The 69,423-nt window shown below is 52.4% G+C and overlaps 1 protein-coding gene across 4 annotated transcripts; it reads left to right on the top strand.

Moving 5' to 3' along the window:
* Positions 1-9,849: 9,849 nt before the first annotated feature.
* TSPAN15 (tetraspanin 15) lies at positions 9,850-50,757 on the top strand. 4 transcript variants are annotated; one of them, XM_069460321.1, is made up of 8 exons: positions 9,850-10,086; positions 33,884-34,069; positions 35,305-35,379; positions 40,581-40,676; positions 43,073-43,189; positions 47,844-47,891; positions 49,356-49,472; positions 50,033-50,757. In XM_069460321.1, the coding sequence occupies exons 1-8, from the start codon at positions 9,991-9,993 to the stop codon at positions 50,180-50,182; spliced, it is 885 nt and encodes a 294-aa protein (XP_069316422.1). In that variant the 5' UTR covers positions 9,850-9,990; the 3' UTR covers positions 50,183-50,757. The 4 variants fall into 4 exon arrangements, with proteins under 4 accessions (XP_069316422.1, XP_069316423.1, XP_069316425.1 ...); XM_069460322.1 differs by having other exon boundaries at positions 42,999-43,189; XM_069460323.1 differs by having other exon boundaries at positions 9,889-10,014.
* Positions 50,758-69,423: the final 18,666 nt, after the last annotated feature.

Genomic DNA, 69,423 nt, shown 5'->3' with positions numbered 1-69,423 from the left:
TGCCAGACCACTGATTCCCTTCTCAGCATTGACCAGCCTCTACTGAATTGTTATATTTGAAAGTCATGCTTTTTAGTTTGCAAGAATCTGCGTGTGTGTGCTCTAGTCCATCTAGAAAGTTCCTGTAAGCTTTTTCCCCTTTTGTGAACTCTTCTGTCTCCCTCACCTGGGGCTTCCTCCTTCACATCACTGAGTCCTCTTAATTGGTGAATTTTCTTTACTTGCTCATATTTTTTCCCCCTCGGTCCCCAAAGGGATCAGGGTGCTGATATTTCTAGAGTAGGGCCAAACCAGGAGGTGCTGGAAGATCCTTTACTTTCTGTTCTCCTGGGCCTACAGCGAGGGAGGAGCCTGGCACACGGTCACTCCTTCACTGCTCTCTATCCCAGGTGTCCCCAGATGCTCTCTGGCCAGCTGGGATCCCTCAGTCCACAAGTGCAGGTCCCCCAGGCCCACAGTAGTCAGCTGGGCGGGGAAGGCCCAAGGACCACACACAGGTTCCACTGGTGGGGTCACCTTCAGAAACCAGGACTTCCCTTCCACATGATGCTGAAAGGAGGACTTCTCTCCTGCCACTGGTCCTTAAGCTCTAGCTTAGGACAGGGATGCCCCAAACCTGGTCTTGCCCTTAAGATGAAGGGGCTCTCCTTGGCCTCAGGTGCCCTTCTAGGCTGCCTGGTTACGTTACCCAGAGAGTGGGTGGACTGGCAGGGGGCAGGGGTGAGGGATACGGGCAATCAATGCTGGCCTAGTGGGGCTTCCCTGGAGGCATTCCGTCTGTCAGCAGTTAGATTGAATTAGATCAGTGGTTTCAAACAGTGGGTTGTGACTAGAATTAAAACAAAAGGGATTGGCTGGGCGCGGTTCCTATAATCCTAGCACTCTGGGAGGCTGAGGCGGGAGGATCACTCGAGGTCAGGAGTTCGAGACCAGCCTGGGCAAGAGCGAGACCCCCGTCTATACTAAAAATAGAAAGAAATTATATGGACAACTAAAAATATATATAGAAAAAATGAGCCGGGCATGGTGGCACATGCCTGTAGTCCCAGCTACTCGGGAGGCTGAGGCAGGAGGATGGCTTGAGCCCAGGAATTTGAGGTTGCTGTGAGCTAGGCTGACGCCATGGCACTCTAGCCCAGGCAACAGAGCTTTTTTTTTTTTTGAGACTCTGTCTCAAAACAAAACAAAAAACAAACAAAAACAAAAGAATAAAGAAAAAATTAAAAAAAGAAAAAAACAAAAGGGATAGCATAAAAAACATAAGAATGCATCCCATGGTAAGGGTGAGTTTGTTTCAGGCAAGTTTAGCTCAGTTGTGTGTTTTGTATGTACATTAGGTTCTAGTATCTATTTTTGGGTAATGTTTAAAACATATGAACAATGCTACATTAGAGGACATTCTGGGGACAGTTGATTTGGCTTTAAATCAACTGTGTAAAACTGGAGGAAGATTAGATCTTTTACTAAAAGAATTCCATGATGCTCTCTACCCCCAGCTGACTTGAATTACCAGGTAGCCTCACAGCATCTGTGATGTACTATTAATACACGCTAAATAGCAGGTTAAACTGCACGCTCACACTCAGTGCATTCTTCTACAGCCCCCCTGCAACGGTCTCGCCCCAGCCCCTAGGAATTCGAGACTAACCCAGTTTCTCTGCAGTTGTGAAATGCTGAGGGCTGTTTGCTCTGGCAGAGTGAGAAAACATCGCTCCAGTGTGTGCCAGGTGCAGGTGCGTACAGTGGTGGAAACCAGCCCCAAGCTCCAGTCCTGCAGGGACTGTAAAGGGCCTGTGACTTTGGGCACAGACTCTAAGAGTGCGTCTCCTCCTGAGTAAAACAGGGAGAGCCCTTCCTGTCTCGTCTTCCCCGCAAAGTGATTATGATGACCTGTGAGACAGAAAACAGTTCAGTCAACGCATGTTGGTAACAGAAAATTATATTTTGCTAATGGAGGCCTTTTATTTTTCTCTGAGCAGGGCCGAGAGGGATTTGGGCATGCAAGATAGAAAGTAGGTGCTGTGGCTGAGCTGAGCTCAGCAGACAGGAAGGAGGAAATTGAAATGCCCCAAGGGAAAACACAGGAAGGAGAAAGAAGACAGAAAATCTGGGGGCACAGAACTGACCCCTGCCCAGGACCCGACAAGATTTTTGTCAAATGCCTGGGTGACTGGACTTCTGGTGGAAGCCCGGGGAAGGACAGAATTCTGCAGTCTGATGTGGGGCTGCCAAAACAGCCCACAGGGCCACAGGGACAGCAGACTTGGGGCACCCCCTTTAATGAGCACCTGCACATGCAGGCACCCGGCACCCAGGCAGCATGGTGGATCTGGTGCTAAGGCGATCCTTCCCACCTCGTAGTGCCGACGAGCCAGTGGGAACAGGGCATTATCCGAGTAAATCTCAGAGTGATAAGTGCTCTAATATGTGAGGTGAAGGTGCTTTGTGGACTGTAAACTGTAAAGTTCACCCTTTAGAGGCTGCTGGGAGTCCCATAGCAACCAGCACACAGCAGGACACTGGCTTGTTAATTTCTCTGGCATATACCAGCAGACGCATGTGCTTTCGAGTATAAGCTTTCCATCCCTTCTCCTGCCCACCTTCCTCGATAGCTATAGGATCAAGTCTGTGTCCCCCAGTCTCCCACACCCAGTACCCCCAGTCTCCCACACCCAGCACCCTCAGACTGCTCTGGGAGCCCAGCCGGCTCCCCTCCCCCAGCAGCACCCAGCCTTTCCCAAAGGAGCTGCCTTGCCCTTCCCAGCGACAGGTGGAGCTGCTTGAGCCATGATTCCTGGGCGCCTGACCACTCCCTGCATGAGTCATGCAGGCCTGGCCCAACATCCCATCAGCCCGTGCTCCCCTCTGCTTCCCTGGAATGCCTGGCTGAACCCAGGGGGTCCGTCTTTGTGGGCAGGCGGCTCCGAGACTTTTCTTCTGTCAAAGCCCCGTGAGACACACCTGGGGTCTCCTTAGCTAGAAGGGCCCCTCTCCTTTGGGGGCGAGAGGTGCGAATGGCATTCTCTCAGTCTGTCAGCCCCTTGGCATTGGCCACTTAAAAGAATCTTGGCCGGGCGCGGTGGCTCACGCCGGTAATCCTAGCACTCTGGGAGGCCGAGGTGGGCGGATCGTTTGAGCTCAGGAGTTCGAGACCAGCCTGAGCAAGAGCAAGACCCTGTCTCTACTAAAATAGAAAGAAATTATATGGACAGCTAAAAATAATATATATAGAAAAATTAGCCAGGCATGGTGGAGCATACCTGTAGTCCCAGCTACTCGGGAGGCTGAGGCAGGAGGATCGCTTGAGCCTAGGAGTTTGAGGTTGCTGTGAGCTAGGCTGACGCTACGGCACTCTAGCCAGGGCAACAGAGTGAGATTCTGCCTCAAAAAAAAAAAAGAAAGAAAAGAAAGAAAAAAAAAAAAGAAGAATCTATTACTTAATTGGAAAATGTGCAAAGAATAAAAACAGGAAATTTATAGAATTATGAATGGCTAGTCAACATATTAAAATACACTCAATCTCACTAATCAGGGAAGTAAAAATGGAAACAAGAGAATACTTTTCTATTTACAAAACATTTTCTAGCTGGGTGTGGTGGTGCACACCTGTAGTCCCAGCTCCTGGGGAGGTCCAGGCAGGAGGATAGCTTGAGCTCCAGGAGTTGGAGGCTGCAGTGAGCTATGATCACACCACTGCACTCCAGCCTGGGAGACAGAGGGAGACCCTGTCTCTTAAAAAAAAAAAGTTTTATTGTGCAATATAGCACTCACAAAGAAGAGGACAGAACACATAAATACATAGCCGTGAGCAAGGTGCCACTCCTCTTTCAGCTTGAGTTTCTCTGTCCATTCATGCGGGTGCTGGACACAATGATGTCTAAAGATCCTCCCAGCTCTGGGCCTTCTTGAATCAGCACAACTGTCAGTCTTGGTTTACTGCTAATTCCCTCGGTGACCTGGGGAAATAGTCTCTGTTTTCTTATTTGTAATTAAGCATACAAACACCTGCCCGACCTGCCTCACAGCAACTGATCTTGGTGGCTCCAAAACATGTTGAGGGAGAAAGGCAGCTAGAAGACAGATGCCTTAGGAGGGTGGAGGCCAAGCACGGGGCCAGGGCCTGGGCTATGAGGAAGGGAAGTAGCTCTGGGGTACCCTGGGGCCTTGTAAGGGAAGATTCTGCCTTTGCGGGTTTGATAATAGTCTATGAAATAAACTCATAGTAGGCAGATGAACAGGAGAAAAGGTATATAAATTTATTACATACACAGGGGCCTCATATGAAAGAAAAGTGAATACCCCAAAACCTAGTGATATCTAGAAGCTTATATACCTCCTTCATAGGGGATACGGCAGAGGAGATGTAGGCAATTTAGGGGACAATAAATGATTTTGGAAAGATGAGTGGGCCCTAAGAAGAACAGGTGACAGTCTGTGACAAAGAATTGGAGAAAGAGGAAAGAAGAAGGGGATAGTTATTTAGTGCCTTAACACAACACTCATGTATTAATGCATGATTCTATGGGTTGGCAAATCTGGGCTGGGCCCAGCGGGGTGGCTCTGCAGGTCTTGCCTGGATTCACTCACATGGGTAGAGTTAGCTGTTGGGTTGATGGGCCGGGTGGGCTAAGATGGTTTCACTCACATGTTTGGCCGTTGGTGGCTCCTAGCAAGGAACCTCGGCCCTACTTCCTGTGGTCGCTCCAGGAGACCAGCTCAGACTTGTTCTCATGACAAGTCAAAGCATCTTGATTCCTAGGCTTAGAACTAAAACAACTTCACCCCTATGATCACTTCCATCACATGCTGTTGGTGAAGATAAGTCAGAAATACAGCATAGATTCATGAGGTGGGGAAATAATAGGTTCTACCTCTTGATAGGAAAAGCCACAAAGAATTCATGGCCATTTAAAATCTTCCATGTAGAGGCTACTAACTCTTGTGTATTTGGTGGGTTGGGAGGAATTCCAGGTGTGAACTCCCATGTGAATGGTTCCATATCTGCTTGAGAGTTTACTCTTCCCTGTGTTATCTGTTCTTGCCTCTTCCATTTCTTGCCCTTGCTCTCCTCAAGCCATTCTAATAAGTGCCCCGTGGAAAGAGCTCTCGTCAAAGTCACCATGACTTGCATCTTGTAAAGCCAAGGGTTGATTCACTGTGCGGCCCCCACTTAAACTCTCAGGACATAGTAGAAGCCTTGCTGTATGAAGGGGCGTTCCCAAGACACCACCTCCTGCTCCACATCTCTTTCAGCTTCTCCGAGCATCCCTGTCCCCTCACTGGCTGCACCTTCTCTGTTTTCTTTGCTGGCCTCTCCTGCTCAGTGTTAGAGGGCCCCAGCGTGTCTTTGGTATCTTGTCTTGTTACACGTTCTCCCTAGATGATCTCAAATAGGCCCAAAGTTTAAATGTATCTGATGCCACTCAAATCTATATCATCCACCCCAAACCTTACCGCTGAACTCCCTAGACAACTCCACCTGATTTTGAAAAGACATCTCAAAAAATAAAATGGCCAACGAAATTGAATTTCTCTTTAGTGCATGTGCTGGCAACGTGAGCACAAAACTAATTGATTTGTGACCCAACCTCGACCCCACCCCAATCTTCCTTATCTTCCTCACCTTTGTAAGTGAGGGCAACACCTACCTAGTTGCTCAACGCAAAAGAACTCCATCTGGAAGCCCTGTTGGTTCTACCTCTAATATATATTCCCAATCCAACAGCTTGTCACCATTTCTAGTGCTGTCCCCCTAGTCCAAGTGAAACCTTCTTGCACTGGGACTGCTGCAATGTCCTCCTAGCCAGTCTTCCTCCCCCGACAGGCTCGCACCCTCCTGTCTATCCTCCACACAGCAGCCTGCTAAGGCACCTCCTTCCACCCTCCCAGTAGCCCCTGCACGAGCCACTCCATCCCTCCAAGGTCTTTCCAGTCTCAGGACTTTGCACTTGCTGTTTCTTCTACTTGGGAGCTCTTCTCTCAGATCTTTAGTATGTATCCATATCTGAAATTACCCTTTTAATGTGTTTGTTTTCATGCGTTGCATGTGCCCACAACTCCTCACTCCCCAGCAGAATAGAACAGAAGCTCTTGCCTATCATGTTTGCAGCTGTATCCCCAGAGCCTGGGCAGGACTTGACTCATTGTAGAAGCTCATTTTACATTTGCTGACTGATCCATTGACTGTGAGGATTACAGTTAGGATTGTTAGAGCTGAAAGATAAACAGTCCAACCTCCTCGTTGCACAGATGGGGAAACAGGGGCACAGAGAGAATCCCTTGCCCAGTGGCACAGATGCAGACTTAGCCAAGCCAAGCTGGTCATGCACAATCCGTAGGTTCTTTTTCATAAACTGTAGTAGCTGCTAAAGGCAAGGGTTAGTTATTTTCCTCTAAATCTCCCTGCCAAGTTATCATGCAAACAGATCTCAAAACAAATTCAGCTGCCCATACAAGTACCTATAAAACAAACATCTATCAGCAAGCAGCCACAAAACTGGTTCATACAACTCTTTCTGTAAAATCAATGAAAGCCCAGCTCTCTGTCCTTTAAGGCAGCGGTCCCCGACCTTTTTGACATCAGGGACTGTTTTCATGGAAGACAATTTTTCCACGGACCGAGGCAGGGGGTAGGGATGGTTTTGGGATGATTCAAGCACATTACATTTATCGTGCACTTTATTTCTATTATTATTACATTGTAACATATAATGAAATAATTATAGGACTCACCATAGGTTGGGAACCCCTGCTTTAAGGAGCTCTTCCACCTTGCAGGAAGGATCCACTTGAGGAAAATACAACATTCTAGAGGCAAGATTCAGTTAGACTGATGGTGGTATCTGAATACCTTGGGGCAGAGGCTCCCTCAAGGATTTAGCTCAGTGCCTCATCCCTAAGTGAGAGTTAGCGGCTTCCGAGATTCTTTGGCTCTGTTTGAACAAGGAATGGGTGGTGTCTAAACTATTTTACACAGCCTACATATTTTTTTTTTATATCTATTTTTTTATTAAAAAAAATTTTTTTTTGAGACAAAGTCTCACTCTGTTGCCTGGGCTAGAGTGCAGTGGCATCAGCCTAGCTCACAGCAACCTCAAACTCTTGGGCTCAAGCAATCCTCCTGCCTCAGTCTCCCGAGTAGCTGGGACTACAGGCATGCACCACCATGCCTGGCTAATTTTTTCTATATATATTTTTTTAGTTGTCCAGATAATTTCTTTCTATTTTTTTTAGTAGAGATGGGGTCTTGCTCTTGCTCAGGCTGGTCTTGAACTCCTGAGCTCAAATGACCCTCCCGCCTGGGCCTCCCAGAGTGCTAGGATTACAGGTGGGCCTACATATCTTGAATACTACTAATTTCAACAAATGAGAGCTCATTTCTAATACGTTATGCTAATTAATAAGCTGATAATTTCACAATGCATTCATTACCCTACTCAGTAAAGCCTTGGGGCAGACTGAGATAAGGATAGCTGTGTGGGACACTGAGAAGATTGTTTGGGACTCCCCATGTATCTTCTCAACTCCGAGGTTCATTGACTTCAAGCTGGTAACTTAAAAATCAGACATGGGGGAAGTATTTACACTGTGGAAACTGACAACAGCTCCCTACCACCTGGTTTTTAAACATTTACCAGCACACTGGTGGCCAGCTGAGTGACCTCTGGAATGTGGCTTTCTGATAAAATCTTGGCTGACAACCTCACCCTCATGCCTACCTTTATACCAGTGATGCTTAATCCTGGCTGCACTTTAGAAATTACCTGGGGAGCTGTAAAGTAATACTGATTCCCAGGTCCCTGTTGGTGGAGATTAATGTGATAGGGGTGAGGGTTGGATATCAGGATACAATTAAAGCTCACCACCAGGTGATTCTAATCTGCAGGCAGGGTCCCATTCACACCTGTATGTCACACTATGCCACACATTCTAACAGTCCCACAAAAAGATAATGGCAAAACCAGGATTAGTACCAAGCCTGCTGCCCCCTACCCCAGGGCTCCCAGCAAAAGGAGGAAAAGTGGAAAACAGATTGCCACTTCTACCGAGGCCTCCGTGTTTGCAAATGTGGCTCAGGATAAGCCCCAGTGCTTGGGGTCAGGGTTGGGGTTGCAGGTGGGGAGGGCCAGTGCAGGTGCCCAGGAGCCCAGGAAGGCTGTGCCAGCCCCAAAGAGCTCCCTTTGCAGGGAAGGCGCACCTCAGCCCCCAGGGCATCTTACAGGGGCTCAGGGAGAGCTGAGGGGGTCTGCTCAGAAGCTTGTGTGTCACCAGGGAGTATCTGTGAGATGAGAGAAAGTGCAGCTGGCTGGAGAGGCCAGAAGGGAAGAACGGAAGTCCAGGGGCAACTGGAAGGAAACTCCAATGGAAACCCGGATGGGGGAGGTGCGTGGGTAGCTGGGGCTCTAGATTAAATACAGAGCGTGGAAAGGAGGCCAGGAGGCTATCCTCGGAGGAGGCAAGATGCTAAGCTAGCTCTCCAGGGGATGGAGAGGGCTACAAGCATCTAGGGATGGGGATAGAGACTGGCACCTCAAACAGTGGGTGTCAGGCTCTGACCCCCAGAGAAGAGTAAAAAATCTTTCTCCTTAAAGGACAGAAAGGTCAACTTGTAACAGTGAGGAAGATGTCTTCTTGGTGCCTCCGAAGAAGCAGGCAAAGAAAAGATACCTTCTTGACCGTCAGTCATTCATCTGAGGGTAACTTGCGTCAGTCTCTGGTTCCAAGTCTCTGCTCCACACAAACACCCTTGCAGTTCCTGCTTCTTTTGTACCAGGAAACGGGTTTCCTTTTTACCCTTCCCAGCAGGTCACTCCCCTCTCCCCACCTCCTACCTTGCTTTTTTCCTCCTATGGCAGAGCCCAGAGGGCTGGGGCCAGCCCGGTCTCTGTTTCTGAGTCTGTCTTTCTGTGTCTGCAGGAGGCTTGGGAGACCAGAGCAGGGGACTTGGATAAGGGTGACATTCCTGGAACCACCACCAGGGACCCCACCCAGCACTATTTGAGCTCTTGACCTCTGGGCCATGCATACAGGGATTACTTGGCTCCCAAGCCCCAGGCTGAGCTAGGCCTGGGAGACAGCAAAGCAACAGTGAGTAAAACTGTGGGAAACAGACTCACAGCCACCTCTGGTCCCAGGCTGAGAAGAGGCCAAGCGGGAAGAGGCTGGGGCAGAGCCGGGCTGTGTGTGTGCAAGGGAAGGAGCTGCCCACCCAACCTGGCTGTAGGATGGGGCTAGGGGAGGGCTTTCTGGGAGCAGGAAGCCCCTGGTGGCAGAGTTGGGATATCACCCGGTGCCAAAGAAGGGGATTTCAGAGATCTGTTGGGGAAAGGCCTTGAGCAGATGTGTTACACGAGGAAACTCCAGACTCCAGTCCTATGGGGGCCCCTCGGCCCCACCCCGGTCTGCTGCACCTTCCTAGGTGCCGAACTCCGCCCTCCTCAGGCCGAGCAACTCCACTTCCTTATTCCATTGCCGTCTTGCATACTCATTTGCACTTTTAACACCTTGGCGGTTAATTCCTGCCTTTTTCCTCTAGTCTTCCCTCTTGACAACAATGCAAAGCTTGCAATTCTGTGTACCCCAATTGGGCACGCTTGCTCTCCTCTAGCGCACCTCTGGTCCACACGCTCCCACGCCCCCCTGCGTTAGCACGGGCGTTTCCAGAGTAGCACGTGAGCTCATTTGCAAACCGCTCGCCCCCTCCCCTCCTCTCCTCCGTCTCCTCTCGGGTCGGGAGCCGCAGCCCCGCCCCCGGCCCGCCCCCTCCCGGAGGCCGGGCGCCGCCTGGCTCCCATTGGCGGTCGGGGCTGGCTGGCTCCCCGGCGGGGGCGGCGATTGCGGCTCGCCAGTGTCAGTCCCGGAGAGAGCGCCGGTGGCGGGGCGGGCAGCCCAGCAGCCGCAGGTCGGGCTTGGAGCACTGGCGTTGGGACCGAGCCCGGGAGCCCCGGAGGCCCCGATAACCCCGGGTAACCCGCGCGGGGAGCGCCCAGGATGCCCCGCGGGGACTCGGAGCAGGTGCGCTACTGCGCGCGCGTCTCCTACCTCTGGCTCAAGTTCTCACTCATTATCTACTCCACAGTGTTTTGGGTGAGTGACCCGAGGAGGGCCTGGGGATGGGGGTGGGGGTGGGGGTGGGGGTCCCCACTCCCTCGGCCGCCTGGGCTTGGGTCCAGACTTAGCAACTCCGGGGAAGGCGCGGGGAGTGCGCGCTGGCTCCTAGTCCCTCTCTCCCCGGGAACCGGGAAATTCTGGTGGCCCGAGCTCAACCTCAATTCTGGCCACCCTGTTAAGAGCGTTAGAGCTGGTTGCAGTCCGACAGAGTGCCACATGGCTCACCTGTGTGCACCTGATGCGTTGTTTGCCCGCTGGGTAGGCCGTGGTTACCGCCCTGCCGCGCCCACCATGCCTGCCAGGTATTGCGGAGTTTGCCCCATCGGCCTGTGGAGAGGCAGGCCTTGCGTCGGGGTCGGGGGACCTGTATTCTGGGCTTGGTCCCGCTGTTTTCTTGCTGATGCCCCCGAACAAGACGTTTGTCCCCTGCCTCTTAGTTTCCTCTTTGGTGGAAGGGGGATGCGCGTGGAGTGGAGGAGTCCACCAGACCGCGTCTCCGATGCTCCTAGGTGCTCAGTTACTGTGTCCGCTGCCACTGGGCGAAATACCTCCTCTTCTGCCTTGGGGGAGAAGGCTGATAATGGTTGAACTTGAACTAGGCTTTGAATCCTGCTGCTTCCGCTTTCTGGCTGAGTGATCCTCAGTAACGGAGAAGTTACTTTAACTCTCTGGGCCATAGTTTTCTCATCTGCAAATGGAGACAGTAATTGTTTTCAACTTTTAGGATGCTTGTGGAGATTAAATGAGATAGGCCAAGTGTGTGCCTAGCAAGCTGCAGAAGTGTGAGCCATTATTATCATCGTGGGCAGGAATCTGGTCCCCCAGGGTGTAAGTCGCCCCTGGGTTTCGGTAAGGTTGTATCAGACTAGCCCTTCCTACAAGCCACCTCCACCCCTAACAATCTAGAATAGCTCCCTTCCCCCAGTATGCCACCAGGACAGACTTGTGCAGGGACCCCAGGGGAGCCACACCCTATGCCCCACCAACACACAGTCTCTCTCCTGGTGTGCTTCTCAGCCCCCTGCTGGGTCTCTTCTGCTGGCAGGAGCTGCTGGATTTGCCATCAGGATTGGCTGTCCCTGCGAGGCCCTTGTGGCTGTGACCTTGCTAGTAGCCAGGAGATCAGATTCGGGTCCTGCTCTGGTTCTGACTTGCTGGGTTATCTGAGGCAAGTCACTTCCCTGTTTGGGGCCTCAGAACTGTTCATTGACTTTTCCATCTAGAAAACTAGCTTGAGGCCAGCGTCCAATCCTGTGACTCTAGGTAGTGTGGAAGAGAGATGAGCAGTATGTTCAGGGGCTGGAGGATGGAGCAAGGGCCCGTTGGTGGAAGCTCTGGGGAAGCAGAAGGTTGTATGGGGAGTGATTTGAGCTTTAATTCACCCCAAGTTGCATCAGAATAACTGGAGAGTTTTAAAAAACACTACAGATTCCTGTGCCCTGGCATAGGTATTTGTTTAAATTTACTTAAGCTCCCCAGGTAACTCTAGTGTGCAGTCAGAATTGAAAACTCCTGCTCTAGATGGTCTCATAGGTTCTGTAAGTCCCCAGAAATCCTTTACCTGCCCCTTGTCTGGCCTGGTGAGCTCTTCTCTCTGTTGGTCAGAGTTGGAAGAGGAGAGCCTCAGGTTGACGGGTGGAGAGGTAGGAAGGTGGGAATACATTTCTGGCTTCACCCCTTCCCTTGACGTGTAATCACTGCCTGGTCTCTTAACCTCCCCACAACTCCATTTTCTCATCTGTAAAGTGGATAAGTGATACCTTGCCCTGCACCTCACTGAATTGTTTTTAGGATTAGTGATACGGGGAGAGAATGAGCTTTCTAAAGGTAAATTGCGTGGTTAAATCAAACCAAACTCAAAATTTCAAGGCTCTGTTTTATTGCTGTCCTCTTCAGCGCCGGGAAAAGCCTGTCCTGTGGCCTTTGCTTTGCTTCTCTTGGGTAGGGCAGGACTCAGGACTTGGAATCCTTCCTCTGCCAACTGAGGTTGCCTTACCAAATCCTTGACTCCCATCCCTGGAAGTATTTCTGCTTAAAAATCTCCCCACACATGCCAGGAACTCAGCCACCTGCCAACTCTGACAGGGCAGCTCCAGGTGCCAGAGTTTGACTGCAGGGCGGAGGCCCAGTGTAAGTAAGTAATTTGTCCTGGCCTGGGTGTGCTGTTAATTGGAAACCATTTACAGGAAAGCCCATTATCTCTGATGCCATCCCTTGGGGGCTGCGGGTGGGGCAAGGGTTACTTGCTTTAAAAGCCCAGAGTACTGACATTTGTATCTCAGTCTTTGGGTCTGAAGGGGGCCATAAGTTTTATCACAGCCATGCATTTTAAGACTTTTTGCTTTAAAAATTATTATTGATAGGAAATACATGGGCATGGTACAAGAAAAGGAGAGTGTTCACTGACAAGACCTGCCCTGCCCCATCCACAGGAGACCTCTGTTACCAGTTTTCTGTGATTATTTTCTGAGATCTCCTAGGCCAGAGGTTCCCAACCTTTTTGGCACCAGAGACTGGTTTCATAAAAGACAATTTTTCCACGGACAAGGGGCAGGGGGAGGCAGAGCTCAGGTGGTGATGGGAGCCATGGGGAGCGGCTGTAAATACAGATGAAGCTTTGCTCCAGGGCCGCTCACCTCCTGCTGTGTGGCCCCTGGTTCCTAAGTTTCATGGAAGACAATTTTTTGTTTTTTTGAGAACAAAAAATGGGTACAGTGCAGTATCGTCATCATAGCTCACTGCAACCTCAAATTCCTGGGCTCAAGCAATCTTCTTGCCTCAGCCTCCCAAGTAGTTGGGACTACAGGTGCATGCCATGATGCCCAGCTAATCATGCAAGACACTTTTTCCATGGATGGGGACTGGGGATCGTGTAGCTCAGGAGGTGATGTGTGGCCCGGTTCCTAACAGGCAGCAGACCGGTACCAGGCTGTGGCCCCGTGGGTTGGGGACCACAGTCCTAAGCAAAGGATGTCCTAGGCACAAACATGTAGATATATCATATATATATTTTTCACATTGGTAGCACACTATACGTAGAGCTTTTTACTTAAATTTAGATCCACGTGAATTATGGAGATCTGCTAGGGGCTGCCTCGTTCTGTTTGATGGCTGCATAGACTTCACTCTAGGCTGTGCCAAAATTTATTTAATCCTTCCCCTCAGGTTGTTTCCAGTCTTTTGTTACTGGGAACAGTGGTACAGTGAGTATCTCTGAGTGTGTCATTTGCATATGTGTGTAAGTTTGCAGGGTGATATCTAGAAGCAGAATTGCTGGGTTAAAGGGCAATACAGAAACTCGCCTCTACAGCTTGATGAGTTTTCACAAAGTGAACACACCTGTACAGTCGGCTCCCAGATCAACCAACACAACGGGCAGTGGAAGCCAGAAGCCCCTTCAAGTCCTCCTCCAGTCGCTACCCCTTCCCTACGGGGTACTCACCGTTGGACCATCCTGCAGCACAGAACAGCTTTGCCTGCTTTTGTACGTGCATTTGAAATTTTGATGTTGTTAAATTCCTCTAGAGGTTATACAAATTATAATTTTATTTACTTAATATATTTCTTTAAACTGACTTTTTAAACTTAAATTTGTTTTTAAAAGGAGGCTTTATATCACTACAACCAATGGGAAACCAATATCCCTTATCATAAATAGCAGGCAATGGTTAAAGTAAATATAGCACCGGGAAAACAAAAGTCCTAGCAACATGTTGTGGTTGCTGAAGGCTGATGGCCCTGACGCCCACCCTCTCTGTTCAAAAGGCAAGTTGGCAAGTGCTTAAAGACAAACTGGTACCCAAGCTGAGACTCACTCTTTGATGCGATCGGAGGGGTCAGAGGGGAATTGAACAAGAAGAACTTCTCAGCCTGTGAGTCAATGCGAATGTGACCCTGAACCCCTGAAGTGATCTCCTGCCCCGCACTCAAGGGCCCTCTTGTTTTCAAGAAGTTCTGTTTCAGGGTCACTCTGCAGATCTGGCATCCTCAGTCTAGGGCTCCTTGCTTCTTCCAGTATGTCCCTGAGCTGTCTCCATGAGAAATGAACTCACCCAGAGGCACTTAGAACCTCCGCTTCCCACCACGAAGGGTGAATCATTCTGACACATGCTACCTCAGCCCATTGGGGACACACCTCTAATTTTAGCACTGCCCACAGCATATCCTAGAGATCTGTTTACAGGACTGCTTTTCCTTGCTGGACGGGGGACGCCTGGAGGTCAGGGGTACAGCTCGTTCATATCCTCCTCTGAACGCCAGGCGTGGGCACACAGTAGGTGCACAGGGAAGGCTTGTTGCATGACGGTGATCGAGTCTCACCTGAGCCTAGAGGCAGGTATCTAACCTGGGGCGGAGGCCAAGCTGGGGGTGTAGCCAGCAGTGGTGAGGCTTGCAGAATCCATGAATATGCAAAGTGGGCCGGGCTGATCATGGAGCCCTTGGCTCTCTAGAAAGCCCAAGCCTGTGGCTTTGACTAAGGGCAGGGTTTTCAGCTGGGTAAGGGTGTCAGGGCTGGGGGGTATTGACTAATTAGGAAGAAAAGGACTTGGTGGGGGTTGAGGGCAAGTGGGGAGGAAGTGGGAGTGCATGGTAAGAACGAATGCTAGAGGCGATGTGAACTCTTTCTTGCCTTCTCCAAGGATGGACCTGCTTACTGGAGCTTGGCCTGTGATGCTTTATATTTCCCTATAGTTCAGTGGTTGAGTGTGGACTCTGTACCAGGCTGTCTGGGTTCCAATCCCAACTCCGGCACTTACAGGTTAAGTGACTTAGGCATTAGCTTCTACATGCCTCAGTTGCCTTATCTATAAAATGGTCATTAGACCCTACCTGAGAGTTGCCGAGAAGGTTAATTGGATTAATATACAGGAAGAGCTTAGAGCAGTGCCTGGCGCGTGACAAACACTCCATCAACTACTTACAGGTTAGCTGTTCTTTCCCTGTCTTCCTCCCTAGTCTAGGTGCTCCAGAGCCACAGACTGAGAATGAGAAGGGCCCCTAAAGACACTTCTAGTGCAACCTTTTAATTTTACCAAGGTGAGTTGCCTGAGAGCCCGTGGCATGCAGTGACAGTCCAAGAGCAGGCCCAGCTTGCCTGACACTATTGCTTCATCAGGTCCCCTGTGCACTCCTCCCTGGCATCAGGGTGAGGCTGGAAGACAGCCTTTCTGAGAGGGGCCACGTACCTGGCCTCCCTCGTAAGCATTAGATGAAGCCAGACAGAAAAGAAAGTGGATCCAGTTTCCAGCAGGAGATTTTCGAAAAGAGCTTTATTGTATTTGTGAAAATAATATGTGTACATAGTTTAAAAAAAAAATTCAAGCAATTCAGGAAAGTACAATGAAGACAATAAAACTCATCTTCGATTCTACCACCGGGAGAGAGAACCACTGTTAGGTATTGGTAAACATCCATCCAGACATCCCCTTGTACGTATATGTAGATATTTTATTTCTTTTTTTTTTTTCTTATTGTGCTTGATTCATCGGGCAGCTCCATTTTCTTGTTCTAGGCAAGCGTTTCGAAGAGAAAACAATGAAACTCAAGCCGAAAATGGGGCAGGCTTCATGTTGGAGAAGTGGTCAGCCGTGCCTAATGGGCCGTCAGAGATGATCTCACGGCGTCGGCCAGGCCGGCGGCACAGAGAGGCTCTCCCCGCCCCCAGTCTCGCCACAAGGCTTTAAAATCCAGAGAATCGGGACTGTGGCCCTGCAGGGGGTTTGGAGAGGCTTCCGACGTCTTCATCCTACAGATGAGCAAACCCAGGCCCTGAGAAAATTCCTGTACTCTCAGTCTAGACTTTCGTGCGTGGTCCTGTCCCTTCCTGTAAGGGAGCGCTGCATCCAGTCGTAGGACTGGACCTTGCCACCTGTGGTGGTTTGGATCCCGGGGGAGCAGGAATAACCACTCGCCCTCCTGTGCACCTTGCCTGCCAAGCCCCTCTCCTCGGGTGACTCATAATGCCACCCTGGGGTGGGGCTCAGAGCAAACCAGATAAAGGACTGATAAGGAAATTTCTGTGCCAACTCCACACACAGGGGAGAGATGTCTTCTGCATAAGCCAGGACAGGAGGTTGGGGGAAAAACCCCAACTTTTCCCAGAGAGAACTCTTGGATGTGAATGGTTTGAATCGACTTAACCAGCCATTCTCTCTGGGGTGAGGATGGTGTGTTTGTTCATTCAGTCAACAAATAGCTATTTGACGCCTACTGTATGCCAGGCACTGTGATAGGTGTGGTAAACAGCTATGAACAAGACAGGCCTAGTCCAGGCCTTGGAAGATAGACAAACCGGTAAATAAATACTGCTTGTGATAAGTGCTAAGGAGAAAATTGAGGAGTAAGTGGGGAGGGATGGCTGTTCCTGCTTTAGGTGATGTGGTCACTGAGGGCCTTTATAAGGAGCTGACATTTCAGCCGAGGCTCAAAGAATAAGAAGGAACCAGCTATAGAAAAAGTCCTGTAGAGAACATTCCAGGTCAAGGGAGCAGTAAGTGCAAAGGCCCTGAGGCAGGTGGGCAAGCATGGATGGAGCCGATGTGGAAGCCCCAGAAGGGCCAAGTTGTGGGTGGAGAGGGTGGCAGGGGCCTGGTTGTGTGAGGAGTCTGGGGTCTGAGTGAAGAGAAGAAATGATTAATTGTCAGGACCTGGTGGTATTGCCACCTGGAGACCTAGATCACGTGCCGGCTCTTCTGTGTGACCCTGGGTAAAGGACCACCTCTCTGAGCCTCCTAGACTCTTCATCTGTGGATGCCGCAGAGTGCTGTGGGGCTCTTGAGATGAGAGGTGCACAAGCTCCCTGCCCATGGAGGGCACAGACTTACAGGGAGGCGGGCTCACCTTGCTCGGGGGTGGCTGGGGATCTAGGATGTGATAAGAACCTCTGGATCGGTCTTGTCGGAGGAGGCTGCTGTCCTCTGGGTGTGCTCAGCCTGCCCAGAGCAGATGGCCGTGGCCAGGTCCTCGGGCTGACGGGTCTGACCCCTTGGGCATGCACATGGTCTCTGCCAGCGGCCAGCCCTTCCCACCCCTGGGTTCCTGGGTTGCTGTGGCGCACCGGCAGAGGCTGTGGGCTCATGGTGGGCATGCGGGGCCAGGCAGGCTGCCTGAGGAGTGCCCTGCAAGGCTCTGAGAGCAGGTCCCTGACCATGTCGCATTTTTTCAGCTCCAAGGTGGGCCCCTGGGCTAGGGGGAGGTGAGACGAAGAAGTATCAGGTGACGTCTTCCCCACCCGGACTGTGGCTGCAGAGGAGTCCTTGGGAGGACTTGAAGGCTTCCCTGGGCAGGGAGGCCTGGCAGAGAGGAGTGTAGATGCGCCTCTGGAGAGCGAGGCTGGGTCACTGAGGAACAAATGGGCTGTTTCTTGCGCCTGAATATTGAGGCTGGAAATGGCCTCTGGGAAGGCCAGGTGGGGAGGCCCCGCAGGGCCCAGCTCACCAGGTTCGGAGGATGAGTGCTCCTTGGTGGATGAGTGAGGAGCAGGTCCTGTTAGCTGCGTGACAAGTCAGGGACAACTCTTTGTGCCTTGGTTTATTGAAAGGGGTAACTATTGTGCCTCCCACAGGGTGAAGCTTGAATGGGGCAAAGTCTCCAGAGCTCTTATCGGGGCATGTCATCCGATAACCATTAACGCAGTCTCACTGCACTTTGCTTTACCTCTTTGGAGTCTCAGAATGACCCTGTGACCTGGGCAGGACAGGGGCTCTTGTCCCATTTTACAGAGGAGGAGACTGAGGCCCTGAGAGGGGAAGTGACTTGTTTGAGAACCAACATTTGTGCCTGTCCCTGGGACGAGGGCTGTTTTCACTGTGGAAAATGTGCCTGTTGGATCGTAACTTTTTCCAAAAGGGACTTTCTTGCCAAGGGAGGCATTTGCATCTTGGCCTGCAGGGAAGCAAATATTTTCCTGGAGGGTAGAAGGAAAACAACCTTGGCCCAGTGTGGCTTATTTTTTCTGCTCAGAGCTCTCCTGCTTCCTGTCTGGGAAAGCCGGAACCACCAACTCCCAGAGCCACTGGAAGTCCCTTCCAGGATGTGGCCTGTGACCCCTCACAGGTCATGCAGCGTCCCCAGGCCGTTTCCCGTCCCCTACCAGGGGGTTGTCTGTGCAGCCTGCCTGGCTGTGCGGGGTGCAGTGTGGGGAGACCACAGGGTGCCTGGGGTCACAGTGGTCATTTCTGTGCATTTCCTGTGTGTTGGGTGCAGGGATGGGCACAAGATGGGGGGCTGAGGCCAGCCCTGGCCCATGCTATGACAGATTGGGACAGTCCCCTGGGTGCATTGGGTGGGGTGCCAGCTTTTGAGGTTGGCATAGGATTCTGAGACTGGGTCACTTTCCTAGGTCAAAAGATAGGACCTTCTAGGGCAGGGGTCCTGAACTCTGCAGCTGGAGGCCTCCTGCCTTGGGAGGATTCCACAAGGACACACATCCCTAGAGCTTGTCATACAGCAGGTCTGGGGTGGGGCCCAGCACCTGTAGTTTTTAAACTTACCCAGGTGAGTCTGATGTGCAGCTGGGTGAACCACAGCTCATGGTGATATCCAAGGGAATTCTGACTGGACTGGCCCGGTTTCCAAGCCAATTTTCTCTGCAGCTGAATTCCAAATGATGTGCGGAAACTTCTGACCTCCCTGATGATCTGGACAGTCTCTCTGAGCTGGGGAAAGTTAGCAAACACAGTTGGGAGAGGCCCAGAAAGGGAGAGAACAATCTAGCCGGGGGTTTAGCGGGGAGGGGGAAGGGGCAGTTGATGGGGCTCAGCCTAGGGGAGGAAGGGCTGGCGGGGATGTGTGAGACCACCAGCCTGGGGGTGTGGGAGGCTCTGGGAGGCTGGCTTCTCCTGCAGGGGACCCAGACGGGAGGCCATGAGTTCTAGAATTTTGCTTTCCTTTTGGTTATCTTTAGAGCATTGTTTTATCTGTTCTAAAGGCAGTGTTTCTTTGCAGTTAACTTTGTAACTCGAAGAAGTTTCTGTAGAATCAGACTTGAGTTTCTTGAGTTAGGGATTCACGAACTTGTGGGGTGGTCCATGATAATTTTCCCCCTTAAATTACGTCTCAAGTTTGGGAACTGATGGATGGACATTGGGTTGGAAAGCTGGGTGTGGTCTGGGTATCGACAGCCTGCACTTCCGACCCCCATAAAAAGGTGCAGCACGTGGGGTCGATCGCTGCTTTCCAGACACGGAGCTTGGGGTCACAGTGATGGGCTAGTGACCAGGTAGTGGAAGGATGAGGACATGATTTCTGACTCCTACCTGTGGGCTCTGTTGTAGTTTGAATGGTGGCCCCGTAAAAAAGGTATGTCCATGTCTTAGAACCTGCAAATGTAACTTTATTTGGAAAAAGGGTCTTTGCAGATAGAATTCAGTTCAAGATCTTGAGATGAAATCACCCTATCAATAGATTACCTAGGTGTGCCCCAAATCCAGTGACAAGTGTCTTTATAAGAGAAAGGTAGAGGGAGATTTGAGACAGAAGAGAAGACACAGACACACAGAGGGAAGGCCGTGTGGGGACAGAGGCAGACAAGCCAAGGGACACCAGGAACCACCGGGAGCTGGAGGAGGCAAGGAGGCAGGTGCTGGAGGGAGCCTGGCTCGGCAGACACCTTGGTTTCAGACTTCTGGCCTCCAGAACGGTGGGAGAATACCTTTCTGTTTAAGCTACCCAGTTTGCTAGGGCGGCCCTGGGGAACTGTACAAGCCCTTCTGCTCCACCAGGTTGCTTGCTAGGGAGGGGCCCAATGGAGCAGGGCCCCGAAAATCCCTTTCCTTTCTGTGGGCTGCATGGAGGGGGAGGAGCGAGGTTGGCAGGGAGTGAGGCCTGGAGCCCCTCCTCCCGCGGTTCTGCCCATGCCACCTGCCCCCCACCCCCTACCAGGCCAGGGGGCTGTGCCCCAACCACTGGTTTTATAGGGGCTTCCCCTCTGCAAGGAAAACCTGTGGAAAGAGGTTAGAACAGGGGAAGGGAATGCAAACTAGCAGTCAGGAAGGACTTCCTGGTTATGAACGTTGTTAAATTGAAATTGCCTGCCAAGCTGGGCTGTAAAGGTCTTGTTCTGAGTGAGGGAGGGCGGCTTGCAGTGAAGGGCGCCCTGGCCTGGGAGCTGGGAGCCCCGGTCACAGCTGCTGACCGAGGGGTAATTCGCTGTGTGACCTTGTGGGAGTGACAGCCTCTCTCTGGGCCTCAGATTCCCATCTGCAGAGTAAGGGGGTTGGGCCAGATCCGCATCTGGCTGCCTGTTATTCCTGGTGGCGCACAAGATCGTTTTAGCTGGTTCATGGGGGAGCATTTAAAAGTTTTAATGTGTGTTAAGTGCAATGTGTACTGAAGAAAAAGTACCTCATATTTGTGATTTCGTAGATGCTGATTAGGTCAGGACCATATTTATTTTAGTAAGACAAGCCAGTGGGTTTGAAGAAGACCAGCAAGTCAATAACAGTGCAAGTAGCTGGCCAACGCAGCCGGCGCTGGGACGTGCTAAGAGAATGGCTGGAGCTTGGGAGACGCTGGACGTTCTCAGTGGTTCCTTCCAGCTCCTCTCTGGGAACTTTGGCAGCGTGACACCTCCTGGCCCGGTGTGGACACTGATCGCAGAGTCTGCTGCTGACGGTTAAAGGAGGGGCTTCTCGTTGTGCGCTACAGCATCTTACAGTTGACAAGGGAGTCTGGCCCCCGGAATGACCATTGTGTTCCCATTTCACAGTGGAGAGGCCAGCAATGCTCAGAGTGGAGTGATCTGTCTGGCGTCACACGGCTCCTGAGTGGCCGTCTTTGCTGGGCCACACCAGCCCAGCCCTCGGAGCCGTCCCTCCCCTGACCTTACCTCCTCTCACAGTGGCTGCTTTCTGCACCGGGCTTTCATTGTCATGTGGGTTTTTCTGTGTGCATCTTCTCTTGTCCTAATTTTCTTAAAGCAAAGGAGGAGGGGATTTAAGGTGAGTGACCCTCTCTCTCCCCTCCCCCAGGCCTCTTCCCCAGGCATGGTGAGGAGCAAGTTCTAAAGCCCTCAGCATCCTGTTTCCTGGATGTGTAATAGGTGGGTTCCCGTTACAGCCTGTATTTAGCTCCAGTTAGCAGTTAGTGAAACATCTGGTCTGGGGATTAATTCCGGGCCAGAGGAGGCCGCCTGCCCCGGGCCGCTGGTGAGCTGGCCCTTGGCAGCGGCCAGAGACTTTCCTGCTGAAGTGAACCTGGTCTGGAGCTGCAGGCCAAAGGAAGACTCAGACCTATACACAGACCCCCTCTTGGAAAGCATGGAACTTAGATCTTGCTTTCTTAACTTTTTTTTTTTTTTTTTTTTTTTTTGAGACAGAGTCTCACTCTGTTGCCCGGGCTAGAGTGCCGTGGCATCAGCCTCGCTCACAGCAACCTCACACTCCTGGGCTCAAGCGATCCTCCTGCCTCAGCCTCCCGAGTAGCTGGGACTACAGGCGTGCACCACCATGCCCGGCTAATTTTTTCTATATATTTTTAGTTGTTTGGCTAATTTCTTTCTATTTTTAGTAGAGACGGGGGTCTTGCTCTTGCTCAGGCTGGTCTCAAACTTCTGAGCTCAAACGATCCACCCGCCTCAGCCTCCCACAATGCTAGGATTACAGGCATGAGCCACCACGCCCGGCCAGCTTTCTTAACTTTTTATTGTAAAAAATTTCAAACATATAGAAAAGGTGAAAGAATGATACAGTGAATACCCCTATGTATACCACCTATAATCAATAATTTTAACATCTGGCCATGGCAGAATAAATTGGAGACATCATGACAGTTCACCCCAAATAGTTCAGAATACGTCTCCAAAAAAGAGGGGAATGTTCTTGGACATAACCACAGCACCATTATCATGCCTAAGAAAATACCAAGTCTCTATTAAAACTTCTCCAATTGTCCCTAAAATGTGTCTCATACTACGTAAAAAATAAATCAGGATCCAGCAACACAGTTCATTGTATTGGATTTCTTTTTGACAAAAAAGGTCCCAGTACATTTGAAACTTGAGGGGTGACCTCTGAGGCCCTGCACGGTATAGGTTCTTGGAGTCCCAGGGAGGACTGCTGTGTGTTACTTGCCTGATTGTGCCTGATCCAAGATCTGGGGAGGGTGGGGTGGGGGTGGGGCTCCTGGGTCTGTTGTTCCTTAGCGGAAATTCAGAAAGCCGGAAATGGAAGGTCTGGCTGGTCCAGGAAAGCTGTCCCCACCCACAAGACCCCTTCCTCCCCTAAGACCCCTCCCCCATTCCCGTTAGGAGAGCTGACCTGGAAGCCAGACTGGAGACTCCCTGAGTGCCCACCCATAATCTCACCACGTGCATACACCACCCCGTGCCAGGCCCTGGGGGAAGATGCTCTAAGGGACTGAGAGGCCCGAGGCTGGCTGCCCACAGTCTGGGGAGACCCCTGGTGTGGCCAGGTCATGGCTTTTGGGAAGTCAGTGTGCCCACTGATGTGTTCCTTGCTTCTGATGCTTGTGGTGGGCTGGGCTGGGCCTGAGACAGTCCCCTTCTCTCAGACTGGAAGGAAGGAACTGCCAAGTGGCTGGAGAAGCGCCTCCCAGTCAGCAGTTCGAGCTGTGATGGGGGAAATGGACTTTGTTGTTTTTTTTTTGTTTGAAAATTTTAAACAGAGAAATTGAAAATAGAGTTCAAAGAACATCTGCCTGCCTTTGAGTTACCAATTATGAACATCGTAACAGCGTTCTCTCTAAACAGGCCACTTCTTTTTTGCCAACCCAGCTACAGGGAAGCTGTGGTCATCAGGACACCTCCCCTCCGAACACCCAGCATTCAGCTTCCCAAAAAGGGCTCCTTCCACACACCGCTTGTCCCTCTGGGGACGAATCACCATTAAATGAATCATCATCCGATATACGGTCCGTATGAAAATTTCCCCAGTTGTTCCCTGTGTCTTAAGAAATATGTTTGGTCTTTGTCCCCAGTTCCTGGCACAGAGCTCCCAAAGCCCTTGGAATTTCCTGTTAGGGACATCTTTTGTTACAAATAATGAGCCAGTTTCACCACATCTGTGCTTATGCTGATGAGCCAACTTAGGTTAGGACCCCTAGAGAGCCTCGGGATGGGGCCAGTCCCCAGAAAGACCAGCTGTCATGGACCAGACAGAAGGGTGGGTGGGCTGGAGATGAAGCTCTATAAATAAAAACCTTTTGACCAACGAGGTTTGATGAGCTGCTGGTTTTGGGAACCTTTTGAGGTGCTGGGAGGGTGGTGGCCCCGGGCTGGCATGAACTACCCCCACCCCTTGCCCTGTGCATCTCTTCCATCTGACTGTTCCTGAGTTGTGTCTTTTATAATAAACTGGTTAATCTAAGTAAAGTGTCTCCCTGTGTTCTGAGAGCTGTTCTCACAAATTATTGAACTTGAGGAAGGGGCTGTGGGAATCCCTGATTTATAGCTGGACTTTGAGGCCTGGACTTACGATTGGCATCTGAAGGTGGGGCAGTCTTGTGGGCCTGAGCCCTTTACCTTGTGGGATCCGAAGCTCACTCCAGGTGGATAGTGTCAGAATCGAATTAAATTGTAGAACACCCACCTAGTGTCCGCAGAGAATTGGTTGTCGGTGTTAGAAAGCACCTCAGTTCCTCAAATGTCCTTTGTAGCTGATATTTTACCTAACCTAGGATGCACCGAAGGTGCATACACTACTTTTGGCTATGTACGTCTTTAGTCTCCCCCAGTCGAGACTATACTCACTTTTTTTGAGTCCTTCAAAGCCTCCAGGCAGAACATCTGGATTTGCTTCATGGTTTTCTTGTCATTTTCTGCAGGAGCATTTCTGGGGGAGGCAGGGGGTACAGGATAGCACACTGGGGGGCGAGCGCTGGCTGGCCACACCCCTGCTGGCTATCCTGAACTCGGCCACCAGCCCTCCCCACTGTGCAGGCATCTTTCCCCACGAGAGTGCGAGAGTGCGTACGTAGGCTGATGGGGATGCTCTGTTTGGGGAAAGAACTTTCGACAGCTAATCTGAGCGTGCAACTCCTCTGCTTAAATTACTTCAGTGATTTCCCTATTCTAGCCTCAAAACACATCGAGCCTGCCTGCTTCTGGCCACCCTCACGTGCCCACTCTGGTCCAGGCACTGCCACTTCTCGTGGGTCACTGCAGTAGCTCCCTGACAGCCCCTCCCACCTCCGTCCCCAGCTCTTCTTCTCAGGACAATAGTCCGAGTGGCTCATTTAAAGGTCACAGTTGGAATAGATCACTTCTCTGCAAACTCCCAGTGCCTTCCACCCACTCAGAGCAAAAGTCAGTCTTCCCCATGGCCTAAGAGCCCACCTGATCTGCCCCCACATCATGGTTTAACTCCTTTTCCGGCACATTGTCACCTGCTTGTCCATGTGGCTTGGTCCCTCCTCTACTTCAAGTCTTTGCTCAAATGTCACCTTCCCTGGCCACACTGACAGCCCCTCTCCCCAGCCTCCCTAGTTGTCTTCTGTTTTATTTTTCTTTGTAGCATTTAGTAACCATAACATTCTATACATGTTCCTTATTTATTTGCCTCTGCCCAACTAGAACGTGAGCTCCACCGAAGCTGAGATTTGTGTTTGGTTTGCTGCCATAGCTATGTCCCCAATTCTTAAAGCAGTGGTTCTCAAAGTGGGCCCAGGGACCTCTGGGGTCCCCTCTCAGGGGGTCCAAGCAGTCAAACCACTTTCATGATAATCCTGAGACTTGCCCTTTCTCATTCTCTCAGGAGCCTATGATGGAGTATTTCAAAGGCACATGACTGTGATGTGGCCCGAGATTGAGGAGCAGATGTGAGAATTCAGCCACCTTCTCATCAGTCAGATCCTAACGTTTGCAAACATGCAAAGGCCATGCCACTCTGCTCACTCAGGTTTTTTTTTTTTTTTTTGAAAACTTTTTAAAATAAAAAATATGCTGTTCATATTAACATGTAAATCTATTGTTACTTCTAAATGAGTTAATAAATATTTGGAATATGTCTCAGTTTTAATCTATGGTAAACAATTGATGGATATCATCTGTAAAAACAAAAGCTCTAGAATCCTCAAACATTTTTAAGAGTGGAAAGGAGTTCTGAGACCAACAACTTTGAGAACCACTGGCTTAAAACAATGCCCAGTGCAGAATAACCACTCAGGAAATAGATGTTGAATGAATTTCTTGGCTAAACGCATGAGACCTGGCCTGGGTGGTCTGGCTTCTGTGAACCTCCCTGGCATCCTCTCCTCCCTTTGTCCTCTGCTTGTGCTTGGCTCCAGCCACGCTGACCTGCTGTCCCCATGGTGCCTTTATGAGCATTTGGAACTCCTTATTCCTCTTGCTCAACTCAGGAATTCCTTCAGGGCCATTAAATGGATTCAGTCCAAACAGCATCTCCTCCAGGAAGCCTTCCCTGATCTTGCCCATCTCATTTAGCATCTCCTTCTCTCTGGCTCCTCTGCACACTTGATGATTTCTACCCAACTTTATTGGTGTGCTGTGTGCCTCAGCAGACTGAGCTCTTTGAGGGCAAGAACTAAGTCTTTTGTGTTTATTCCCACTGTTGGGTACATAATTGGTGCTTAATGAATGTCTATTGAATCAGTGCTGCCTTGGAATTCAGAATGGGGGCTCTCCCACTCCCTGAATTAACCTTGGACCAAAGCGGCTCTAAAGGGGAAATGGTTTCTGGCAGCTGGTTTGGGTCTTGAAATGTCAGCATCACAGCAGTGCCACATGATGATTACTGGGGTAGAAGTAACATTTACTGGGCACCTGCTGGGTGCCAGGTGCTTTTGCATGGCATCTTGCTTCAGGGGCACTGTGGTTCCTTTAGCCATTGTGAACTGGCCTGGACCCTGACCACCTTCCATACGGCTTCTGTGGGGAGAGTATGAGTTAAGCCACCAAACTTCTGTGAGTGTGTGGGACATCCTAACATATTTGCATAGTATGTGAAATTATTGAGGTCAAAGTTGGTATGTATGTTGCCGGATCCTGCCGCCGTGCCCTGCACGCAGTAGGTAATAAGTTCCTGGAATTGTCTGTTCAGTGGGCACAGTTAATACTATAAATATCAGATCTGATTGCCTCCTCCACCTCCCAACCCTAGATGGGGCAGCAGGCTCAGTTCAGATGGGGGATTCTGTGCAAAGGGGAGAAGAATGATTCGAGGGGCGCATATATATAAAAAGCAGTTTGATTCATTTTTTTCTTATATATAAAACTATATCTGACATTAAAAACAAGAGACATGAGATACATAGCTTCATCGTTGCCCGACTGGGCCAGGCGTGCCCTGGGAGCTGGCAGTGCTGGCCGAGAGCCTCAGTGTCTGCACCTGCCGCTGGGGTTTCCTTCACCTCTTCCTTCCTCTCACTGCCTGCTCCGCACTCCTCCTTTTTGGACAGGTCCCTACTTCACAGTGGCTTCTCTCAGCAGACCAGAGGGGTCAGGGAAAGGTGAGACCACAAACCACCCTCCCCTCCAAACTCTTCTTTCCCTCACTTTGTGCCCATGGGGATAACTCCCAGGCAGTCTCTGGTAGAGCCCCCGGGCCAGGGGAGGAACAGGGGCAGCCTGGGCTGGTTCCTGGACAGTGTGGGCTCTGAAAGGCTGCCGGGACCTGACCTGGAGACCATTGTATAGGACAAAGGCCCCTTCGTCACCTCTGTGAGCTATATTTCCTTTTAAAGGGTGCAAGAGAGGGAAGACCAGGGCTCTCCTTCCCCACTCCTGCTGGTGGCCTGGGCCGACTGGGTGCTGCAGGCCGCAAGGGAACACAGTCCTGGCCAGAGGGAGCAGGAGGAGGGGTGACCAGTGGTGGTGTGACACAGGGTGTACCCCTGAGAGGCTACCCCAGCAGAAGCACCCCCACCCCACACAGCCCTTCACCCCTAGGCTCCCCCAGCCCATGTGCCGGAATCCCAGCCTGCATTCCCCGTTCCTGCCCTCTCAGCTCTAGCTCCAACCCTGGGCCCGGGGTGCTGCCTGCAGTGGCACCATCGCCAGGGCCAGACGTTGGGCTGCATCTGGGAGCACAGTCTTCTGCTCCGCTTGGCCTCTGGCCAGTGAGCAGGCTGAGATCTGGGAAGAGACTCCCCAGACACCATTACCCGCGTACTCTGGGGACACGGCCCTGGGAGGCAGGCTCTGACTGTCTTGGTGCAGACACATGGAAGGTGGGGTAGGGAGACAGAGAGGCCTGGAGAGGGAGGGAGAGAAAAACCAGACAGGAGGGTGTTGGGTAGAGATGAAATTGCTCTCGACTCTCCTCCTTCCCATGGCTGTTTCCATGGTTTTCCTGTTGACCATGAGTCACTCTGATCCTTAGGCCCTGGATGGCCCTGTTCCAGGATGGCATCACCATGGAGTTCCTGCTCTGGGCTTGCAGACACCCAGAGCTTTCTCATTTCTCAGAGTCGCACCTCCAGCAGATATACCGGGCCAGTTGCTGTGCTGGTGGAGGGTCCAGTCAAACTCCGTGCATCCTTCAGGGCTCAGCTCCGGTGGTCCTCTGGCCTCCCAGGAGGAAGTGATTGCTCTGCATCTTGTCTCAGAACATCCTGGTAGTTACTTGTTCTACCACATCTCACCTGCCTGCCCCCCAGCTCTTCCCAAGGAGGGCCCTGGGCTCAGCACTTACCCCTGGGGCTTCTTTCACTTGTGGTTGTTCTTGATTAGGAATTCCACTCCCTGCCCTGGGTGAAGTGAATAACCTCCTAGCTTACTAGCTTAGCTCCTTCACAGCTTGGAATGTGCTGTGTGCACGTGGGAGGCTTTTAAATCGAGCTTTTGCAACCGTTGCTGAGGGGAGGGGTAGCAAAACAGACTGGTGTGCCCACTTTGCTTCCTAGGGAGGTTTGTTTTCCAAAGGCCGCGTTTGCCACCCTCGGGCTATCTAGGGGCTTCCCAGGCAGGCTGGGGAAATGCTTCTGGAAGTCATTCCCCAGCTCTACCCAGTCAGCCGTGCGAAGGCTTGAGGGAGGCTGAAAGAAATGTTATTTAAAAAGTCGTAATTCTTTAAAGAAGACATAAATAGACAAGGGAAGAACCATGCTCAGAGATGGGAAGACCCCGTGGAGTAGACGTGTCAGTTCTCCCCACAGGGACCCATAGACTCAGTGTGGCTCCAGTGAAACCCCAGCGGGTTTTTCCATGGGACTTGAGAAGATGATTCTAAAATGTGTATGGAAGAATCAAAATCCTACAGTACCCAAGACGCTTCCAAAGAGCACGGGAAGAATGGACTTGGCCTGCCAGATGCCAAGATGTGTTATAAAGCTAGTCATTATGGCAGGGAAGTTTGTTTAGGGGCAGACAGAATGAGCCAGAAGAGATGGCCAGGAACAGTGCCAGGCGTACGTGGAACCTTAGGGTATGACAGTGGGGTCATAGCAGATCAGTGGACAGGAGGACTGGTTCACAAGTGGTGCTCTGACCTCACTAAAAGTCACCAACAGAGCGAGCTGTGCAGAGAGTTCTCTTGGCAGCACGCTTTGCTGTTGGCACCTTTGTATTTTGCAAAGTATTTCACATCCATTCTCTCTGAGGCCTTCGTGAAAGGCCCTTCTGGTAGCCTTAACGGCTGGCTAGACAGGCAGGTTTAGTTGCGACTCTGGCTACCTCTCCTATGTCGTGTGGCTCAGCCTCTGTGAGCCGGGTCTATGAAATGAGACTGGTCGTTTCTTGGGCATGTGAGGGGGTGTGAAGATTAAGGGAGATGGTGCAGGGACAGCATGTGGCAGGATAATGGCACGGCGCAATCGCTCTGTCAATGGCAGCAGGCTTTACCATTCTACAGGTGAGAAATAAGGCTCAAAGTGGGAAGTGACGTGGACAAGGGTAGTGAGCTACCCTCGGAGGTCCAGAACGCTGCCTCTTGTCCTGCCTCTGCTGCTCCTGCTGGGACGCTGATCTGTATGGGAGGGAAGTGGGGAAGCAGCGTGCAAGCAAGTGGCCCTCTGCAGGGTGGGATGGGCCCGGGCCCAGGTGGGGTCATCCTGGGGGCAGAGGGACAGGATGTCCAGAGTTTCTCTGGGCCCCTGCTAGCCCCACTTTATTCAAGCTATTCACCACCTCCTTTCAATCTAGAAGCTCTAAAAAGTGCTTTGTTTTGACCCAACACAGAGCCCTGGGCCCCTGAGGGCCCCATGAGATGGGTGCAGAATGAAGCTGTTCTTGGGGCCTTCCAGGAAACAACAGGTTCCTCTGGGGGCCATCCTGATGTTCTGACACCTCCCTCCTCCCCGTCACCTTGGCTGGAGTTCCCGGAGTTCTCTCTACCTCTCCGTGGCAGGATTTACAGCTTTCTTCCCATAGACCAGGGGTTCTGCACTTTTTTGGGTGTCAGGGACCCCTTTGACCCTCTGGGGAAGCCTGTGGACCCCTCCTCAGAACCAGATATTTAAATGCATAAAATGAAATACACAGGGTTACAAATTATATTGCAATACAGCTATTAAAATTTCATAAAAGCAAATTTATGACATAATTATCACGTGCTTTCTTTATCACTGCATTAAATCCCAGGACCCAGCAGCCCGTCTGGCACTACTGTCCTTTTGAAGTAATGAGGAATAGAAATGATATTGAAGATATTTGAAATAACTGTAATGTGACCTCCATTGGTGACAGAGTCACAGGTGCTGTTAACACGACTGTGATTTGTTGCCCACGTTCAAAATGGAAGTGACATTTCAGTTGGATGCTAATTAAAGTCAGGGTGTGATCCCCACCCCCTTGACAGTTTGAAGACTCTAAATTCCATCCACGGGACTGTCATTTCCAGCCTCTCTTCCTCTCCCTTCTCCCAGTCTTGCCCCATATCTGATCTTCTGGCCCCTTGTGCCCCTGTGGGGCCCAACACGGGCCCTGGAACATGGGAAGAGCCTTGGTTTCCGCCTTTGAGGTGAAAATGGGCCTTGCAGTTACCCTTTAAGTGCAGACTTGCTCAGCTGGTACCCGTGGCCAGATGCTTCCTGAAGGAGACACAGGTGCTGAGACGCCTCACAGGGCCTCCGGCTTCCCGGCACCTGCGTGGAGCTGTGCCTCTCTCTCCCTGCAGGGAGGAAACAGGGCTCAGAGGGGACCTTCAGGCCCTGGTCATGCTGGGCCACAGGGCTCCTGTACAGCCTGTTGAAGACACTGCGTGGTTCTCAAAGCCTGGGTTTTGGGGCCTGGCCCGTGGGCTGCCAGCAACATGCTCTTTCCCTCTTTGGCCCCCGATGGGCATGGCCGTGTCCTCCCCGTCCCCCAGCCTGTTTAGCTGAAGCTGTCCGGCTTGACAGATGGGCCATTTGCTTCCTGCGCTAGAGCTGAGTGGCCGGCTGCCTGGCGAAGGGCTATAATTAGCAGAGAGGAGGAGACGGGATTGCATGTTGGCATTGACAGATGATTTTATGTTCAGATGGATAAATTGATGTCATCAGAGATGTAAATATCATTTGGAAATTTTGAAGTTCCTGGGAAGGCTTATGCCAGCCTCTCCCCATGCCCAGTGCCCCCCAGAACACTTGAGTGGGGAGCCCAGAAGGGCCTGTGCCATGTGGGGAGCAGCCTGGGGGTTGCCCGGCGGGCTGCTGGGAGCAGCTCCCTGGGCAGAACGGGGAGAAACTGGGAACCGGGGCCTGGGATGGCTCGGCACATGGTGGGGGAGTTGGGAGGCCTGGGTTTGCATTTGCCGCAGGAGCTTTTCCCATGGCGTTTGTGGTCTGGAAACGTCGTCGTGAGGCTAACTACAAGGAAGCGGCAGTGCTCTGTTGCAGGAGGGAGTGAGATCAGAGCAAGGGGAGTTTTGTTTTCTGCTGGCAAGGCTGCGCTGGAGTGGGCCCCGCCGCTCTGGGGAGCCTGTGAAAACAGAAGAAGGCACTGACTGCCTTTCTGGAGAGGGCAGGGGTCCGTTCCACTCAGAATCGGGACCAGTGACAGCTCTGGTGTTCTGGGGGTAGTTTGCAAAGCAGAGCACCTTAACCTAGAAGCACACAGCCTCAGGCAGGAAGGAGGGATGGGGACCAGTGGGAGGGATGAGGCGGGAAGATGTCAGGGCCCATGCCCCCATCCTGCCAGAGAATGACTTTTCTTTACAACAGGAAACATAGAACTCTCCAAAGTATATGGGGCCAATTCTGAAAAGATATAATAATTGTGTTGGTTCAGTGATGGGGGACAATTTATACTTTTCATCAAGATAAAAGATAAAAGCTTACCTCTGCCATCCTCAAGCTTGATGAGTCCTTGAATACCTTGTTCATTCTGTGCTTGGGCTTGAAAAGTTCAATGTTCCGTGGAGTTCTTAGTCAACCACGTTCTCAGCATCGAGGTGGATGAGTCTCTGGGTTCTTTGTCTTGTTTAGGGTTAGGGTTTAGTTTAGAGCGATTTCTTACAGGTGGAGTAATCCAGAGGGAGGGATTTGGCTTTTTAGAGGCTGCTTGCTGTTCTCAGAGGAGTAACGTGGGGCTTGGGCCGGCCTGGAACAATGGTTCACCGTGTTCTGGCTTTTGGAGCATGGCTGAGCAGACAGCCTCTGGGTAATCTTTCTCTGTCAAAGGCAGATTTTATTTTCTCTGGTTGCCATTTCTCTGGTAGAAGGGCTGTGTGTGTGTGTGTCCTGCCTTGTATGGCCAACGTGTTAGTAAGTGGCAGACGGCCAAGTCTGTCGTGTCTTCAGCCCCTCCTGGCCCGTGTGCACTGGAGAGGGATTCCTTCTGGACTGGGGGGTGGGGCTCAGTAATTCCAGGTGAGCTTTTCAAACCAAGGGGAATGGCACTCAGCCCTGAAGCACGGCAGAGTGCTGGGTCCAGCGAGGTGGTCTCCTAGCAGTCCTCTGTCACCCGGTATTTGGGCGTAAGCTCAGTCTATTTGTTTGACTTTTGGCAACCCCGCCACTAGTCCAAGCTTAGGAGGAAGCAGCCACTTCCCTTACTCAGGACCGAGGACTCAGTCTTCGCACTCTTTAGAAAGAGGCCAGAGGGGCCGACTGTGAGGACGTGGTGATCAGTGAGGAGCATTAAGTTGATTTAAGGCTGGGGTGGACAAATAAGTGGCTAGAGGGGTGGCCTCCTCGGTGTCCTGGATGGTGACAGTGGGACAGCTGTGCTCCTAATACACATCTTGTCTGTATTACCCCTCACTCTCTTTTCTGTGACCTTAGATGACAGCACAACGGCCACTCTCCCCTGCTGCCTTCAGCTCAGTGGAGTCCAGTTATCTAATGACTTGTCCCTGCCCTCTGAGCCTGTGGCCTGGGAAGTTGGGATCCTTGGGCCGGCAGGAGACTGGGCAGACCGTGTCTGACTCCAATCCAAGGGGTCTGTTGGGCAGCCCAGCCCTCATTCACTCAGCAGACTTCAATTGAACTTCCACAGAGTCTGGACTGGCCGGATGCTGGGGGTGCCCGAGACAGTCAGAAAGTCCCTCCTGGCCTGGAGCTTATGTTGTGGTGGGGAAAACAAACAATTAGAAATAATGTAGTATGTTAAACACTGGTAAGTGCAAAGAAGAAAAATAAAACAAGGAAAGGGGATCAGGATTTTCAGAGGGAGGAACTTTCCACTTATAAATAAGGTGGCCCTGAAAGGCCTCACTAAGCAGGTGACTATTGAGCGAAGACGGGAAGGAGGCAGGTGAGCGAGCCATGTGGATGTCAGGAGGAAGAGCGTTTCAGGAGGTGGGGACCCGCCTGAAACCCACCCCTGTGCAAAGGCCCTGGGGTGAGCAACCTGAGGTGGTTGGACGAGTGTAAGGAGCCTGGGAAGTTACACTAGCCTGGAAGTTACTGCTGGGAGGTTACAGTGTGTCCTGTGACACAGTGTTTATAGTGCTTCCACTGTTAGAAAAGTTGATAAAGAGGGAGTCTACTTAAAATCCCCCTCAAAATTCCTTCTGCTCCAACCTTTGGTCTTCCCCGTGGTTGTCCTGAAAGTAAGTTCCTTGTGTGTGGTGCTCCGTGAAACATCTGTCCCCCTGAGCAGGGCCAGAGTTTCTCTGTGTGACCTGCCTGTGTAACACCCATCACAGCGGCCCCGTGCTTCTGGGTTTGTGGCGTTTCCGCCTTTGCTATCTCGCTAAAGCCATGGTGTAAGCAGGGCAGAAGCGAATGCCTTCATACCTACTTGTTAGGTGAGAGCACAGACTCGTGTGGTCAGATGCCTGCCCAAGGCCCCGGGTTAGTAACTGGCAGAACTGGGACTCGAACCATGTTCTCTGACCCTCCAGCCAGTGGCATTTCCCCTAACCCACCAGCACTCTCCTCTAAAGTGGCACCTCCGCACAGGGTCTGTGTGAGCCTGCTGGGGCTGCCGTAGCATCGAGTACCACAGACTCAGTGGCCTAACCTGCAGACATTTATTTTCTCATAGTTCTGGAGATTAGAAGTCCAAGGTCAAGGTTTTGGCAGGGTTAGTTTCTTCCGAGGCCTCTCTGGCTTGTGGGTCGCTGCCTTCTCCCTGTGTGTTTACCCAGCCTTCCCTCTGTGCGTGTCTGTGTCATAATCTCTTCTTCTTCTTGTAAGGACACCAGTCACATTGGATTAGGGCCACCTGCCATAATGACCTCATTTTAACTTAATTACTGCTTTAAGGGCCCTGTGTCCATATATAGTCATATGCTGGGGTGCTGAGGATTAGGACTTTAACCAAGGGATTTTGGGGGAACACGATTCAGCCCATAACAGGGTCCCTTGTATGCAGTCACTGGGGCGAGCTCCCCCCACCCCCCAGCAGGTGCCACAGCCCCCAGATGAACTCTTTGCAGGAAAATCAAGTGCCTACAGTCCTTCTCCTCGCTCACTTCCTGCTTTCTTGCTGCAGCTGATCGGGGCCCTGGTGCTGTCCGTGGGGATCTATGCAGAGGTGGAGAGGCAGAAATACAAAACCCTCGAAAGTGCCTTTCTGGCCCCAGCCATCATCCTCATCCTCCTGGGGGTCGTCATGTTCATCGTCTCCTTCATTGGCGTGCTGGCTTCCCTGCGGGACAACCTGTGCCTTCTCCAAGTGGTGAGTGGGCCCGCGCCTCAGCCGGGAGCGGGGGGCAGGACCCGGGAACCCCAGGAGAGCTGGGGAGACTGCCTCCGGGCCCTGGGCCGCTCAGTTCCTTTAGTCCTTGCCCCAAGCCAGCTGCTGCAGAGGGTTCCTTAGATCTGACCGTGTGGGCCCGAGAGAGCCCAGGCCGGCTCCACTTCTGCGGGTATGAGCTGATTTGAATCCTGTTCGTATGTACAGTCTGTGTTCATCTGGACCCTGAGCTGCAAGTAGGAGAAACCATACTCAAATGAGAGCAAGCAAAGACAGACAGGAGGTGGTGTGAGTCACAGGCTCATGTCACCAGCAAGCCCACACTGGGTCCGGGGGTTTAGGCGGCGCCGCTGGGCAGGGTTGGGCAGTCTCTCTTGCCACCTCCCGGCCGGGGCAGCTCCCTCTGCAGGGATTACTGCCAGCCTTAGGCCGACAGAGTCCTTGTAGCTCTGGATCCCAGGGCATCTTTCCTACCAGCTCTGGCCACAGTCCCAGGACTCTGGTGGGCCTGGCCTGGGTTGGGGGTGGAGTCAGCCCTACCTGTATCCCCTTACATGGGGTGAGGGATGACTCCCCAGAGCTGCAGGTAGCGGGTAGGCAGATCCATTCACCCCGCACTGATGTGCGTATCTTGATCTCATTTTCTCCCCTCCTGTGGGAAGCTTCTATGAACCCCTATAAGCTTATAGGGGTCTTGGCGCTGCCTGAGGCTGGAAGTTGCTGGAATCAGTTTGGACAATGCCTGTTTTCCATTAAAGGACAGAGGTGGGGTGTGTATCCTCTAAGCTTCAGGATCCACCTCACCCGCTCTAGGGGACTGGGGAGCTGCCTCTGAGGGACTCTCTTGGGGGACACTGCCCAGCCCCGCCCATCAAGCCAGGCCTGTCCCCTCTGGCTCAGCTGGAGTGATGCCCAGCTCGCCTCGTGGTGGGGGGAGGGGCGTGCTTTTCCATCTAGACCCTGCTGAGGACCCTGGCACAGATGTCAGTAACAATCTGGCTGGGACAGCTGAGTCACCCTTCCTGCCCTCTGGCTGCAGAGATGGGCTTTCCCCGGGTATGACCGTCCATGTCCTGTGTTCTTACGGCGCTGGCAAGAGCCCCCACCGAGATGGCTCTCCTCACTGTGCTCCACCTTGGAGCAGATGGCGCTTCCCCTGCACCCCACACACCTCCTTGGCCCCCCTCCAGGGGAAATCTCTGAATTTTGTTTTCCAGTTTATGTACATCCTCGGGATCTGCCTCATAATGGAGCTTATCGGTGGCGTGGTGGCCTTGATCTTCCGGAACCAGGTGGGTCTGTGAGTGTGTTTATCAGCCGTGAGTGCACTGAGCACCCACTGTGTGAGCCTTGGGCCGTGAACTGGGGGTGTGGCAGTGAGCAGAGAGCCCCGTGGAGCTTCTGTTCTGCTGGGGAGATGGGCGTTGAACAAGCACAGCAGCAAAAAGGAGTGTGAACCAGGGTGGCATGTGTGTGCCCAGGGTCCAGGTGGAGGGACAGTGTTGAAATAGTGGAAGGAACTGGCCAGGTGAGGTCCAGGCAGAGGGAACCCGAGCAGAGGTGAGCTTGCCAGGTGTGCAGAAGTGTGGCTGAGGGGTGGGTGGTGAAAAGGAGGGTGGAAGGTGAAGTTGGAAGGGCCGCTGGGACAAGTGCCATAGGTCTCGTAGTCACAGTTTAAAAGCTTGGAATTTTTCTAAAAGTGGTAGGAGTCTTCAGAGAGTTTTATGTGAGGAAGGGGTATGGTCCAGTTTACAGTTCACCCTGGCTGCTGTAGGGAGGGCAGACGCGGGGACCAGCCAGAGGCTGCAGTGGTCACGCTGGGAAGAGGGGATGATGGCTTGGACCAAGTGGAGGCAGTGGGCTTGGGCCAAAAGGGCGGGATGTGGTGTATGTTTTGGAGGCAGCGCCGACAGGACCCTGTCGTGGTGCATTTAGGAGCAAGGGAGAGAGACAGGCGGAGAGGGTGATGCCAAGCATCCTGGCCCTAGGAGGGTTTGCTGAAAAGGTTCTCGTGGCTCCTGGTCTCCAGCTCCTTCATGGCAGGCCATGTGTGCCTCATACCAGCTGTGTGACCTTGGGTGGGTCACCTGGCCTCTCGGATCCTTAGGGGATCATGGAGTTTGGGCTGAGGATCTGAGGAGAGAATGCGTGTGACGGGGCTGGCATGGTTCTGGCACAGAGCGGGCCCTCATTAGCTCCTCTTGCTCGAGGTCCGACGAGAAGCTATGGTGCAGCAGGCTGACTTCCAACCCGGGGCTCCGTCTTTCCTCCGTCAGTCTTCTTCCTTCGTCTTCACCCCTCCCTGCTGTTGCACCCCTCCCGGGGCTCGAGGAGCAGTGCGTGTCTTCGGGGCCCTGTCCCTTGCTGGCCTCACCCCTGCCTGCCCCAGACAGCTTGGTTCCTGGTGCTCCTGGGCAGTCACTGTGGGGACAGTGCCTCAGGGCTGCGGTCGAATTATCTTTCTTGCCAGAAGTTGAGCCCCGGGCAGCCATTGCTGTCCCACACCGTGGGTTGTGCAGGGCTCTCCAGCAGCCCACCCAGCATCTGAGCCCTGGGAAACCCTTCGTGGGTGTGGCTGGGATCCCAGCCCAGGTGGGAGTGGGGACCACACCTGTTCTGCCCAGGCCTCCTTGGTGGGACCTCACCACAGGCAAGTCGTGGACTCCAGGTGTCGTCTTCTTGTCTTGTGAGCCCCAGGCGGGTGGGGGCGTGGGGAGAGCTTCCCATCACATCAGTGGTGTCATCGAGGCACACCGAGGTTAAGGACCCTCCCGAGAGCACACAGAGAGGCAGAGGCAGCTCGGGGCTGCTTCTCCTCTGAGCTGGCAGGTTCAGGATCCTGGTCCATTTTCGGCAGCCTTGGGGGGAGAGAGGTGTTTATTCCATCTGCCGTGGGGATGCTTCTCCATCCAGCAGCAACACGGCTCCCGCCGGCCTACAGCTCTGCAGGCCGACGGGCTCTCCTGGCTGGAGCCCAGGTCCAGCTCGGGGGCAGCAGCATCCAGGGCCTTAATAAACAGCGTTTCACCAAGTGGGCGGCAGCTCTGGATTCCAGTGCGCTGCCACAAAGGCAGTCTGATTTGTCATTTCCTAGTGCCCCGTGGGTCAGCAGGGCCATGACATCCTCCTCTCAAGTGAGGGAGCCGAGCTGAGATGAAGGCCCCAGCCTTTGAGACCTCCAGGGGCCCGTCTGGCCTCCCAGCTTGGGGTGCTGTGGGCCCGAGGTCGGGGTGAGAGTGTCCAGTCAACCCCACACCCTGAGGGTGCCACCGCCTGTGAAATGTGCTCCCGCCACTGGCATTGTGTCCCCTCTGGAGGAGGGGCTTGGGGTGCAGCCTAGAAAGGGCCCTCAGCAGCAGGACGCTCAGCCGTAAAATGGTGCAGTGTTTGCACATAACCTATGCACATCGTCCCATGTACTTTAAATCATCTCTAGATTACTCATAATACCTAATGCAATTAAAGGCTATGTAAACAGCTGTTATACTGTTTTGTTCTTTAGTTTGTATTACTTTTTATTGTTGTACTGTTATATTTTCCCTGAATATTTTCCGTCTGAGATTGGGTTGGATACGCGGTTGCGGTTGCAGAACCCTCAGATAGGAAGGGCCAGCTGTATGGCCTCCCTTCCCACCCGGAGCTAAGCTGTCAGTGGTCCGGAAGTGGAGAAAGTTCTTCACTGGTCCGGCCAGACTCCCACAGCTGGTGTGCCCCACTGTGGGCAGCCACTGGGGAGTGGGGACTGGAGCTCCAAATCCCTGGGACACTGAGGCACGACTCCCCTAGTCAGCCTGCGACTCCGGGCTGGGTCCGAGCAGGGTCCGGCAGATGCTCCAAATGGTGCTTTGCCTTCTCTTTGCTCTCGGCTCCCTGGGTTTGCTTTGGTTCTTGGTTTCCAGATTGGGCTCATATCAGGGCTGGAGCAGAGGCTAGGGTCTTGGGGCAATGAGGACAAGTCCCTGTTTTCTAGAGGGACTGGGGAGAGCCGCTAGAGGCCCAGGCACAAAGGAAGGAACGAAGCCCCAGGCCAAGCACCCGTCCTCCAAGTTATGAGAACGGGGCTGGCGTTGGGTCCGGCTGGGCCGCCAGCAGCAGGGCCTCCTAGCCTTGGGGCTCAGGAGCTGATGTCGGGGTGCTGGAAGCCAGAGGTGGCCTGCAGGACTGCAGGACAGTTCTGTCCCAGAGCAGTGGGGGCCCTGGACAGCTAGGGCCACCCCTCCATGCCTTTTCCTGCTCCTCTGGCCTCCCATGTCCCCTCCCCTTCAATTCCTTGTTCATTTAAAAACACTCTAAGCACCTCTGCAGAGAGCAGTGATGTGGTAACTTCGCAGATCCTTAAAAACTAGATTTAAAAGAAAAAACTAGAAAGCACAGTTTTCGTAGCTTTATCTGGTAGTTTAAACAATGAGCTCTGAAAACCCTGTGGCTTTTGGTATTTCCTTACCCCCCCACCCCATGTGCGTGGCCTTAGGCAAGTCCCTGACCCTGGTGGCTCCCCACCGCTCGCTCAGCCAAGGGTGCCATCAACGCTGTGAGCTCATTCCTTTGCCCCACCCTCGGTGGCAGACTGGCCCTACCCTGGTGTCCCCCAGCCACACCCCAGCTGGCTGGTCCCTTCCTGTGTCACCCAGAGGGGCAGGCACCCAAGGTTGGAAAGGCTTTGTGACCTGGAGGCCTCTGGGCAGGGCAGGCCTGGGGCCAGGTGGGTCCCTGCTCTGCTGAGACTGCATGGCTGGCAGGTGGCCACCCAGCCCCTGCCCTGGGGCCCACGGGTTGGCGAGTTGAGAGCTGCTCACGCCTGTCGCCCAGTCTCCCGCAGTCCCCGTGTCCCCGGCGCTGATGTGTATTAGCAGCAGAGGGCTTTCCTTCCGGCTCGCCGAGGTCAGTCTCCCTGCGCCAGTCTCCTTTACCTTGACTATGAGCAGAGTGAGTCTCCAGGAGGCGGCAGCTGTTGCACTCTTTGTTCCTCTCTCCTGACACTGAAGGTAATTTGGGGAGATGATCCCCAAACTGGAGTCATCTTGGCACCTTAAAGTGTGTCAGGCTGGGAGGTTGACATGTGGTCCCAGCGCCTCTCTGCCCATGGCCAGCTGGGTGGCCTTGGGCAAGTCACATCGCTCTCCGGGCTGCAGGGGTGGGTCTGGCCTGCCCTGGTGGCCCCAGCACTCCTGCCTCAGAGGCCGCTGCCACTGCAGTAGGCTCTTTGGACAAGAGTAGGGGACCTCAGTTTCCCATGGGACTGCCATCTCCCACTGGTGACATGGTGGGTATGAAGTAGTCCGTAGGGTGTAATGATACCAGGACCTACTGTGTGCCCAGAATCCTGTTAAATACTTTATTAGCTTTAGTTTATTTAAATCTTACAACATCCCTGTGAGGCAGAGAGTATTTTCTTCCTGATTTTGCAGGTGAGGAAGCGGAGGCTCAAGTTAAATGAAGTACCCGAGGCCTGGGTGGCTGCGGAGACTGTCCTGGACTGGGAGGCTTGACAGCCTCTCTCAGCTTAGTGTTTGGTCCTCGGAGCTGGAAGGTGCCTTGAAGATAGGCCTGCAGGGTTGGTCAGAGAGGCCTGGAAGCCGGGGCCTTGTTGTGCCAGTGTGCCCCGCAACGCCTCCCCTGGGCGTTGTCTGGCTCTTCTGTCCCCACCGGAGCCGAGAATTCCCCCTTTGTCCCCAGTCTCTGCTGACACTCAACCTCCTGCTCTGAAAGCTCCAATTGTCACCCACACTCCCGCCCCCGCCTCTTCCCACTGTGGGGCCTTTTGTGCTCCTGAATCTCAGCACAACAGCCGGGCTGTTGATCCAGAAAGCTCAGCGTGACTGGGAGAGGGCGGCCTGCCAGTGCTTTCCCGGTGGGGATTGTCCCAGCCCCCACTGGGAGGGGACCGCTGCGTCTGTCTGTGGGCCCAGCTCTGCAGTGGCAAGAGAAAGGCCCCTAAGGGAGGCCCCACACAGAAGGTCAGGAGACATGGATTCTACCCTGGCCAACCCCCTAACCAGCCTGCTCTATGACCCGGGCAAGGTGTCCCCAACCCCGGCCTCAGTTTCCTCATCTGAAAAATGAGTGGTTAGATGGTGGAAGAACGTGGAGAAGGGATCCGGAAGGAAAGGGAAGATTCCAGCTCAGACCTGGGCTGCAGAAAGAGCAACAGACAGGGAACCAACACAGTCGAGTCCCAGGTTGGGCACGGTTGCTTCAGAGCTGTGGCCCCCAGCAGGGTCCCAGCCTCCTGGGGCCTGGGCCGTGTGCTCTGCGAAGGAACTGGAGTGAGTTGCTCCTGCTTGGACGTGGCAAAGGGGCTCCGGTGTACGTGGGGCACTGGGGACGCGGGGAGAATGTGTGGCAGGGAGGTCGTGGGCGTTCAGGGTGGGGCATGGAGGGGACGCTCCACGCAGGCGGGTGGGAGCGGCTCAGGCACGAGCCCTCTGAGAAACGGTGGGTTGGACTCTGGGGGTGTGTGGTCCTGTCCTCTGTGATTTCTCTTTCTCGATAGACCATTGACTTTCTGAACGACAACATTCGGAGAGGGATTGAGAACTACTATGACGACCTGGACTTCAAAAACATCATGGACTTCGTTCAGAAGCAGGTGAGCCGGGCACTCCGGGTGAGAGATGTGCCTCCCGTGCCCTCTGCCCCCCATGTGGGCACCTGCCCAAGAAGGTGGGGGTGAGGGGCCAGGTGACTTACCTGCTCCCAAAGCAGGTGGCTGGCCAAGGGGAGGCGAGGGTGGGCTGGGAGGGCTCACGGAGGCTGGGGAATCTGGGCCAACCTTCTCAGCCAGTGCTCCGCCCACCGGGCTGGCCCAGAATGTTGTCCTCACCCTGCCTGTCCCTCTCCGGTTACATTGGCTCCTGCCCCCTCAAAACACAACAAGGTCAGGTGTTGCAGGGTCCCAGGGTGCCCCCTCCAGTGGGCAAGGCTCCTCTTTCCTTGAAGTGAGAGTGACCCCCACCCCCAGTCCAAAGCCCCCTCTGCCAAGTCCCTTCAGTGACGGGGAGCTCACTCCCTGTCAAGTCAGAGGCAGCCCCGACGGAGGGAAAGCTCTCCACTGACGCCTGTTCCTCCCGCATGGGGTGGCGCAGAACAAGGCTCCTCCCCTTCCTCCACGGCACGTCCTTGAACGTGATCATGGTTCCTTTTGGACCACAGACAAGTCTGTTGGTGCAATCATGACAATAGCAGTTGTAGGACCTGCCACCATCCTTGGCGGCTTTTCTACATCATTCTCATCTAGTCCTGAGCCTCAGTTTCGTCATCTGCATGAGGGAGATGATAAAAGTCCCTTGCTCTTGGCGTCATTGTGAGGGTCACCTTGACTTAGTTCAGGACAAGTGTCAGAGCAGTGCCAGGCACAGGTAGGACCCCAGTGTCAGCTGCGGTGCTCATCTCTACCTCTCTGGGTGGGGACACACAGCGTTTGGGGGCCCACGCAGTAGGGGCAGCACTTCCTGGGACAACCTTGGGGCCTTCAGCTGCGCGTTCCCCTGTGCCAGCCCTCCGTGGGGACCAACTTCTCCCCGCTCCCTGGGCCACCCGCTGCGGCTGCTGCCTTGGCTCAGGCCCTCTCTCCAGTCACAACAGGTGCAGGCTCTGGAAGGCCTCTTCCTGCCAGGGCCGTGCCTGCCAGCTCTGGCTGGGAGAGCCGAGTCCTGCTCCGGGTGGAGCGGGATGTTTTTGTTGGATCCCGCCCTTGGCTGGCTTGGGGATTTCGTTTCTCCCAGGGTGGGCGTAGGAGGTGACGAATGCTCACTGGGCACCTGCACGGTGCCAGGCCCTGTGCTGAGAGACGGCCTCTCTGTAGTCACTGCTCAGCTGTACGAAGCTGCCACTGCTTTTCCTGCTTTACAGTGATCTAAGGCCCGAGAGGCCGATCAACTGGCCTGAGGTCACATAGCTGGGAGTGGTCATGTGGGAATTTGGAATTGGGTCTGTTGGATCGCAAAGCAAATGCCCTTCGAACTGCACCACAGAAAGGCACTTCCAGGTCCCCAAACCTGATGGCCCAGGACCTCCTGCATAGCACTCCCCTGGTTGAACCCTGCACTGACTTCCCGGGGCCCCTGGAGAGCCATGCCTGCTCCCCGCTCATGGGTGACCGGGCTGTGCTCAGCCGGCCCCTGCCACCACCTCCGTCGCTCACCATGTTCCAGACGTGCCGGCCTGTGCTCTGCTGCCCAGACACAGGCTTGTTTCTGCCTGGGGCCCTTGCAGGTGGTGGCTGGCTGTTCCCTGTTGTTCACGTTTCAGACGCAGTGTCTGCTCCTCAGGGTGCCCTTTCCTGACTCCCAACCTAAAGCCGCCCCTCCCCACCCCTCCCCCTGTTTCTCCATATCCGGGGTGCACAGCACCAGCCCCCGACCTTCCATCCAGTGCTCACTGTCTCCCTCCACTGGGGGAGCGCTGCTTTTCTCACCGTCTCTCCAGGGCCCAGGATGATGCCTGGCACACACCTGCCCCTCAGTAGGGCTGCGGGAGGGACGCCGCTAAGGGGAGCGCCCAGACAGGGTGTGGGGGGCGTGTGCCCCCTTTGCCCAGGGCAGGACTGGCTGAGCTGGAGGGAGCAGCTCCTGGGGCAGGTGGGGAGGGCAGTCGTGCCACAGGGACTTTCACAGGATCATGGTCTCTGGGACCTTAAAGACCACCCTCTCCAGCCTGGCACCTGTACCGGGGACATGAAGATGAAGAAGGTAGAGCCTGGTTGTCAAGGAAGGACTTTTCCTTCCAGTCTAGTCACCACCCTGATCCCACCAAGAGGCAGCCCAGCCCTGGCTTTCATGCCTCTCCAGTGACGGGGTGCTCACTACCTCCTAGGCGGCCGTGCCACTCTTGGACAGCTCTGGCCTGACAGCGTACAGCTCCTCTCCCCACCAGGGTGACCCACACATAAAAGGCATCCGTCTCCTGGCAGGGTCCCCTCCTGCTGCCTGCCTGGGGCTGCAGTGATGGCGGCAGCTCCTCTTTCCTGCCTGCTTCCTTCCTCAGTTCAAGTGCTGTGGCGGGGAAGACTACCGCGACTGGAGCAAGAACCAGTACCACGACTGCAGCGCCCCTGGACCCCTGGCCTGTGGGGTGCCCTACACCTGCTGCATCAGGAACACGGTAGCCCCTGCTCTGGGGGCGGGGTGCACAGGGGCCACCCAGCTGGGCCGACTCCTCGCTCCTCGTCCTGCCGGGGTTGGAGCAGGGTGGTGTGGGTGGGTGTGGGTAGGCGGGGGCAGTGGTCAGAGCTTTCCTGAGCTCAAGGGCTGCTGCAAGTGGAGATTCTGGGGTGGGAGTAGGGAGGCCGTCTCTTTATTGTGTGTTAGTTAACATCTATTGAGCACTTACTCTGTGCAAGCCATTGTTTGCTTGTTCCTTATGCAACCCTGTGGGGTAGGTACGGTTATTTTACTCACCTTATGGAAGAGCAATTGAGGCACCAAGAGGTTAGGTGTCTTGCCCAGGGTTGTTGGGGCTGGGATGAAATGCAGGCAGCTGCTGCCCAGGCTGTGCTTGGGAGTCCTGTGCAAGCTGGGTGAGGGGGGTAGGGAGCCCTGTGCAAGCCGGGTGAGGGCAGGAGGGAGCCCTGTGCAAGCCGGGTGAGGGGGGTAGGGAGCCCTGTGCAAGCCGGGTGAGGGCGGGAGGGAGCCCTGTGCAAGCCGGGTGAGGGGGGTAGGGAGCCCTGTGCAAGCCGGATGAGGGCGGGAGGGAGCCCTGTGCAAGCCGGGTAAGGGCGGGAGGGAGCCCTGTGCAAGCCGGGTGAGGGGGATAGGGAGCCCTGTGCAAGCCGGGTGAGGGCGGGAGGGAGCCCTGTGCAAGCCGGGTGAGGGCGGGAGGGAGCCCTGTGCAAGCCGGGTGAGGGCGGGAGGGAGCCCTGTGCAAGCCGGGTGAGGGGGGTAGGGAGCCCTGTGCAAGCCGCGTGAGGGCAGGAGGGAGCCCTGTGCAAGCCGCGTGAGGGGGTAGGGAGCCCTGTGCAAGCCGGGTGAGGGGGGTAGGGAGCCCTGTGCAAGCCGGGTGAGGGGGGGTAGGGAGCCCTGTGCAAGCCGGGTGAGGGCGGGAGGGAGCCCTGTGCAAGCCGGGTGAGGGCGGGAGGGAGCCCTGTGCAAGCCGGGTGAGGGCGGGAGGGAGCCCTGTGCAAGCCGGGTGAGGGCGGGAGGGAGCCCTGTGCAAGCCGGGTGAGGGCGGGAGGGAGAGGCTTCTGGGCCAGGTAGCTCAGCAGGGTCCGCTGAGCTGGAGGCCGAGCAGGGCCTGCACTTTGGGCGTCTCCAGTGGACTTTGGCCGTGAGGTCCTAGTGATCATTGGCAACTGGGTGCTTGGAAGGAAGCCTGGTGACATAGATGCCTCCTCCTCCCCCCAGCACAATCCTGTCGCCTCTGTCACTTCCTCAGTCACTGGGGATGCTGTCCTGTGCAGTCCCTGCCTAAGTGGGAGGCTCTGTCGGTCCTTGTGTTTGACTGACGTGTCCAGAAACTGTTTCTGCACTGGGATGAGGTGGAGAGCTTTGCGATTACTCATGCCCCAAATAGTCATGGAAAGTTTCTCCTCTGACATCTCCACCATTCTGTGCCCACTGCCGGATTCTGTAAACCGAGCAGCCGCGGGTGGGGCCTTGCGCACGAGTCGGGGAGCCAGCGCCAAGTGCGCTGGCCTAAAAAGGGCTGGGCTGGGAGGGGAGCTGTGTTTGGAAATGTTGGCTGTTTTAGGGCAGCCCCTGGGCAGGGAGAGTGTTGGGGAGGAGCCCAGGGTTTTTGGAGGGGCCCATGTGGGGTGATCACAAACTTCCTCACCCAGGGCAGCAGCAGAATGTCCAAGTCCAGATGTGGAAGCCCAACTTGTATTCATTCATTTCATTCGTTCATTCAACAAATCTTAGTTGAGGAACTACTATGTGCCAGACACGTTTCTCGGTCCTGGGGGTATGGCAACCACACAGAGAAGTCTCTGCCCACATGGAGATGACACTATAGTGGGGGAAACTGACCAAAGAAGTAAGTAGAAGATAGTATGTTAGAAGGTGCTAAATGCTAGGGAGAAAAGTAAAGCAGGGCGTTGAGGATTGTAATTTTGGATACTGAGAAGGTGGGTTCTGGAGGAAGTGAGGGAGTAAGCTGCAGGTGTCTGGGGAAGGGACATTCCTGGCAGAGAGAGCAGGAAGTGCAAAGGCCCTGAGGTGGGAGTTGCCCCAGAGTGTTTGAGAAACAGCACAGAGACCAGTGTGGCTGCAGCAGAGTGAGCCCGGGGAGGGTGGTAGGAGGTGGAGCCAAGGGGGTCGTGGGTGCCCTGAAGGTCATGGGCAGGACCGTGGAGTGCCCTTGAGCGATGGGGCCCTCAGGGCTGCAGTGGTGCTGTGGACCTGACTTGGGTTTTACCAGGGTCACCCTGACTGCAGTGGAGGACATAGGTGGACACAGGGAGTCAGGTTAGGGGCTAATGTGCAGCAGTGCGGGGGTCACAGGCCAGCCTGTCCAGGAAGCAGACTGGGAGCTGCTGGCCAGTGAGCAGAGGCTTGGCAGGAGGTGCTCTGGGACCAGCAGCGGTGGCAGGGAGGCGCTGGAAGCAGGGTTGGGCAGGGGAGAAGCTGAGCAATGTTGCAATCTCAGCACGGTTTGGCTGGGGACCTCTGCTGAATCTACGAGGATGGTCCTTTAGAGTTGTCCCATTTGGGGTGAAGGGGCCAGGCCTTCATACGCCCACGTTGACCAGGCATTGCATGAGGACAGTGCCCCACCTGGGAAGGGACGTGCTGGCTTTGTGTTAAGATGTCTTAGTGTGGATTCGCTCCTCAGCTCTGTGCGGTAGGTGAGCGGAGGCACACGAATCACCTTGAGAGCTTTGCTGTACCCATTTCTTAACTGCCAGGAGTCTCCTCTCCGACTCCCTGTCGTAGGGCCCTCTGCCAGATGGAGGAGGCTCCTGACGGCGGTTTCAGCCCTGTGAGCCCCCATCGGGGGCGGGTGCCCAGGGCTAGCGATACTCAGCAGCGTCTTCCGCAGAATGTCCATTCTGGGGTCAGACCAGGAGGGCTTCACCTTTGGAAAGACCATGGGTGCATTGTCCTCCCACCTCTTGGGGAGGTGGGTCCCCCCGGGCCTGGAGAAGGATCTGGGCTCTGGTGTCAGGGAGGCCTCTGCCAGTTGCATTCTGCTAGGAGAGTTGGTGCCCCCGAGGCAGGCCTGTGGTGCCACCTCCAGGGCTGGCACAGTGAAATTACTCGTCACCTCCTTCCATCCTATGTAGCTCACTTATTTGTTAGGTTCACTGTCTGCTCCCTTTCTCTAGCATAAGTTCCATGAAGGCAGAGACTTTGTTTTGTTGTTCTGTATTCCAAGTGACTAGAACTGTGTGGTTGGCACAATCTAGGTGCTCAGTTAGTACTTGTTCAATGAATGAATGAATGAACGAGGTGGAAATCACCCACTCCCATCATGTGCTGATGCACCTGCTCCCCAGGCCTACCCCTCTCCTGGGGTCATGTTCACGGCCTGGAAGGTAGCCTAGGGCTACCTCCTCACGCTGCTGACTGACGCCAAGCGGGCACTGGGCGTTGCTGGCTCTGAGGGGACCCAGGGGACCGTCTGGACCGAGGGAGGTTATTTCGCTCACACACCAAGCCCTGACCTTTAGAGTGTCCTGGATGACATCTGAGGCCCCACCTTCTCTCTTGGCGGGAGAGGAGACACCCTTCCTTGCCTTTCCAGGAGCTAGAACTGTGAACAGAGTCACTCCAGCCTGCCTTCCTGTGCACGTCCATGTGCCTGGCCCTGGGATAGCACTTCATGTGTGTGTCACTTTATATCCAAAACAGCCCCCGGAGGGGGATTTGCTGATCCCATGACCTGTTTGTTTATTCATCCATGTGTTCATTAACAAATATGCGTTGAGTGCCTCCGTGCGCCATCCCTGTGACCCACCTAGGCTGGTCACAGATCTCATCGGTGGCAGCGCAGGGTCCGGCCCCAGGAGGCGTGGCGCCCGGGGCCAGGCTGGGCGCTGGGCTGGTGTCCCCTGCGCCATCACTGGCTCCTGTGCAGCCACCCTCCATGGCAGCGTCACTGGGATGTGGAGCAGGGGGGCTGGCGGGGTCACAGCTGGACCAGGGGTCTCGCTCCCTGACCTCACAGATGGAGGAGACCCCGCAGGGCACAGGCGGTGATGGGAAGTGGCCCTGCCAGCCTGTGACTTGGAACCTGCCTGGGGGAGGATTTGACTGGGTCTAAGGCCCCACCGTGGCTTTCCCTGCACCTGAATTAGTCAGTAGCTGGGAGTCCTGGAGAGCAGCTCTCTTCCCAGGAAGGGACTTGTGGCAGCTCGCTCCGCTGGTGGGGCAGTGGTCTGCGGGGGCAGGGAAGTGTGGCCAGGGTCCCAGCCGCGGTCTGAGGTTTTCCTCCACAAGAGCCAGCGGAGCCTCGATGACTGAGATGGCTGAGATTGAGCATAACTGTGTCAGCCCAGTGGTGCTCTGGGCGGCCACCGCCGGGGAACCTGGCAGCACACTTCTCTCTGGGGTCCCGGTCCGCTGCTGGTGGCGGGCGGTTCCTCCTGTCTCAGAGCCGTGGAAGTAGCCCTCCCACGTTTCCTCACCGGGCTTTTCTTGGAGGGGGCGGGTAAGACGCAGACCAAGGCTAGACCGCCTGGGTTGGAATCTCAGCTCCATTCATGCCAGACAGCGCAACTCTCTGTCTCGGGTCTTTCATCTGTAAAATGGGTGGAGGCATATTGTCTTTTAGAGTAAGTGCCATTATAAACGTTAGCTCTTACACATTTCTGTTTCAGACAGAAGTTGTCAACACCATGTGTGGCTACAAAACTATCGACAAAGAGGTAATGTCTTTGAAATGCCTTTCCCTAGAAATGTGGCTCTTCCCATCCCACCCCTAGGATGATCAGAGGGGTTTCTCGAGGTGGGGCTCCTGCCTGTGAACCAGAGCCAGGAGTGCTGGGGGTTTCTGCCCCCACCCAAGCACAGGTGGGCTCAGGGAACCAAGAATTGCCCCAGGCTGAGAGATGCTACCTGCCAGGGTTGCCGAGCACCTGCTGTGGGTTGGTCCATAGGAGGCACCGAGGCCCTTGCCGGCACCCCCAGCCGTGTTCAGCACCAGCTTGCCTCTGCCCCCGGGGCCACCAGTTTGCAGATGGCTCACGCTGCTTCCTTCTGCCTGGGACCTGGGAGTCCCTGGAGTTCAGCAAGCCCTCTGGTGTCCTCCCGGGTCAGCTTCCTGGGCAACTCCCTTGGATGAGGAGAGAGGTGGGGGTGGTGCTGGGAGGGGAGCTGAAGGTAACGGTGACCTGAGATGCCTCAGAGCAATGGTTTTCAAGGGGTCCCTGGACCACAGCGACAGCATCTCCGGGAACTTGTTAGAAATGCACATTCTTGGCGCGGGTCATTTTGACACATGCCAGAGTTTGAGAGCTACAGACCAGCAGTGGTTCTCAACCTGTGCGAACCAATAGCTATTTTGTATAACAAACTCCTGGTAATGCCCTACTTATTATCCCCAAATGAAATTCATAGACATATACGACCTACCTACACTCCTGATTTCAAACAATCAACATAGAGATCTCAGATGAAAGAAATAAAGCAGTTTACAGCTCTGTAACACGTTTCAAGCCGTGAATGCTCCGGCCATGGTTAGTACAGCAGGAGACACGATGACGGGGTCCCGTTTGCACCGATGTGAAGGATCCTCGAGACGGGGGTGACCGCGGGGCAGCGGGTGCAGGGTTTGTGCTGGCAACTCGCCTACCATGGGCATCGTTCTTTGCCGTTGGCGTGGCGTTTTAAAATGGTGAACAATTCTTGATAGAGTTCTGCATTAAATAAAGTTTCATTATCCCTTAATTTACTTAATAGTAGTTCTGGGAAATTCATTGTAGCCAGTGCAGAAAATTCTTTGTTTTTTCTAAGTACCTGAAGTTACGCTTCCGGCTCGGGTAACTGTAGATAGGTTTTTCACTCACACCGATGCCTGGGGGACATCTGAGAGGCACGCAGGCAGGACGGTTTGTGGGACTGGATTGCCCTGAGCCCTGCAGTCCCTCAGCTCTCAACCCTAATCGCTGGGACAACCAGAAGTGCCACCACAATGTCCCCAGTGCTCTCTAGGGAGCAGTACTGCCTGTTGAGAACCAGTGGTCTAGGGCTACCTCCTCATGCTGCATATGGGAAACTGAGGCCCAGAGCGGTTGAGGGACTGGCTCAGACCTCGAGTGAATGGCAGGGTCGGACGCAGGCTCCAGCAGGGCGAGCTGCTCAGCTGGGCTGACTGGCTCTTCCCCGTGCAGCGCCTCAGCGTGCAGAACGTCATCTACGTGCGGGGCTGCACCAACGCCGTGCTCATCTGGTTCATGGACAACTACACCATCATGGCGGGCGTCCTGTTGGGCATCCTGCTCCCCCAGGTGGGCAGGCTGTGGGTCCCGACAAGGTGTGGCCTGGCGATCACAGGGAAGGGCACAGAGGTGCAGGGGGCACAGTCGGGGCTGGCCCTGGGAGGGCTGCAGGGCGGGAGGGAGAGGGCGAATGGCAGTGGCATTGGTGGTTGAGCCCTTCCACGTGCTCACCTGGCACTGTCTCCTTCACGCTCTGGGAGGTAGGTATGACTATCATGGCCATTTCCCAGGGAGGAAACTGAGGATCAGTGAGGCTGCTTGACTTGCCCAAGGTCCCCTAGATAGTGTGTGGCAGAGCTGGGGTAGAGGCAGGAATCTCAGACTGGCGGGGGCGGGGTGGGGGGACACAGGGAGATCTCTGGGATTTCCTGGGTGGGCAGAGGGGGCTCAGGCTGGGTCTGCTCGGGCAGTGGGGGTGCTGGGGGAAGTCTCTGCCATGGGGGTTTCCTGGGCCACCCAGTGCCATGAGGGCTTGTGACTGGCCGCAGGGTTTCTGGGAGCCGGGAACTGCCAGGGAGGGCTGCCCTGATGCCCAGCAGGCTCTCATCGGCTCTGTCCTTCCTTCCCAGTTCCTGGGGGTGCTGCTGACGCTGCTGTACATCACCCGGGTGGAGGACATTATCACAGAGCACTCTGTCACCGACGGGCTCCTGGGGCCTGGCGCCAAGGCCAGCGTGGAGGCTGCAGGCACGGGATGCTGCCTGTGCTATCCCGGTTAGGGCGCCCGCCTGGGACGGCGGCTCCAGCAGGACCGTGCCGGACAGCACCTCTCGGTCCACACTGTGGGTGGACAGGACTGCGGTCCCTCTGCCACACTTGGCACTGACTGAAGCCTGGGCTGTGTGTGCCTGCCCTGGTGTCCCTCGGTCACCGCCTCCCCCAGGAGGGTTCCCTGTAGCCTGGGGAACAAAGGTGTCCCTTCTCCAGGCCTGGGCCCAGGGGCAAGGGGAGCTCAGGGCTCAGCTCCGGCCCATTTTGTTTCTGCCAGTGCCTTGGCCGGTGGTCCTTATGCCCCTGCGAGGGCGGGTTTGTAGTGACTTGTAAGTGAGGAGAAAGGAGTGTGTGCGCCCCAGGGGTGGGAGGGGCGGGCTGCAGCCCTGGGCCCCACCCCCAGCCATGCCCGGGGCCAGATCGGGCCACTTCTCAGCCTCCAGGTGCCTTGAGCCTTCTTCCACAAGCGCTGCTGCTTTGCTGACCCTGGTTTTTTATGTGATTTTTGTAACATCCATCTTTTGTACAGATAACAGGAGTTTCTGACTAATCAAGGCCGGTTATTCCCCCACCTGCCCTATTCTTGTCCCCTCCAAGCCAGTTCATTAATCAAACAATAAAGGTATGATTTTTTTTTTTTTGTCTTTCATTTCTGCTGTTTTGTTTGGGGGGACAGTGTGAGGAAGGCCTCAGCCTGGACTTGGAAACCGCTTGTTGGTGCAAGAACTGAAGAAAGCTACACTGGGCCAAAGATCTGAAGGTTTGGTATAGTTTGGGACACAGGCCGGGGAAGGCCTCAGGGCTGGAGGTGACGACACCTATCTTACTGAGAAGTGAGGGAAACTGAGGCTGGATGATATATGGCATGAGGCTCCACCTCCAGGAAGCGGGGCGGATGGGAATCGGGAAAGCCTGAGAGCTTGGGAGGCAGCAGTGCCCACAGGCCCACCTGTGGCTGCAGAACCTGAGCCGCTCAGCCCCAACAGGAAGCAGCTCATTGTCCCCTGGGCTGGGGTGCGATTCCATGCAAAGCGTGGTGCTGATCGCCCCCTGCTGGCCGTGGCAGGAGTTGCATGGACCAGTACATCCAAATCTTTGGGCTCCCCTCCACAGGTTCTAACTGTTCTGTGAGCTTCTTAGTAGCCAGGGCGATAGAACAGCAAGATCTCCAAACTTGAAGAACTCTGATGGTGGGGACTGCCCATGCACCCGAAAGTCAAGTGGTTGGGTGCCTGGTCTGCCATGCATACGAGCCTGAGTTGTCTGATGTGTAAGGGCAGGAGGCAGGTTTTACAAGGGAGAGGAAATGCCACAATAGAAACACATCATAGAGCAAACTTGGTGCCAGGAACTTGTGTGAACATCTTCTACATATTAACTCCTTTAATCCTCCCAACTGTATGTGGCCATTCTCATCTCCATTATTGATGAGGAAACTGAGGCACAGAGCAATCGGGTAAGTGATAAAGTCTTGCCTTGATCCCAGGTGGCATCTCTCTGGGCACCAAGCCCCTCTGCTTCACTGCCTCTGCCGCCTCCTGTGCACACGAGGTGCCAGGTGCCAGGTGTGCAAAACCAGCCGTGGCTGCAGCTGCTGCTGCATCTCTGCCTGGGCGTAGCCATTGCAGCTGCTTCTGGAGCCTCCATCTGGTCCCCGTGTTGATCGTATGGACATAGGCGAGGTTGAGCTCTGTGTCTGGTTGGTGGCCTCATGGCTCTATGGCTCTGGCTGTTCTCTGAGAATTCTCTCTGTGCCCAGAGGGGAAAGGGCAGCGAGATGGCAGAGGCCCTGCGGGGCTGGGACTCCTCTGAGTCTGCTTGTCCAAAGTCACCTTACCCTGGAGCCTGGATACCTCGTTGCCTTGTCTTCCTGTCTTTCCACCGCCACTCACAGACGCCCCTCTACCTCGCACTGCGGGCCCTCGCGGAAGCTTCCGTGGACCAGGCTCGTGGTCGGTGCCCACAGACGGCTGAGCTCCAGCAGACACTCATCTCCCCTTTTCCAAACCTCAGCCACTCACCTCTCGAGACGTGAAACGGAACACCTGGAGAGGGCTTCGTCAGCTCTGTGGCTGGGGACTCCCCTTGTGTGCTTGAGACAGTAATGTCCTCTTGCCTCCTTGTCTCACAAAGATCCTTTCCCACACCATGGCTCACAGAGAAAACAGCAATGTTTGTGCAGTCCAGTATTGGTGAAGCTAGAGGAGATTTGTGGGCTTTGATTATGGACTTTTTTGTTCTATAATTATAAGGAAAATAAAAAATGCATTAGGGAAGACCAACTTTGTATAAAAATTCTAAATACAATATTCTCAAAACATGTTTTTAACAGCTTATTGAGGCATACTTGACATAAACTGCAAATATTTTTTATTTATTTTTGTAGATAGGGTCTCGCTCTGTCACCCAGACTGGAGTGCAGTAGTGCAATCATAGTTCACTGTCACCTCAAACTCTCGGGCTCAAGCAATCCTCCCATCTCAGCTTCCCAAGTACCTGGGGACTACAGGTGCACACCACCACATCCAGCTAATTTTTTTATTTTTTGTAGAGACAGGGTCTCACTATGTTGCCCAGGCTGGTCTTGAACTCCTAGCCTTGAGCAATCCTCCTACTTCAGTCTCCCAAAGTGCTGGGATTATAGGCATGAGCCACTGCACCCTGCCAAACTGCACGTATTTAAAATGACAAATGTAGGTGTCAATGGAACAATCACCACAATCAAGATAGTGAACATATCCATCCTAAAAAATGTCCTCTTGTCCCTTGGTAATCACTTCATTATATATAGCCCTCCCCACCCTACCTCCCTGCCCCATCCCCAGACAACAACAATCTGCTTTCTGTCTCTATAAATTACTTTGTATTTTCTAAAATTGTACGTAAGTGGACCCATACGGTGTGTGCTCTTCTTGTCTGGCTTCTTTCAACAACTATTTAGATGTTCATTTTGTAGATATATCAGTAGTTCACTCCCTTCTATTGCTGAGCAGTATTCCATGTGTGGCTGTGCTGTAGCTTATTTATCCCTTCACCTGTTGGTGGACATTCCTGTTGTTTCCAGTTTTTTTGTTGTTATTACAAATAAAGCTGCTATGAACATCTGTGTACGTGTCTTTATAAAAAACATATACTTTCATTTCTCTTGGGTAAATGGGAGTGGAATGGCTGGATCTTATGGTAAGTGTATGTTTAACTTCTTAAGAAACTGCCAAACTATTTCCCGAAGTGGTTGCACGAATTTATACCGTCACCAGCAGTGTATGAGAGCTCGGGTTCTACGTCCTTGCTGGCATTTGCATGGTCAGTCTTTTTCATTTTAATCATTCTCATGGCTGTGTGGTGATAATTGTGGTTTTGATTTGCATTTCCTTAAGAATTAATCCAGTTGAGTATCTTTTCTTGGGTTAATTTCCCATCCACATAATTTCTTTGGTGAAGCATCTGTTCAAAACTTTTTTAAAAAATTGGATTGTTCCCTATTATTGAATTTTGAGAACTCTTATTCTGGATACAAATCCTTTATCAGATATATGATTTGCGAATATTTTCTCCCAGTCTGTGGCCGCTCCTTCTGAGTCTCATTTGTTGGTTCCTCTTCCCCAACCTCTTTGCATTTGAGGACCACATCTGTCTTTTCTGTCTACACTCCCTCCCTCGGTGAGCTTGCTTAGCCTCGTAGTTTTAAAAACCACCTCTAAACTTGAGACTCTCGAAATGACCTTTCTTTCCTGGACTTATATATCTGACCGACTACTCAAGACCTCCACTTGGATATCTAATAGAAACAGACACCTAAAATTCCCAGTGCTAGTCCCCGGTCTTCCTCCCCTAGACCTGCCCCTTCAGCTGTCTTCTCCATCTCAGGCAACCACGGCCCCCTCTTTCCAGATGCGTAGCCCGACAAACTTGGAGTCAGACTTGACTGTCCTGTCTCTCCCATGCCTCCTCAAACCCACTAGCAGATCCTGAAAACCCCTCTTTGAGACACAGCCAGAATTCTCTCAGCTCCAAGCCACCACCGTCTGTCACCTGGATGCATCTCATGGCCTCCCAACTGGTCTCTCGTGGTCCATTTTCTACTCAGTAGCCAGACGATCGTGGTAAAGCGTTGCTCCTGTGGCCTCTCCTGTGCTCCCTGCCCCAGCCACTCTGGCCTCCTCAAGTCCCTCGGGGGTGCCAGGCCTTGGCATTGGCTGCCTCCTCCGCCTGAACTTCTGTGCTGTCAGGTGTCAGCACGGCTGGCTCTCAGTTTTGTCTGGTTGATGTCACTTCTCCGTGAGACCATCCTTGGCCATTCTTAATAACACCGCAGTCTCCTTCCTTAATCCCCTGTGCCCTAGTCCTGGCTTTCTTTTTCTCTTAGCACTTATCACGGTGTGAGGTGCTATATACTTTACTTACTATCTCATTTTCTGTCTCCACTACAGGAATGAAAGCGCCACGAAGCGGGGAGTGTTTGTGTATTTTGTTCATGACTTGTCTTAGCCCAAGTTCTCCTGAGAGTTGATCTGAGACAAATGCTTCTTCATATAGGCAATTTATTTAAGAAGTGATTCCAGGGAGCAGGAGTGAGGGACAAGGAAGTGGGAAATTAAACAAGAAAGGAGGAAAAACCAATATAAAATGCATTATTAAAAAAAATTTTTTTTGCTTTTATTATTTTTAATTGACACAAAATTGTATATATTTATGGGGCACTATGTGATATTTCAATAAATGTATGCAATGTGTAATGATCAAGTCAGGGTAATTAGCACATCCATCACCTCAAACATTTATCGTTTCTTTGTGTTACACACATTCAAAATTTGCTCTTCTAGCTATTTGGAAATACACAATAATAAATCGTTGTTAATTACAGTTGCCCTGTGGTGGTGTAGAACACGAGAACTTACTCCCCCACGCTAGCTGTGCTTTCACATCCATTAATCTACCTTTGGCTATTCTCCCTCCCAGAAGGCATTGCAGTAGGGCCACCCACCCCCAAGACCCCATGAAGAGGCTTGGGAAATGGGAGTGAACTGTCCACCCAGAGGATGAAAGAGGGGAAAACATTTCCTCATCAGCCCCCATTGGTGAGGTGGCCCCCAGGCATTAAGTCCCGCGGTTTAGGTTGTACATGCATAAGTACCACGCAGTTTCCGTAGCATTTCCAACTGCAGCCTCAGAGAAGCCCCGGGGCAGGAAGAGAGGTGTGGTCAGACTGGAGGGGAGGTGTGCCCTGGTGCACCTGCTCAAAGAGCTGCATCCTGCAGCCCTGGATAGGACATGGGGCCCAGAGGATTTGGAACAGAGCACAGAGGCCTCTGATCCGCACTCTGTCCCTAGCACCGAGCCCGGTGCCCGGCACATAGTAACAGATCAGACAATAGAACACAGCTGGTGAATGAAGGGAAAGGGTGACTGAAGAGATACTATCCATGGGGAGATAAGCCCTAAGCAGCCCCTGACACCCAAGGCCAGGGCCTAGCCTTTGTCCCAGAGGGCCAATTAGTGAATGGGGCCAGCACTCACAGCCTGGACTCCGTGTGATGCTGGGGCTGTGCTGGGCCCTGGGATGGACCTGAACTTTGCCTCCTGATCTTTGAGAGGACAATCGTTCTTTGATGACTTCTCTCCACTATCCCACCAGTCAATCAAGTAACAACTGCCCTTTTTTCTTTTCATGCACAGCCTCTGTGCTTGTCTCTTTTCACCTATAATGATCCCAAATCACTATGTTACAGAAAAGGGACTTGGAATCAGGAGAGTTAAGGATTGTACTCAGGGTCCCGCATCCTGTGAGTGGTACAGCTGGGATTTGACTGACTCCAAGGCCCTTGTCCCCCATGTTATGTCAGTCTGGAATTTGAGGTCCTATCTACCACTCCAGCCTCATCCCTGGGCTCTACTCTAGACAGCGGGTTCCTGGACTGACCCAGTTCGTTCTTAGCTCACATGGGTCTCCCCATCATCTCACCAGAAAGATCCACTTCCCACCCTCCACATCTGCTCTGAGTCTCACTTCAATTCTGTGGGTGGAGGGACTTATTTTATGGTCACGCATTTTGCAGATGAGGAAAGCTGGGGCCAGACTAGCTTAGTATGTTGCATGTCAAGAGGCTCTGCCAGCAACCCCAGACCCTGGCTCAAGCCCTTGCCCTGCCTACCACTCTCCCGGGGCCTGGGAGGCACCAAGAAACATGGGGCTACTGGCTCTGGCACAGGCTGTGGGCCCTTGGAGGGAGCCTGATTTGCAGTCCTGAGAGCCCAGGAAGGCAGAAGTCAGGAGTGTTCCTGGTAAGAATATGAGCAGAACTGACATGGCTGCATGTGGTCACTAGGTGGCGCTGCTGGCCCACAGTGTGACAGAGCTCGGCAACTGCATCCCCCAGTCTGGGCACCTGCTGGGGCAGCAGCTGGAGTGAGCCCCCCACCCATACCCCCAAGAGCAGAGCATAAGGTGAGGGAGCCTACAATACCATAGGCACATGCATATAGTAGGCACTCAATAAATAATTGTTAAACGAATGAGTGACCATTCTGTGAAGTTGGCATAATTGAGACTTTTTCATCCCAATTTTATACAACGAAACCGAGTCCAGATACCAGCAATAGTAATTGGCTGTCATCCGGTCACTATGCACCGGGCGTGGTGCTTAGCACATTTATTAGCCACCCTAAACAGGACCCGAAGTGAAGTCCTCCATCAGCCAGCACAGCCTGGCCTGGGTGTCATGTGACCACCAGAGGGCGGCCTCGGCCTCTACGCAGCCACAAGCGTCCCGGCAAGGACTTGGGTGCCAGAATGAGATGGGGGCATCGGGCTCTGGGGGGCATCGGGCTCTGGAGCGCAGGCTTTGCATCTGTGAAAGGAGGATGAGCGTCCCTGCCCGGCCGGGTCTCTGGGAGGAGGACACGAGACCGTGCACGGACAGTCGGCCCCTCCGGGGCTCACAGCACGGTGCCTGGGCCACGGGGGTGCTCGCTGAGCAGGTGCTGGCGGAGGGCGTGGAAACGGCCTGGAGTGCGCGGCGCGGCGCTGGCCGGGCCCTGGGACTCTGTGGGCCACTGTCTCCCACACACCAGCCCCCGGGCCAGGCTCGGCCTGACGTGCTGCCTCATAGGCTGCCAGCCTGGTCAGATCTTCGTCCCGCTCTGGGGCTCTGTCCTCTCTCCAGAGGGAGCATCTTCTGGTTTCCAGGCGCGATGGCTCAGGGTGGCCGTGCCAGACGTGTAGACGCCCTTTAGTGCCCTGTCGGCCCGCGGATGGCTGCACTGTCCCCCCTCCCACCCCGCCAAGCAAACACGCCATGGCTCCCCTCCCTCTCCCAATATCCAGTGGAAAAACCCAGAGAAATCACACAAATGGAAACATATCTGCATCAAATTAGGAAACTAAGACTGTGCTTGAGGCAGATTTTGTAGCAACTTCCAGCAGAAACCCAGACTAAGGCACTGTTAGCGAGGGGCTGGGACTGGGGGGGCTCGGCCTCCTCAATGGGGTTTTTGTCATCGGCCTCAGTCGCCCTCCTGCGGCTGGCGTGGGCTGTGCTGGGGAGCTCTGGGGCACGGCAGTGGAGGCCCCTTCAGAGTCATGTGGACCCTGCTGGCAGCAAAAGTGCGTCTTGGGAACCAACTCCCAGGAGAGGAGCCACCCACTCAGAGAGGGGGCAGCGGAGGCAGGACACAGACCCCACCTCAGACCAGCAGAGCCACCCAAGGCTCCTCGCCCATAGTGCCCGGAGAATTAGAACGGGGTCTCACACCCAGAAGGGGACTATTCCTGGCCCAGGGCTTGGCTGGGCCACACACCCCTAAAATGCTCAGCTCCACGAGGAAGACTCCCTCCACCAGGGCCTTAGAGGCCCGTGTGGGAGCTGGGACCCACGGCCAGGACTCCCCACTGGAGGAGAGCGGCCAGGAGAAAAACCGGGCTGTGAGGAAAGGTGCAGCAGCAGGGAAAGGGGAACAAGAGGCGAGGATTGCGCCTTAGGATCACTATAGCTCCAGCGCCTCCCAAGACATCTAGTAGGTGCTCAATAAATATGTGTCACACACGACTCAGAGCATAACCTTCCTTAGCAGTAGATCTTACGGGCAGAATTAGAATATTTGTACTTCAGGCTCTATGTAAGTTATAAGAGAATGCTGCTTCTATTAAATAAAGACTCTGTGGTAGGAGACTGTGGTAAACGAAAACACAGCATCTGGTTTGCATGTCCATTGGACGCAGTAAGTAGGAGGACTGAAAGTGCAAAGGTCGATGCAAGATACAAAGGATCAGAGGGAGAAACATTCCCAGGATGCAAAGGAAAAGGTCAGGAGCAGAGCATCACTGAGGACATACAAAGACAAGTCACGGGAGTCTCACCTGAGTGACTGGCATTCTCTTTCCCCGACAGACACCACCCCCCCACCCCAGAATAAAGGAAACAGAGGAAATAATAAAAGTTGTTAAAGAAGTTCTCTAGCACCAGTTCTTGAAAATAGAAAAAGAAAAAAAATTAAAACAACAATTATTAAAGAAGTAAACTTTTTTTTTTAAAGAGACAAGGTCTCCTTCAAAACAAAAGAAAAAAGGAATAAAAAAGTGGAAAAAAAAAAAGAGAGACAAGGTCTCATTCTGTCACCCAGGCTGGAGTGCAGTGGCGCGATCACAGCTCATCATAGCCTTGAACTCTTGGCCTTAAGCGATTCTCCCACTTCAGCCTCCTGAGCAGCTGGGACTACAGGTGCAAGCCATGGTGCCCTGCTAGAAGTAAGCTTTTCATTAAAAAAAAAAAAAGATAAAAACGCTGTAAATTAAAAAATGTGCAAATCCTGTGGCAGTTCTTCCCAACCTTCTTCAGTGCTCACAGAGAAAGTGATAACATCTGTGAGATCTCTGGGTGGTGGGAGGCGGCACCCCAGGCCCTGGGCTTTGGTGATTAGAATCTGACTGCCTGTGGCCCACTCACAGCCCGCAGGTGAGCCCTACAGACACTCACACAGGTGCCCTAGGAGATGGTCACGAGGCTGTCCATTGCAGCGCTGCTTGTAACAGGGAAAAACGGGACTCCTCCTAAGAGTTTGCTAAAAGAGGAGTAGCTACGTGGTGGTGTGTTCCTGCAGTGGAACGTTCCACAGCACTTTAAATGAAGGAACTAACACTCTGTGTATCAGAGCTCAAGAACACAATGTTGAGAAGCAAATATACATACCACATTATATTTATCTATTCATCCACTGATGGACGTTTGGGTTGTTTCTATGTTTTGGCTATTGTGAACAATGCTGCAATGAACATAGATATATAAGTATCTGTTTGAATTTCTGCCTTTGATTCCTTGGGGTTTATATCAAGGAGTGGAATTGCTGGGTCATATGGTAATTTTATATTTAGCATTTTAAAGATCTGCTGAACTGTTTTCCATAGTGGCTGCGCCATTTTACATTCCTACCCACAATGCCCAAGAATTCCAGTTTCTCCACATCCTTGCCAACACCTGTTATTTTCCTTTCTTCCTAGGTATATACCCAAGATAAATGAAAACGTACGTCCACACAGAAACTTGTACATACATGAATGCTTATGGCCACATAATTCATAGTAGCCAAAAAGTGGAAACAACTCAAATGTCCACCAATGAACAAATGGATAAATATAATGTGTTACATCTATACAATGGAATGTTATTCAGCTATAAGAAGTATTAATAATAAAATTCTACTACATGCTACAATATTGGATGAACTTTTAAAACTTTATGCTAAATGAAAGTCACAAAAGACCACATAATAATGTGATTTGATTCATTTGAAATGTCCAGATCAGGAAAACCTATAAAGACAGAAAGTAGATTCCCAGTTTCTTAGGACTGGGAGTGGGAGTAGGGGAGTCAAGGGAGTGGCAGCTGAAGGGGACAGGTCTTCTTCCTCTTTTTTTTTTTTTAATTATTATTATTTGAAACAGAGTCTCACTCTGTTGCCCAGACTAGAGGGCCGTGGTGTCAGCCTAGCTCACAGCAACCTCAAACTCCTGGGTTCAAGCGATCCTCCTGCCTCAGCCTCCCGAGTAGCTGGGACTACAGGCATGCACCACCATGCCCGGCTAATTTTTTCTGTATATATTTTTAGTTGTCCATATAATTTCTTTCTATTTTTAGTAGAGACGGGGTCTTGCTCTTGCTCAGGCTGGTCTCGAACTCCTGAGCTCAAACGATCCTCCCGCCTCGGCCTCCCAGAGTGCTAGGATTACAGGCGTGAGCCACCACGCCTAGCCAGGTCTTCTTTTTAAGGTGATGAAAATGTTTTAAGTTGACTGTGATGATGGTTGCACATATCTGTGAATATAGTAAAAACCATGAATTGTACACTTTAAATAGGTGAATTATGCTGTATGTGAATTATATCTCAGTAAAACTTAAAAAATCTATGACTTAGAAATGCATCAGGCGGGGGTGCGGTAGCTCACGCATGTAATCCTGGCACTCTGGGAGGCCAAGGTGGGAGGATCGCTCGAGGTCAGGAGTTCAAGACCAGCCTGAGCAAGAGTGAGACCCTGTCTCTACTAAAAATAGAAAGAAATTATCTGGCCAACTAAAAATATATACAGAAAAAATTAGCCAGGCATGGTGGCGCATGCCTGTAGTCCCAGCTACTCAGGAGGCTGAGGCAGTAGGATCGCTTGAGCCCAGGAGTTTGAGGTTTTGTGAGCTAGGCTGATGCCACAGCACTGTAGCCCAGGCAATAGAGTGAGACTCTGTCTCAAAAAAATAAATAAATAAATAAATGCATCAGGTCTAGATGACTTTACAGTAGATTACAGTAGTAATAAGGTAATACTAATTGTTATAACTTCTGTCCTTATATCTTGGGGGACCAACACAATAGAAATTTATCTTTTACTCTCATCAAGACCAAAACAGGTGTTTCTCATTGGTGAGTGACTAATACCCAATGGTAGTCCAAGAATCCATGTTCCTTCCGTCTCGTGCCTCTACCATCCTTAACAGATAGTTCCAAGGTCATTGCAAGAGAAGAAAGTGCACAAAGAATGGGAAATTGGAGGTTTTCATGCCCCAGGCCTGGAAAGGATTTGCTTCTGCCCATTTCATTAGCCAGAACTCACATGGAACCCTATCAACATGTGAGGCTGAGAAATGTACTTTAGTGTATTTTAGTAGTTTAGCCCAGAAGGAAGAAGAAATGATGAGTTCTTATCAAATTTTAAAGAATGGAAACTTCCTATGTTATTCAAACTATTCCAGGCTACCCAGGGATTACAGCAAGTTAAAAAGCCTCTGCACAACAAAGAAAACAATCAACAAAGTGAAGAGACAATCCACAGAATGGTAGAAAATATTTTCAAACTACTCATCTGACGAGGGATTAATAACCAGAATATGTAAGGAGCTCAAACTACTCAATAGCAAAAAGCCAAGTAATCCAATTAAAAAACAGGCAAAAGATCTGAATAGATACTTCTCAAAAGAAATACCAATGGCCAACAGATATATGAAAAAAATGTTCAACATCACTAATTATTAGAGAAATGCAAATCAAAACTCAATGAGATATCATCTTACCCCAGTTAAAATGGCTTTTATCAAAAAGATAGGCAATAATAGATCCTGGCGATGATGTGGAGAAAGGGAAACACTTGTACACTGTTGGTGGGAATGTAAATTAGTACAGCCACTATGGAGAACAGTATGGAGGGTCCTCAAAAAGCTAAATATGTCTACTATATGATCTAGCAATTCCACTACTGGATACATATCCAAAAGCAAGGAAATCAACGTATTGAAAGGACATCTGCACTCCCAAGTTATTGCAGCACCATTCATATTAATAGCCAAAATATGGAATCAACCTAAGTGTCCAACAAATGAATGGGTACAGAAAATGGGGTGTATATACACAATGGAATATTATGCAGCCATAAGAAAGAATGAAATCTTGTCATTTTCAGCAACGTGGATGGAACCGAAGGTCATTATACTGAACAAAATAAGCAACGCACAGAAAGGTAAATATTGCATGTTCTCACTCACATGTGGGAGCTAAAAAAGTGGATCTCATGAAGACAGAGAGTAGATTTGTGGTTACCAGAGGTTGGAAAGGGTAGAGGAGAGGAGGGAATGAAGAGAAGCTGATTAATGGGTACAAACATATGATTTGAGAGATGAAATAAGACTTAGGGTTAGATAGATCAGTAGGGTGACTATAGTTTACCATAATATATTGTACATTTCAAACTAGCTAGAAGAGAAGAATTTGAATGGTTCTAGCATAAAGAAAAGACAAATATTTAAGGTAATGGATATCCCAAGAACACTGGTTTGATTTTTACAAATTATATGAACATATTAAGTTATCACATGTACCCTGAAACTGTGTACATCTATTATGCATCAATTAAAAATGCAAAATTTAAAAAGAAACTATGTATTGGAAAGAACACACAACATATATGAGAATATCAATTCTGAATCAACATCAAAATATACTTGTGACATTTTATACATATATATATATATTTTTTTTTTTTTTTCTGAGATAGGGTCTTGCTCTACTGCCTGGGCTAGAGTGCAGTGACATCATCATAGCTCACTGCAACCTCAAACTCCTGGGCTCAAGCAATTCTCCTGCCTCAGCCTCCCAAGTAGCTGGGATGACAGGCATGTGCCACCATGCCCAGCTACTTTTTTTATTTTTTGTAGAGACGGAGTCTCGCTATGTTCCTCAAGATGGTCTTGAATTCCTGGCCCCAAGTGATCTTCCCGCCTCAGCCTCCCAGAGTGCTAGGATTACAGGTGAGAGCCACTGTGCCTAACCATATATAAATTATTAGGTCATTAAATATGAAATATCCATTTCTTATGAAAAGTTTAGTTTATTATATCTCAAACAAGAAGCAGTACAATTAATCGAAGTATGCTCCTAAACTATCAACACAGTTTTGCCATCTTAATGGTAGCTTGTTTTTGCCAGCAGCAAAAGAAGCCTGGAGAGCGAGTGGTAATGAAATCATGAAAGGCATTTTTCACAGCTTGTTGAGAATTGAATACTTTTCCTTGCAAGAAGTGGTCCAAAGCCTGGGAGCAGTGGTAGTCGGTTAGTGCAAGATCTGGTGAATACAGTGCATGACAGCGAGTTTCCAAGTCCAGCTTCTGTAGTTTGAGCAGCGTTGTTTGTGCAACATGTGGTAGAACGTTGTCTTGCAAGAGGATTGGCCTGTCTCTATTGACCAGTCTCGGCTGCTTAATCACAAGTATCCTTATCATTTTGTCCAATTGGTTGCAGTAGACATCTGCTGTAATTGACCAGCTTTCATGGAGCTGTAGTGGATAATACCAGCGCTGGACCGCCAAACACACACCATTAGCTTTGTTTGATGAATATTTGGTTTTGGGCTGTGTTTTGGCACTTCGTCTTTATCCAGCCATTGTGCTGAATGCTTGTGTTGTCAAAAAGAATCCATTTTTCATCACATGTAACCATACAGTGTAGAAATGGTTCACCTTTAGGTTGTGACAGCAAAGAAAGGCAAGCTTTGAGAGAATTTGTCTTCTGACGCTCGTTTAATTCATGAAGAACCCATCTCTCCAGCTTCTTTACCTTGCCTGTTTGTTTCCAATGGTCCAATATTGTTGGAATATTAACATCAAACCTTGCTGCTAATTTAAGTGTAGGCTGAGATGGATTCGCTTCCACTACAGCTTTCAGCTCATCGTTATCCACCTTGGTCTCAGGTCACCCACGTGGCTCATTTTCAAGATTAAAATCACCACAACAGAACTTCTCAAACCATCGACATACTGTGCGTTCATTAGCCACATCCTTCCCAAACACTTTGTTGATATTTTGAGCTGTCTGCGCTGCATTGGTTCCACGACGGAACTCGTATTCAAAAATAACTTGAATTTTTGACTTATCCATGGCTTCACAAGAATTACTCTAAAAAAATTTGAAAGATAATCATAAGCCAAACTGTGCATTTGAAAGAATGAGGATGTACCTTCACAATAAAAATAAAACAAGAAGTGTCAAGGTGAAATGTCAGAGATATTAACTGTCAAACTTAGTACTTAAGGCAATTGGACATTTCATACTTAATAACGTAATATAGCTATTAGATATAAATTCTATATATAATATTAATATATATCAGTTTTAATCCATGATTCTTGGCTCATAATTCCCATAGTTTTTGTTCTTTCCTAAGTGACTAAAACAATAAACATACCTTTTGTTGAAGTATTTGACCTTTTGTCCTTGGTTCCTGAAGCAGCTTCGGAACAGTTTCAGAGTGATTAAAGTGAAACAGTTTTTTGTTATAATCTTGGGCACTTTAGGCCTCAGAAGCAGCCTCAGAAAGCACAATCTCTCTCTGACCTTCTCCTGCCCTCCTTTCATCTGCTCCTTTTTCTCCCCAAGACAGGCCATAGATACTAAAAATACACTCCGATCTCACCCTGCCTCCCTGTCTTAGAGCCATAAGGAATTCTCTAACCTACCCTGTCTCATTGCAGGTCATAAGATGCCCGTTTAGAAAGGGCCCTGCCTTGTACCCAGGAGGAAGGAAGGCTGCACAGAGAAGCTGAGAAGATGCCGAACAGACAGGCCTTGCTGGGTTTCCCTGCTCAGGCTGTTTGTGTCAGACCCTTTTTGCCCAATCACGTTGCTACACACAGTTGTTCATGCTTCACTCATGCCTGTCCAATGAAGTCTATACAAAAGGCCCAGGACGACAGAGCAGAGAGAGCTTCTGGCCAGCTGGACACGTGGAGGTCTCTTGAGGGTGGCGTGCCTGACGAGGGCATGGCAGCTCCGCGCCGCTCCTCCCATACTGAGCCCTCTGCACCTCCTCATCTGTACCCTTGGCAACATTCCTTATAATTAACCAGTAAACGTAAGTATTTCCCTGAGTTCCATGAGTTGCTCCAGCAAATTAATCAAACCCAAGGAGGAGGTCACGGGGCCCCCAATGTATAGCCAGTTGGTCGGAAGCCCAGGTGAAGCAGCCCCGGGCTTGTGTTTGGCACTGGAAGGAGGGGCAGTCTGGAGGGCCAGAGCCCTTCTGCTGCACGATCTGACGCTGTCCCTATACAGGCAGTGCCGGGACTGAGCCGGAGGACGCCCAGCTGTGTCCGCTGCAGAATCGCTTTCTTGATGTGTCAGGAAACTGCACCACCTCCCCTATTTGGTCACAGATGTATTTTGTGTTAATTGTTGTGGCGTGAGCAGAGGAAAAGCAGTTTGTATTTTCTACAAAATATCCTAAGAAAATTACTGGATTTTGAAGAAAAAGAAAACTTCTCTGGTCATTTAGGCAAAAAATCAAGTGAGTTAGAAGGGAAAGGAAAATTTTCTTATCATTAGACTTTTTCTTACATGAACAGCACCATGGAGTAACCAGACGATAAGAGAGAAACTATTGCCTTATACAGTTATTCTAGCTATAGTAATAAATGGAATATCTGGTGTGACTTGGGGACTTCCACCCACAGTGGTGAGGGCCAGTTTTCTGCCCCCTGGCACCCACACCCAACTCCCTGGGGCTATGGTGTCACTTATTTCCCTGCATGTGGCCCTCACTCCTATCTGACACGTGCCCTTGCATTCAGGGGATGCTCAAGAAATCCCTCTCAGCATGACGTGAACACAGCCCGGAGTGAGACCAGGCGCATGTGTGGCATTGGGCGGCAGAGAGCCTGTTTGCTGTCTACCCCCATCTCAAGGACGAGCTGTAGAGATTCCCCTCCCAACTCTCCCCCACTGTCCCAGGAGTCGTCAGGCAAAACCTGTGCCTATTCCTAAAATCCAGACCAGAAGGAGCTCAGAAATGTGGGGCTGGAGCATCTCAGAACCTGGACCTACTCAGCAGGGGGGAAGGCCAGAGGTTAGCTAGTCCATCCCCCTGTCACCAAGCCATTGGGCAGGAAAAAGAGGCAACCTCCTGTCACCAAGCACTGGGCCAAGGGGACTCAGGGAACAGGTTCCATGTGACACTTGACCATAGCCCACCCCTTCCTGACCCCAGCCCCAAATCAACTGTGACCCCAACTATACCAATTCTTGCCCCTGATTGCAGGAGAGTGAACGGGAGCATGTGAATGATTCCATGGGGACCCAATCAAGCCTCTGGCCCAGCAGCTGACTGGCATTACATTGTCACATAAGAGTCATGAGTGTTCATCTGGATAATATTTGTTGGCCATCTACTAGGTATCAGACACTGAGATACAGAGGGATAAAGAAACAGTCCTGTCCTCAAGGATCCCACAGTCTAAGGGGGCACAGAGGTGGTATGGGTGTGTCAGTCTGCTAGGGCTGCCACCACAAAGTGCCACAGATCGGGTGCTTAAACAACAGACATTTCTTTTCTCACAGTTCCGAAGGCTGGAAGTCTGAGATTGAGGTGCTCGCAGGGTGGTTTCTCCTGAGGTCTCTCTCCTTGGCTTGCAGATGGTCACCGTCTCGCTGTGTCCTCACATGGCCTTTTCTCTGTGTGTATGCATCCCTGGTGTCCCTCTCTCTCCTCATGAAGATGCCAGTACTATTGGCTTAGGGGCCCACCCTTATGACCTCATTTAACCCTAATTACCTCTTAAAGCTCTGTTTCCAAATACAGTCACATTGGGGTTAAGGCTTCAACATGTGCTTTTTTTTTTTTTTTTTTGAGACAGGATCTTACTCTGTTATCCAGGCTAGAGTGCAGTGGTGTCAGCCTAGCTCACTGCAGCCTCAAACTCCTGGGCTCAAGTGATCCTCCTGCCTCAGCCTCCCGAGTAGCTGGGACTACAGGCCCGAACCACCAAGCCTGGCTAGTTTTTCTATTTTTTTGTAGAAATGGGGTCTTACTCTTGCTCAGGCTGGTCTTGAACTCCTGGTCTCAAGCAGTCCTCCTGCCCTGGCCTCCCAAAGTGCTAGGATTACAGGCATAAGCCATCACCTGGCCATTCAACATATAAATTGCAGGGTAAGCGGATAGAATTCCATCTGTAACAATGTGTTTGAAGTACTATAATAAAGGCAAGACCACTGTGCAGGGCAAGAACACCAGTGGAGACCCAGATAACACCTGCCTAAATAGGTAGGGGTTATAAATCACGTTATCAAACTTGTAATATTCCCCCACAAAGGAGGAGCCACTCAAAGATGGCTCCTGGCCCCAGCTCCCAGCCCGAGGCCATCCACTTCCTTTCCCACCCCCAGTTCCTTCCTATACATTGAGGAGCCCTGAATGACGTGTGTGGATGCCCCAGCCTGCGTGTCCAAGCTCTGTCTACACCCTCCCCAAAGAACTGTCCCTCAGGGCTGGGGGAATACACTCGGGTCATGCAGTCTGCTTTTTGAGAACGGGTCCAGGGAAGAGACAGGCACATGCCCTGGAAGGGTGCTGTTTGGCAGATGTCTGAATACACTGTGAGCATTTCTCTCCTTATCTTCCTGACCAGGAACCTGAAGGCCAGGAGAATGCACTCATCTGTGGTCATGCTAAGGCTGGGTAGGTGACCAACCCAGATGGCTTCTGATTTGGTGGCTCTACCACATACAGTGACTCCAAAGGGAGGTCAAGGTACCCATGCTCCTGCCCCAGCACCTGCCCGTTGTAGTCTCTCTCGGTCTGTTCTTCCTGTGCCCCTAATGCCTTGGAACTGCCAAGGAACTTCTCCCATGGTGTAACACCCGCTTCAAACCCCTCCTTCCCCTGCAACCCATGTGCCGTGTGTCCAAGGAGCGCTTGGAGGAACGCTCTTAAAATCAAATTCCTCCAAGGGTGAGGATCCCAACAGCCATCCTAGGTGGCTGCCTGTAGCCTCAGAATCCAACCACCTAGCCCCAGTCCTGTCCCGGCCACTCCGGGGTTGGGCGGGAGAAGCGGGCATTGTCAGGGAAGACAGGCCAGGCCGCAGCTGCCCAACCGGGAGGCTGGGAGGCCTGAATAGCTTCACAGCTCTGGGCCGAGCCTGCTGAATGGGGGCTCGGCCCCTCCCTGGCAGAGGCCCGGAATAGATGACATTTTCATTGCAAGCTAACAAGGGGAGAAATCCAATTACCTCACAAAGGGGCTCCCGAAAGGGCCTCACAGCCTGGAGAAGGAAGGGGAGGGGAAGAGGGGGAGAGGGAGGGAAGAAGGGGACTGTGTGTGTGTGTGTGTGTGTGTGTGTGTGTGTGTAGCGAGGCCCCCACCCAGGCCAGGAGAGGAACAAAGCCCTCAGCCCTGCAGGACACGCGGACCTGCATGCAGGCAGGGACGTGGAACTGAGGGCTGTTAGTTCACTCCCAGTGGGCCAGAGGGTCTGTCTGAGAGCGCCACCAGGTCCCTGAGGGCTTTGGGCAGTCAGGCTTCCTCCCTGCACCACCTTCCCGGTGCGGGAGAGGCCCCAGCTGCCAGGCCAGGTCTCTCTGAGCCGCACTCTCTGCCCCAGCAGACCCGTCTGACCTAGTCATCAGTTACCCAGTACACACTTTCTGCTTTTGCCATATCCACCTAAACTATTAACTCCCGCTTTTACATTTATTTAAAGTGTATTACTTAAGCTTAGTATTTAAAAAGAAAAGTTTATATCCTAACTGCAGATAGAAAAAGTAGCTAATTCTAAACAGAAATGCAATTCAAATGACCCAATATTGTCAAACCTTATGGGATCTGAAAGCCTGGGGCTCTCTGCGGGCGTGCAGGGTGGTGGTGGGGTGATTAGCAAGTGTTGGCACCCCGGAATTCTCCTGGGTCTAAGCCAGGAGGAAGAAGAGGATTGAAAAGGGAACACTCCCCCCCCACCACCACCCACAGTAGTTGACACTGGCTGTACCAGGAAAGGCTGTGCCCCGAGGCCTCCCACCCCAGCCCCCAGGGTGGTGGGTGTGGCAGCTTCAAGGCCTGACCGCCCTTAACCTTGGTTGCCCAATTGCTTAATGCTTCCTTTCCTCTTCAGAAAATAGAGGCCATGGGAGGATCTACTGCCATGGATGGACCTACTTTCTGGGTGTTGTGGGCTGGTCACTGGGGTCCCAGAAGCTGTGAGGGGCCTGGGGAAGGGGGAGGAGCCTGGCAGTCTCTGGCGACAAGCAAGTCCAGTCTCTGCTCTCCCCTCTTTCAGAGGTGGGAGGAAGGGCTGCAGACCCCCTTCAGGGGGAAATTAGCATTTGCTTCTTCAGGCCCAGCCAGAGCAAATCGGCCTTCAAAAGCCAGCCTGTCTCTGGAGGCCACACAGCATGCCCCTTTATGGCTCCCTCCCCGTTCCCTCTCTCCCCTCCCCCAGCTAACTGAACT

Source organism: Eulemur rufifrons, chromosome 28 (genome assembly GCF_041146395.1).
Source record: "Eulemur rufifrons isolate Redbay chromosome 28, OSU_ERuf_1, whole genome shotgun sequence".
In the NCBI taxonomy this organism is placed as follows: domain Eukaryota; kingdom Metazoa; phylum Chordata; class Mammalia; order Primates; family Lemuridae; genus Eulemur; species Eulemur rufifrons.
The sequence above is the reverse complement of the archived record's forward strand: the minus strand, read 5'-3'. Positions and strand labels throughout refer to the sequence as shown.

Excerpts from the sequence above, each read along its gene's own strand:
- TSPAN15 (XM_069460321.1), top strand. The coding sequence starts at position 9,991 with ATGCCCCGCGGGGACTCGGAGCAGGTGCGCTACTGCGCGCGCGTCTCC. Across the intron at positions 43,190-47,843 it reads CCTGCTGCATCAGGAACACG|ACAGAAGTTGTCAACACCAT; the intron begins GTAGCCCCTGCT and ends TTTCTGTTTCAG. Across the intron at positions 47,892-49,355 it reads ACAAAACTATCGACAAAGAG|CGCCTCAGCGTGCAGAACGT; the intron begins GTAATGTCTTTG and ends TTCCCCGTGCAG.